At 43.3% G+C, this 72089-nt stretch overlaps 1 long non-coding RNA gene across 1 annotated transcript; it reads right to left on the bottom strand.

The window, feature by feature from the left end:
• Positions 1–28184: 28184 nt before the first annotated feature.
• LOC136562634 (uncharacterized) lies at positions 28185–63220 on the bottom strand. The gene is made up of 8 exons (XR_010784538.1): positions 62325–63220; positions 61811–61867; positions 50227–50327; positions 43482–43577; positions 41131–41253; positions 35058–35153; positions 30585–30689; positions 28185–28725 (listed from the first exon to the last, which is right to left on the bottom strand). It is a non-coding gene; the product is annotated as an uncharacterized lncRNA (long non-coding RNA).
• Between the last annotated feature and the right edge of the window lie 8869 nt (positions 63221–72089).

Here is a 72089-nt window from a genome sequence, read left to right as displayed (position 1 = left end):
GGGCTCAGACTGTACCAGCTCCCGGAGCCCCCTGCCCGTTGTGCCAGCCGCAGCAGGCGGCACTCCTGCCCGCAGGTGGCGGTTCCCGGTGTCCCCAGCCCGCTGTCCCCAGACAGGACAGTTCCCGGTGTCCCCAACTGGGCAGTTCCCGGTGTCCCCAGCCCGGTGTCCCCAGCCCCAGTTGGTTCCCGGTGTCCCCAGCCCGGGCGGTTCCCGGTGTCCCCAGCCCTGGCCGTTCCCGGTGTCCCCCGCCCGGCAGTTCCCGGTGTCCCCAGCCCAGTGTCCCCAGCTGGTTCCCGGTGTCCCCAGCCCTGACCGTTCCCGGTGTCCCCAGCCCGGCAGTTCCCGGTGTCCCCAGCCCAGTGTCCCCAGCTGGTTCCCGGTGTCCCCAGCCCGGCAGTTCCCGGTGTCCCCAGCCCAGTGTCCCCAGCTGGTTCCCGGTGTCCCCAGCCCTGACCGTTCCCGGTGTCCCCCGCCCGGCAGTTCCCGGTGTCCCCAGCCCGGCAGTTCCCGGTGTCCCCAGCCCAGTGTCCCCAGCTGGTTCCCGGTGTCCCCAGCCCGGCAGTTCCCGGTGTCCCCAGCCCAGTGTCCCCAGCTGGTTCCCGCTGTCCCCACCCGCCCCGCTGTCCCGTTGCCGCGGCAGTGCAGCCCCGGGCATCCCGCAGCCGGGGGGATAAAGGCAGGATGGGGATAAAGGCAGGATTAGCCGTGGGCTTTGGACACCTCGAGCCGCTCGCTGAGCCAAGTGAGAGGGGTAACTCGAGGCGTTTGTGCTCTGAAAAGCCCGGAGGGTTGGCAAAGGCAGCCGCTCACTCAGCCCTGCAGCCTCCTGTAAACTGAAATGCCCTCTGAATGCTGCTGAAAAGAGAAAATAATGATCGCGCTGGAGAATAAATAAAAACCGAGGCTAAACATGAGGTCATTGTGCTGACATTAGCAATTATCAGCCCAAACACCTCTGCAGACATTGGGCATGGGGAAAAGGTGATCTCCGATAGCAGAAAGCTTTGGCTGACTTTCTTAGGTGTAGGGTGGAGGAATTCCTTTAGTTCAATCACTTCCCTGATAACAAGCAAACAAGCAAATAAATAGTAGCAGAAATTTGTGTTCCTTTGGTGAGGGACGGGCAATTGACACATGGAACTTGCCAAGAGAATTCACAGGTTGTTTCATTCAAACACATCCAGCTGATTTTTTTAGCACTTTCCCAACTTCCACAGAAGTTTGGGTTCTGAGGGCTGAGATGGGCAGCATTGGGATCATCTTGTCTGACCTCCTGCACAAACAGGTTACAACATTTTTCCCAGAGCTGAACAAATTTGATCTTGGAGAGGTATTCCAAACAAGGATACTTTATGAGCCCACCCCAGCAACACCTTTCAGTGTACAACCTTCTTATTATGAGGAAATCACACCTTCACTGGAGGTAGGAAATTCCTGCTTGTAGCTGGGCTATGTGTGTTTATAAACTCCTTTCCAGACCTCCTGATTTATGAGTAACTCAACAATCATGCTGCCTCTCTACTATTTTTTTTAAATAAACTAAAAAAAACCTGTTTCTTAAATTTAATTTTAAAGTTTTGTTTTTCTTTGAACTCTCTGAAGATACTCCAGATCTTAGTACAAAATTCTACAGCTGGCCCACTGCAGGACTGAAGCTGCTGCTTTGCCTTTCCATCACCCACACCATGTTTGTTCCTCAGATGACACAGGCTCCAGCACTGGGGATCTTCTACATCATAAAGAAAAATATACTCAAAGCAAAGTTATGAAGAGAAATGGACATTTTCTGGCACTGAGGAAGAAGGGGAGAAGGAATGATGTGTGAGAAGGAAGCAGGCAACTCTTCTGTGTGTGAGGAGATGATTTGTGCCACTGGTGCTGCTCATGTTCATCCCCCTGGTGCTGAGCCATTTGTGGGGTCTCCCCAGTATTAATTAAGAACAAACTAAGCAATAAATCCTGCCCTCAGTCAGTCACATCTGGAGAAATCCCAGTGTGTATTCACTTACAAAAAGTGACCTGCTTGGGCCAGAAAATGGAACTGAAGCTGAGAAGTCTCTACATTTGAAAATAATTAATTTGGCAACACTGGGCCAGACCTGCACTGGGAGAATCATGATGGCATGCTTCCATCAGATCCAAACCAGGAGAATCATGATGGCCTGCTTCCATCAGACCCAAACCAGGAGAATCATGATGGCATGCTTCCATCAGACCTGCACTGGGAGAATCATGATGGCATGCTTCCATCAGACCCAAACCAGGAGAATCATGATGGCATGCTCCCATCAGACCTGCACCAGGAGAATCATGATGGCATGCTTCCATCAGACCTGCACCAGGAGAATCATGATGGCATGCTTCCATCAGACCTGCACTGAGAGAGAGAATCATGATGGCCTGCTTCCATCAGACCTGTACTGGGAGAGAGAATCATGATGGCATGCTTCCATCAGACCCAAACCAGGAGAATCATGATGGCATGCTCCCATCAGACCCAAACCAGGAGAATCATGATGGCATGCTTCCATCAGACCCAAACCAGGAGAATCATGATGGCATGCTTCCATCAGACCTGCACTGGGAGAGAGAATCATGATGGCATGCTTCCATCAGACCTGTACTGGGAGAATCATGATGGCATGCTTCCATCAGACCTGCACCAGGAGAATCATGATGGCATGCTTCCATCAGACCTGCACTGAGAGAGAGAATCATGATGGCCTGCTTCCATCAGACCTGTACTGGGAGAGAGAATCATGATGGCATGCTCCCATCAGACCCAAACCAGGAGAATCATGATGGCATGCTTCCATCAGACCCAAACCAGGAGAATCATGATGGCATGCTTCCATCAGACCCAAACCAGGAGAATCATGATGGCATGCTTCCATCAGACCCAAACCAGGAGAATCATGATGGCCTGCTTCCATCAGACCTGCACCAGGAGAATCATGATGGCCTGCTTCCATCAGACCTGCACTGAGAGAGAGAATCATGATGGCCTGCTTCCATCAGACCTGTACTGGGAGAATCATGATGGCATGCTTCCATCAGACCTGCACTGAGAGAGAGAATCATGATGGCATGCTTCCATCAGACCTGCACTGAGAGAATCATGATGATGGAAGCTGCTTCCATCAGACCCAAACCAGGCCTTACCCACCCTTCAGTACTGAAACTGCAGGGGAGCAGCAGGGCAGCACTTTGTGTATGTCCTTTTCAAGCACACACTTTTCATTAAGTAACTTTTTTTTAGACAAAGAACTTTTCACAGGCAGATGAGAGGATCTGCCTGATGAAATATTGACTCTCCCAATTCATATTAGAGTCTCAAGCATCATTCAACAGCTCTGAATTGACTAATGGCCATCACTGCAAATGGATTTCCACCTTAATCTTTAGTTCTTGTCTGAGTGATATTAATACACATTGTTTATCACTAATGAGCTCTAGAATATGATGTTAACAGAAGCAATTAAGGCCCAGAATAACTGTCTGCAACACTGTGCTGGAGCTGAATGCAGGGGTAATGAATCACTTCCATAGCTCAGCTCCACTTTCCTCACTGCAAATTGTACATCAGATCTTACTGAGCTCATCTTAACATCCAGGTTGTGCCTTTATTTTTAACTTGTGGCTATGCAAGAGTTGCTTATTTAAGAAAGAAGAAGATAGGTATTTTAAAGATCCAGCCTTGTAGGTTTTTATTTATTGTTGAGTGACAGCAGCTACCTCTAAAGAGAGGTGTCATATTTACATGACTTTATTCCTGTACATCTAAACTGCTTCTCAGGTGTTTAAGTTTGGGAGAACAAAGCTTAACTCAGAGCACTGTGTAGCCAGAGCTGCCAGACCCTGACTTCTTGTGCAGATAATCACAGCAAAGAGGTCAGGAACATCAGGGAGGCTTTTGCCTGCTCAAGGCAAGAGTGTCTAAAAAAACCTTTGGTGGACTGCTGCCTTCATGGAAACATTTCCACATCACTGGTGGCCACATGTCCTGGTTTGGGATAAATTTGGAAGGGAAATTCCAAAGGGAAGATGTTTCCCTAAAGGGCAAAATTCAGCAGCCCTTCCTTCCCTCCTGTTGAGGAGATAAACCTCCTTCAAGAAAAGTGGAAACAACTCTTTATTTAACAAGCAAAGTACTCACAAACATGAAAAAATGAATAAGATCAAACAATGGAACTCTCATTGTTCTGAAGAGATGGCAAATTCAGAGAGAGTCCTTTTTGTGGGTGTCTCAGTCCCTCCTGTGCTGGAATGCCACATCCTGTCCCTGGTGGGTCACAGGTGTGAGCCCCTGGTGTTCGTCTGGGTTTTCAGTCCAGAGCAGGGCTGAACAGTTCCAGGGAAAGAAAAGCCACAGTCTGGGGAACTTCTCTACCTCAGCTGGCTAAAAAACACCAACTAAAAGCAAAGTACAGCTCTCTCCTGCTCCCTGTCTGTGCTGCAGGCAACATGCAAAACTGAAGCTGTTATCTCTGTGGTTTTGAATACAGCTGCAAAAAATTGCCCTGCTTTTCCTTCTGCCTCCCACTTCACTCTCAGATCTAGTTTTAAAGGCACAAAACTTATTTCTGGGCTAAACAGGTGGATGGGGATCCAACTCAGCATCATAAAGTCACCCCAGGACACCACAACAATTTAAAAACTGAAGTCCAGAAGAAAGGCAAAGATGCTATCCAGGTAATTTTTATTTTGCACTGTTGCCCTGTCCCAGTAGAGGCTGAACACAGCTGTCTTCAGTGAACTACAATGAACACTGAATTTCTGAGGGGTTTTGGAGCCAACCCAGTCCTGAAAAGGAAACAAAAGTTGCAACTTGACAGCAACATTGACAGAAGTGAGGTTGAGAATTGCTGTAAGCCTCCAATACAAGACTTGGTCCTGCCCTTGAATCCAGAACAAAGTTACTATTGACATCAGTAGGAAGCTGTTGTAAATAAAGCTCAACTTGGATCATCTAAGCTTTTCTATGTTCTGATACACTGAAGAATACACTCATCTAGTCTTCAAAAGGAATGGAGGAAACCAGAAGTATCAGGCAACAGGATAATTTGTCTCATACTGTAAGAAATTGTTAAACAAGTCAATTTGCCATGTGTCTTGGCAGGAGACTCAAAATCTGCCTGAAGCTGCTCTGTCAGTCCAAACTGAGAAAATGTCAATAGCCATGAAACCATTTCTGCTCAGACACTCAGCTCCTTGCTTCACTGCAGCAGAGCATCCTGGGATATTTTTCCTGGGAAAATCTGGGATATTTTCCTTAAATAAGCTCAAAGCAAACACTTTTGTCCATAGGCTCACCTGGACTGTGCTGCGCTGCTGTTTCTCCCAGCCCCAGCTCTGGCTGGTGTTTGTAAAACACCCACATGAAATGAAAGATGGAATGCAGCTGTTCAGCCAGCAAAGTGGAACACTCTTAACTGCTGCAGGTGAAGCAGGGGATTTTTACCTGTCTTCACCTACAGATGCCATCACCACTCCTACAAGCAGGCTCTGCATGTGGTCATCTTTGATCTCTGGCTGATGCTTAGTACCAAATTAGTCAGCAGTTCCTCTTTTTTTTTCTTAGTTTTAAGGAGTTATCTATCTCAGGACCAACATCAAAGCAGCAGGAGCATCATTTCATTGTGCTGGCTTGAATTGCAGTGTCACTTTAATTTGCAGCTGCTGAAGCAGAACCTCAGCAAGTGCAAAGGAAATACTTGAGCAATTAGGCAGCACTCAGCTCAGGGCTGCAGGAGCTACACCAGGAGCTCTGGGATGTCCTCAGCACCCAGCCAAACCTGCAGCTGAGGTTTGGCAGCTCTGGAGCATGGAGCTGTGGCACTGCTGAGGAGAAAGGGAAACTCCCTGGACCCCCTAGAACAAAATAATCTGGGAAGGAGCTTTAGGAAGTCAAGCTTATGCTGTTATTTTTTGTTTGCCTCCTTATTTGTAATATATGTAAAGGGGAATTGAAAGCAGCTTTTTCATGCTAATTTTAACATCAGTAAAGGCAAGGGTGTTAAGCAAATTTAGAGTTACAATTCTTCTGGAAAAGACAGTGCATTTCCAATGGAAGAGATTAGAAATCCTGTGCTCTAAAGAGTTGGGAAAACCCAGCAGTAGCAGCCATTTACACACCTCATGTGGCAAGCAGCATGTGAGGGCTGAGCTCCCTCTTCTCCATGTTCAGCCTCCTTGTCATTGTCACACCAGGCTCCATGGCTGTCCTCTGGATTCTCCAGACCTGACCCAATCCTGCAGATCTAAAGGGGGACAGGGCAAGAACATGGCCAGCAGCAGGAGAAACAGTGTCACCTTTATCACTGTGCCTCAGCAGCTTTTCTGTCTCATCCACATTACTGCTGCCACTGATTTAAGGCAGGAATTTCCTCCTGTACAATCACACAGACATGTCCCCATCTCCCAAAATTCATAGTTCCTATCAACAAGGAAAGGAGAGCAAAACCTTCACTCCACTTCACATGGAGGCCAGCTGAGACACCAAGTGACAAAGCAGTTTATACCAGAAAACCTGGGATGCTGTTCTGGGCCAGACCTTCACTGCCCAAGGCCAAGTGAGAAGTCAGCTCCTCCCAGGGCCACCAGGACTGGACAGATGGGTGCTCACTTGCCCTTGTGCAGACAGACAGAGGTAATTCAGGACAGACAGCTCTCCAAGGCTTGTTTGCCCATGAAGATGTTGGGAAGAGAGTTGGAGCTCCCTCCCAGCTCCCTGGGCAGGAGCAGCCTCTCTCTCTGTATTTCCTGACCCCTCAGAAGTGCCACCATCCATCTTACCTCCCGTTTTTCCAGATACCAGTATGTTGGGGAAGATGAAGCAGGAAAGCCTTATAAATGTGATTGCCTGGCAAGAGATTTTGAGAATATAGAAACTATGAGCAAGATTGAAATGAAAGCAAGCTTTGAGATACCTCAGTTACTGAACAACTGGAAAACAATGGCATGGCCAGCTGAAGGTGATCCCCTTTTGATGGAACAACACCCTCTGCTTGCAGACAGGCCCAAGGGTCAGAGCAGACCCTGCCAGCTTGGCAGAAGGGGCCCAAAGAGGAGTTTTTAGGGTTTAAAATGTAACACAGTATGGTAATGTAATGATTCTTATAAACTGTATGGAAATGCTATAGGATTTGTATCTTGTACTAGATTGGCTAGTGAGAATTAGAATATTCAGCACAGAAGAAGATTTATTGTATTGTAATGGGAACCTTGCTCTCTTATGCTTTTACTCTCCTGCCCTTTTACTCTCTTACCCTCTCATCCTCTCTCCCCCTCTCAGTCCTGCTCTGAGCTGTGCCTGGCAGCTCCCAGCAGGGCCCTGCACCCAGGCCCTTTGCAATAAACCCCAAATTCCAGACCTGGCTGCAGAGATCTCTGTCTCCATCCATCCCCACCGTCCTACCCCCTGATGCTCCTACACCAGCAGCCAAGCACCAAAGCCCCTTGCCAAGGGGGATGGAAGGTGCCAATGTGCAGCAGAGACACCCCAAAAAATCCAAACCCCCGAGCAGGCGTGGGCTGCCCCGTTCCCCCCAGCCCATCTGCCCGGCCTGGCCTTTGTGGGGCCGTTCCCAGGGCGGCCATGGGTGCTGTATGAGGCACCTGCGGGCGGACAATGGGCCCTGGGTGCTCGGGGGACAGACAGATTGATGTATTGTGTGTGGGGGAGGAGGGCTGTCACTGGAATCCATGTGAACCCAGCCTTTCGGGGCAGGGGAGATTGACAGCTTTTGTAGGGCGCAGCTCTCTTTCAAAGCTCTGCTTTATAGACAGTAGGTTAGGGGGGCCCGGGCTTTCACTCCCATAATTCGAACAGGGCAATCATCAGCATTGAGAATCTCTTCCCTCTCTCTCTTTCTCCCTCTCTCTCTCTCTTTTTTTTTTTTTTTTTTCCTTTTCCACCCCCTTGTTATGCATTAAATGATTTCAGTGGAGGAATGTGCAGCATTAATTAGAATTGGTTAGCAGATACCGAGGGGAAAAGTTTCTTCACAACAACTAAAGGAGGTGTCAGTGCCACAAAGGAGGTTTTGTTTTCGCTCTCCCCCACATTATCAGTGCAATATGTAAGGTAGCGATTCTTTTCATTTAAATTAAGTGGAAAGCTACTAAATCTTGTTTTATTCTCAAAAAGAAAAAAAAAAGAAAAAAAAAAGGAAAAGGTCCTTAACACTTATCTTTTAACTTCTTTCATTTTGCAAGGTTAGTGTTTACTTTTGCTTTCAGTCCTCCCCATTAATCGGCCTGCAAAGATGTGTATCCAGTTTTGTGTATCATTTAGCTCCTACAATTATAAGGCAGTACAACTAATATATAAGGATTGTTCTCCTGATTAAAGCAACAACTTTACCATTTAAAATAAAAGGCGCTTGTCTAGAAGGACACATTGAAATTCAGAAGTGTGGCTGGCTGTTCTCTGCGGGGATTTCCTCGTTTCTTTCAACTTTTTAAATAAAAGTTAAGCTAAAAGATGGGCTTGAGCATATAAAGTAAGAGCTTAGAAGAAATGCTCATTAATATATCTATGTACTCTTTTTATTTCATTCCTTCAAAACTTTTCCCATCGACAAACAAATATTAGCCCTGATAGTGTGTCAATATTTTACTTCCATCAAAAGTAATCAACTTGTTAAAAAAAAATCATTAGAAAAATAAAAGCTAAAAAAAAATCTTAACAAAAGATGCAGTTCTAAGTGCTACACTAGGGGGTCATATCACATTCCTTGTTTTCTCTTAAGGGTTTAAAAATTACCAAATTATTACCACCATAAAGCAGCATCTCTTAAGACATGTAAAGCCAACTGCTGTCTCTAGAGGTGAATTACCAGGGCTCCATGCCATGCAGAGTCCCTTCTCACAAATTCCTCTGGAATGTAAAGATCTTTACACTCTGCCCACAGCACCAGTCAGCTTCTCATGTTCTTTCTACCAGGAAAAGCATCATTCCTGCTTCTTCCCCTGAGGGAGGGCTGGAAAGAGCAGCCCTGGGCAGGGCTGGCAGGGAGAGCAAATATTCCTGGGGAGGGAATGGTTCTTCTGCAGAACAGACACCAGACCCTCATTTTTTGTCTGACATACCCAGGCAGTCTGTCCCATGCATTATATAGCCAAAAACACAGCTTAAAAATAAGCTTTGCTATTCAGTATCTATGTCTTAACAAGCTTGATTATATCTGCACCTTACTGATAAATCAGGAGTGCCAGTGGGAGACATGATGTTAGAGCTTTTTTTAAGCACAGCTCAGCATTGTCACAGCAACTTTAAGAGCTGGGCAGAGATGAAAACCACAGAGCCTGTGCAGAGAAGGAGAGGAGCAGTTTCTCCTAAGAGCAAGGTGCACTTTCCTAAGTAGACATTTCGCAATATAAAACACCAGCTAAATATTTCACCCTCTGGCTGGAGGCTTTTCCCCACTACGAACAAGCTTACTGAAATTCTGACATTGTCTTGCAAGGAAAAAATCCATTGGGTGTGAGGAGTTATTTTTTTGTAGTGCAAAGGAAGGGAGGAATGGGGTCTGGTCCCTTCCAGCATCCCAAAACTGCTGGTTCAGCCTTGGCAGGTGGGGTGTGAGCCATGGAGCCTGCACCTGAACACTCTACCAGCCATAATTATTAATTAATTAATTAATTCATCAGGTGCAGAGTCTCCCAGGCAGACAGACTGTTTGCTGCCTGTGAGAAACACATCTAATCTCCTGTGAAAATGTAAAAGTTTAATAAAGGGCAGTAGGAGATAGAGACTATAGAGTAAAGGTGTTTTGGCTGGGTGTGCCTTAGCACTCAGCCAAGAGCATAGTTGGTATTTTGGAAACACCTTTTCTATACTATTTCTATTGTATTAGTTTGTTACATATTCACAAAAAATTATGTATAGTAAACTTTTCTTAAAACTAGTTTACATATTCTAAGAACTGTTTTGTATTGTTCTTCTTCAGGTGTGCTATTTTAGAGTATGTATATTCTTTGGTTGTGGTTTTAGTTGATTTTTATAATTTTTATTTTATATATAGTTTTATTTTTATTTTTATATATAAATATTTTATTACATATTCATATTTTATTTATTGTTATAATATTAAAATAAAAATATTTATTTTATTTAATTTATATATACTAATTTTATGATATATTGTTGTTTATATTATTTACATATTTTATTGTTTCTTTATATCTTTTATTATTTATTAGTATATTTTATTACTTATTTATATTTTCTTATTTGTCTGTTTATTATTATTTTTATGGAATCTTAATATTTTTATTTACTTATAATTTTGTTTATGCATTTTTTTTAGTTTTGGGCTTTGATCTATACTCTTTTTAGACAGTGAGTGTTGATAGTTGGCACATCTGTAGTAAGTGTCTATTATATATTCAGTAGATGTTATCTCATCTAAACAGGCATTTTAACACAAGCATATTTATATCAGCTATTTCCCTACTAAGTCTAAACTTAATTAACAACAGAAATAAAAACCATATCTTCATAGCAAAGCTACTTTAATACCATACATATAAAATCTATTTAAATACTTGTAAAAATCCAATATTATAATATGTCTTATATTAATTATGTTATGTTGTATTATATTATGTTATGTTATATTACGTTATATTTTGTTATATATTATATTATGTTATATATTATATTATATTATATTATATTATATTATATTATATTATATTATATTATATTATATTATATTATATTATATTATATTATATTATATTATATTATATTATATTATTATATATAACACTGTCTCAGCTCGCTGCACGGACGGGTTTGGGCAGAGCCAGCGCCGGGGTCAGGCGAGGCAGCATCGCCCAGGATCGCCCAGCATCGCCAGCATCCCTCCCTTCCCCAGCCCTGGCACTGCCCCCGGGCTCTGCTCGCCTCTCCCTGGCCAACTTTTCCCGTGTCTCCTTCACCCTGGCTCGCCTCCTCTCTTCTCTGGTTTATTTTGTCCCCCCCTCCTGACCACAGCACCTCTCGCAGAGTTCTGCATCCCTCATGCATGTAAATGAGAGGGGTCCAATTACACGCGAGGGAGAAAGGGTTTAATGAATCGTGAAAAAGCAAGGGTTGCTTAGAAAAAAAAAAAAACCCAATCCCAGCGCCCCCTCATCCCCCCGCTTGGAAACGTGCGTTCCGCAGTTTGGAGAGGGGTGAGAGAATGCGAGAAACCCCCGGCTGAATGAATACCACGTTTGTTTGTGTTTATTCCAGGCTGCACTTGAAACCTGCGATGAGTTTTAAAGGGAAATAGTCGAGCACAGGAGTTACTCTTGTCTGCTTTATAGGGAAATAGTGGAGCACAGGAGTTACTCTTGTCTGCTTTATAGGGAAATAGCCGAGCACAGGAGTTACTCTTGTCTGCTTCTAAAGGGAAATAATCGAGCACAGGAGTTACTCTTCTCAGTTTTTAGAGGGAAATAGTCGAGCACAGGAGTTACTCTTTGCTTTTAGAGGGAAATAGTCGAGCACAGGAGTTATTCCTCTGTGTTTTTCGAGGGAAACAGTGGAGCACAGGAGTTGCTCCTCTCTGCTTTATAGGGAAATAGCCGAGCACAGGAGTTACTCTTTGCTTTTCGAGGGAAATAGTCCAGCAGAGAAGTTACTCTCCTCTGTTTTATAGGGAAATAGCTGAGCACAGGAGTTACTCTTCTCTGTTTTATAGGGAAATAATCGAGCACAGGAGTTACTCCTCTCTGCTTTTAAAGAGAAATTGCTGAGCACAGGAGTTATTCTTCTCTGCACAGCACAAACAAATGCAATAGGTGATTGCAGATAACTCCGTGTTGGAGTTCTCCACATGCAGACATTTCTCTTCCTGCTCTCCTTTCCTTCTGATATCAGTTTAATGGACACAAAACAGAAGCAAATTGTTATTTATGAGGTCCTGTACTACACAGCCCAAGCTCTGTGACCAGCTCCCACACCTGGCTGACCCTGAAATTGGTTGGTTATCACTACCTGTCCCTGCTGAATGTGACCTGGACAGCTTAGGATACAATGAACATTTTAAGGCAAACCACTCCAGAGCAATATTATTAATGCCAAGTATGAATTCATTATGGTTATATTTAGAATAGACATTAAGGCAAATTGATTTGTAAACATTCTGAGACTCTTCAAAGGTCTTTTCCTTCTGTTGTTCTTTTTTTTCTTCTTCTTCTTTAGCAGGATTAATTATTAGTCACTAATTGTTGCTTAAATTATTTTGATATCTTAGATTAGGGTGTTAAAAAAACCCCAGTGCCCTCGGTGGGAATTGCACAGCACTGAGCTGTGAAAAGGAAAAGAAACAGACATAAACACTTGAGTTTCAGGATGGTCTCCCTTTTCCATACCAGTGAGGGAATTACAAGTACTGAGCATTTGTAAATGCTCCAACCAAAATCTAGCAGAGCTACTGACTGTTCAATATCTTTAATATTTGTCCTCAATCTTTCCTTCTTTATTTGGACAGAGAAATACCTGTGAAATTACACATGGAAGTGGTTTCTCATTAAGGTGGGATGCAGCTGGGAAGAGGAATTCCTTCCATGACAGCAGCAACAGGGACAACTCCACGTGTGCATAAATTCCCACAGGATCATGAGCAACTTATGCCCCAAGCTTGCCCCAATTTTACTGACTTCATCTCCAACCCTGCAGGCAAAATGCACAACTTTTTGCAATTGTGAATGAATATTTCTCATTAGAAGTATGTGGAATAAAAGGAGAGAGCTGCTGCTTTGGTGTTGCACGTACTTAGTCCTGAATTATTGGCCAGACAAAAAGAGTGATGGAATTCCCTGGTCTGACTGAAAATGAATGAAGATTTATAGGAAGTTGAAAAAATTAAATTGCTACTCCTGGACATAACCAAGTAAAATTTTCAGTCTATACAATTAATTTCATCCAAAGATGATACAGAAAGTATCTTAAAGAGTACATATGTTACAGACAATAACATATGTACGCATTTCATATAAATCACTTGCCTTTTAAATTTGGCCAGCAGATTGACTCAGCCACACAAATCAAACCTGGCTCAGAAAATAACATTTAGAGAAGCACAGAGGGGGGAAAAAACCACCATCTGACTTAAAAAACAACATCTTTTACAACAGTGTTAATGGAAAGACACATTTTGGAGCTCATAATTCTCATCCATTTCATCATGGAAGTTGGATAAACAAAGAGCTTCCAGCTCCAAATGTCACCACTGGGCAGCTGACACACTATTAACACATCCTCATGAGGGACCAAACACTGCTTGGGCTGCAGGACATTTTTCTTAGACTTGTTTTCCAATTAGCATTTTAAGTTATTTAAGGGCAATGCCTTCTTAATGCACTTTGGAGTTTTCTTTATTTGTAATGCAGTGCAGAAGAACAATTCTTTGACACAGTATAAAAGAGAAATACCAGAATAAAATATCAAACTGCTCATTAGATATCTTCTTTCATATTTAACTGAACAAACCAGGAATGCTTAAAAGCACAAAGCCATCTAAATATCCATTCCTATACCAATGGGACTCACCACTATCCAAAGGACCATTTTCTGCATCCAACCCTAACCCTGACACTTTTCTTTCCCCCCAGTTTCCTCCATGTGAGTGCTTCTCTTTTGCTACATTACTTTTCCTCCCCTCCCCAGGCATGGCAGATATTTGGGTTGGCACACCTTTCATGGATCAGCAGGTCCAATTCCACCTCCTGGAAAAGTGGTGGGACTTTTTTAAGGTCTCCCCTCAGCAGTGAGGCAGGAGGAGACCCACAGGGCAAGTTCTTTGTGCTGAAGTGCACATGAACATTTTGCACACTCCCAGACTCTCTAACCCAGCCTTTTCTGCCCCATTTTTGTGCTAATTCAGTGGTAAGAACATGCACACCTTGCCTTGCTCTTCAAACCTCCTGCTTTTTTTGCACACTTGGCCCAGGTGAGCCCACAGGGGATGGCACAAGGAGCAGATACCAACCAGGGAAACAGCAAAGATCTGCCTGCCTTGGTCCACCAGCTCTGGCACATCTGCCTTTAAGATTTAACTGCAGGCTAGTTATGTTTTCATTAATCAGTTCTGATTTTCACAAGCCAGGATCTGACTGTCTGCACAAAAGCCTTTTCTTCCAACAGAAAACATACTAAAATACACTTTCAAGTGGTTGCAGATTTTTTTAATTTTTTTTTTTTTAATGGAGAAACATTAGGTAATTAAAGAAATCATGCACCATGCCATGTGGAGGCCTCCTAACAAATACAACTTTGGTGGCCATGACCCTGGCCAGAGGAAGAAGGCTGTGATGTCACCTCATCCCCAAGTCCCAGTTTCACGGATAGTATCTCTGAAAGGAATTGTCTAAAGGAGATTGTTCCTTATGAAAAGTTCACATGATGGAGTCTGAAGGGCTTGTTTCACTTGAAGCCCAGCAGGACAGAGCTGTTTGGAAAGAAGCATTCAGTGTGTTCTGTTTTGCTGAAAGCTGTCACAGTGAACAAGTACTTAGCAAACAGCATGAACAAGGATATGAACTAGAGAACTAGCAGGGCCCTGACAACATTGTAATAGTGGGCTCGTCTGTTCTGAGCCTCTGCAGGGATGCATGGGGGCAGGAGAAGGGAAACAGGAGCACTGGACTCCTGCATTTCTGGTTTTTTATGAAGGGGACTATCTATCATTGCTGCCAGCTTGTTTGTGCTATGGTGGTCACTCCTGGCACAGGTGGGAAGGAGCAGCTGCTGGCCAGGAGAGCTGCAGGGCAGAGGCACAGCCCATCCCAGGGGCAGAACTGACTGATTAACTGAAAACCAACCAGTTCTCTTCCTCTTGTCCTGCTCTGTGATGTCTTTACTGCTGTTATGATGGGCTGCCTAAGCTGTCACTCCTTGTAGATCTGACCCATGCTTAGCAGTGAATAAAAGCTGCCTGAACCCCAGGCTGCACTGGGAGAGGATCTGCCACGCCACACCTTTGAGAAGAGGACACTTTCACTCCTAGTGAGTTGATCACACCATGGAGGTACAAATTAGCACCCATTAAAGGCCCCCTGTCCCTCCACCCCACCAGAATATAACGTTGGAGGCAGCACAACATTAAGAGACATCAAATGAGTAGGGGATAAGAACAAGATACACTTATATAATAAATAATACACACGAAGCCATCAATACAAGAATAAGATACACTTATATTATACACTTAAAATACTCCTTTGGTTTTTACATAGTGCATCCAGGTCCTTGTTTCTCTAGCAAGCCCCAAAACCACACTAACCACACCTTTCCACCATCACTCTGACAGTTGTCCAGCTCAGGACAAGCAGAGTTTCAAAAGCTGTGAGAAATCATTTTTATTTCTCATTTCTAACAGGTTGTGCATTCTCCTAGACAGAGGAAGCCCCTAACTGGTGTCTTTTGCTGCAGAGGGCCAGCTGTGCCTTCTCCAGATCATCTTCCACCCAGCAATTGACACAAAATCTCTTTTCCCCCATTCCCTTTGCAAGGACAAAAGACCTGGAATGTTTAAGTGTTTATGCCCAGCACAGCACCCACCTCTTGGCTTAGAGATCTCCACTGGCTCAGGGTGGAAAGAACTTTTCTAGCCTATAGCAAACTCTGATTTTAGCTGGTCCTGGGATGTGTTCCTGGAAATGCCCCCCATTCCCTTCATACTCTGCATGGCTGAAAACCTCTTCTAATGGTTTGTGGAAAGAGCAGAGGTGAAGGAAGGAGGAGTAAAGAAGCACCAGCTCTCACACAGAGATGGATCAGAGGCACAGCTGCACTCCTGACCCTCTGCCTGCACTTCCTTCTTCCCTTCATGGCCAGCAACAGAGTTATTGCTCCTGCCTGTAAATTTGGATCTTAATTTATAAGGCAAATATACTGCTATTAAAAGGTTATAAAGAGAATTTTGTCTGGCCTCCTGCCTCAGTGCAGCCCATTTGGCATCTGAGGAATATCTGTCCTTAATCTGAGGCTTCTAGAGCCTTTAGCATTAAAGCCAGGAATGTTTTTTGGTAATCCACAATGTTTCTGGGTGAGCTCTCCCCTAAGTCCCTCCACCACACAGAGAAATATCCAGCTTTCGGATGAGCTGTATTGCAGGGAAATCCAGAGCTGTGCCCACCAAAGTGACAAGCTTTGTCTGGATCTGAGGAACACATTTTATCACTGTGATGATAATTCAAATGTATTGTTCTCTAGTTCACATGTAAACTGGGTATCAGGTGTTCTCAGACTCAAAAATACCTCGTGGGATTGAATTTACTTCAAAGATAGGCAAAGCTACTCTCTCCCTCTGATAACCACATCCCTCAGATCCTGGGAATTCCATTACAAGTTTCTTATCACTCTGAGGATAACAGAGTTTTTTCAGCAAGCAAATATCTTTTGTAAGGAGACCAATTATGATAAGGCTTTTCTTCCACTGATTTTGTTCAGCTGCTCCCTGAACCAGATAGCATGTTTTCATTAGGAAAAAAAAGTGATTTCCCTCTCTTTTTCTCTGCTTTTTCCAGCCCAAATCTCCTTTCATTCCAAGTTCAAAAGTTTGAAAGAGAAAGGATTAACTTGGCTTTATCAAAAATACCAGCATTTTTTGTTATATAGGGACTTATATCATAAAGATTTATTATATGATTTATATATTATATGACATTTATATATGACATAACATTTATATATTATCCCCATATTATAGGGACCTGTATCATAAACATTTTTAGCAAGACAGCATGGATTAGCCAGGAAAGTTTGGTCTGTAGCAAGAAAACATTTACATGATGTAAATCCCCACAGGACTGAGAGTGAGCACCCACACAGAGGTGACCTCCAGGTAGAAACAGGGACATTTCCAGCTGGCATTGCTGGCTACAGAGGGCGCCATCCCTGATTCTGGACAGCTGCAGAGGGACAAGATGCAATTCTGTGCCCCATCTCCTTTCCTCTACCTCTATAAAACATCCACCGTCACTTTAGTGACTTCTACCTCTGCCTTTTGTGTCTACATTTGCAAAACTGCTTTGCCTCACCTGTGCTGCTCCTCGCAGCACCTGGAGCTCCACAATCAGGATGGCAGACACAGATCTGCTGCTAAACCTGCCACTGCCTCATCTGCAGCAGGAATTCTTTTGGTCCTTGCATAGCAAGGGAAAGAGCCATTCCCTGTCCCATTTCCCTCCCCACAGAGATCCCACATTCCTGTTCCAGCCCATCTTTAACCCGTGAGCTGTTTGAAACTGTAAAACACAGAGCCCCTTTCATGCAGGGAGGGATGTGTTCCTGCCAGGCCCCAGTGTTCTAGGGAATTTGCCAGATCCCTCAATAATCTGATCCTCTGCCTTTTGGCTGCAGTGCTCAGAGCTGGCCCTTTGGTCTGAGCCCTCCCAGAGCAGGATCTCCATCCCCTCCTGCATCGTGCTTTCCCCACTGCCTGGTAACCATCTGGGGGCTCCAGCCCAGCTCAGCATTCCCCTCCCAGCAGAGCAGCTGAGGCAGCAGCTCCAGGCAGCACAGGCACATGCAAGAATGGAGGATTCCTAATTGCAGTGTCCCACCAAAGCTTTCTGCTGCAATAAATGTACTGGGTTTGGTTCCTGCTGCACAGACACGGGGCTGGATAGGGCTGCAGGAATCCAGCAGAGTGCCAGCAACAAGGAGATTGAGAGTGATGTAAAAAATGGTCTAAACAGGGCCTGAAAGGCACCAGGGACAGCTGAGCTGCTTTACTCTCTATGCTGAGTCCCCAAACACTGTCAGGAGCACCAGCCCCTGGCTTGGCACACCAGACCAATGATAAGGGATGTCTCCCACCCTCCTGGGCTGCCAGTGACTCACTGGGCACATGCTGAGGTAAAATCCCATGCCAGCCAGCCTGCAGCAGTGCCAGCCTGAGAACAAGGGAGGAGTCACCCTGTGTAGCTGTTCTGCCATCACCCAGAGCAGGATACTGCTGCTCCAGACATCTCCTGTCTGACTTCCCTCCCGAGCTCCTGTTCCTGCTCCTGCCCAAAATGAACAGGTCTTGCAGAAAAGGAATGTCATTTTCAAAGTTCCAAGTTAATCAAATGCTTTAAACACACAGTGCCTGTGGTACAATGGATCAACTCTGTCCTGGGTGTCAGGCCATTCACTGCAGCAAGCTCACACCAGAGATGAATTTGCTCTGGTGCCTTTGTCAATAAAATTCTCGATTAAAAGAGACCCTATATAGAGCTGGTCCCAGAGGTAATTGCGGGTTAATCAGCCAATTAACTGACCCAACCAGTAGGAAAAGGAGAAGGGGGAGGAAGGGGGGAAACAAATCACTCAAGGTAGGGTAGAACGTAATTCTCTGGGAGTTAATGTTAGAAACCTTCTCAAAGGGATTGCAGCCTACCTTGACTCACTCCCTTTCTTCTTCCCTTGTTCTCCTCTTCCCAATTTGTAATTGTTGGTTCCCCTAATTGGCTGATTAACTACTTATTACAGACAGACCTGGAGGTATGTGGGATCCCCTTAGCCACACTGATTACATCAAGGCAAGCAAGGCTGAATGCAGCAGAGCATCTCTGTGGGCTGGCTTTCCCCTACCCAGCCTGATGCCTTCCAGTCCAGCAGCATTTCCTTGGAGAAGACCCTTTTCTAAACTAGTTTCTCTTTTATTTATGTAATAGTACAAAGAAAGGATTTATTTTTTAACACTCTGTTATGCAAACAGAATGGTTTTTAGCATTTAGCAGCCCCAAACCAACCTATTTCCCACTCACTGATCCACTATCAGCACTATCAGGGTATTTTAATGAATGAGCTGTTACAGTTGCCTGATGTTCCAATAATAAGTAATGACAATAGAATTAACCTCTATTTTCCTTTGATAGTGTCACCAGGCTGCTCTCTACCAGCAGCAGTGGTGGGAGATGAGCCCTAAAGGTGAAAAGGGCAAGCTGAGAGAGTTCCCCTCATTTCCACTCCTTGGCTTTCTGTGGGAGAAGAGAGCAGAGCTCCCCCTTGCATTTGTTGGCTTCACAGGAGATTTATGGTGGGTCAGGAGGGAGGAACCAGGAGTCCTGGTACATGCTGGAACCACATGGCTGAGGAGGAGCCCAAAGTTGCTCTCTGAAGCTTCAAAGAGGAGTTTTGCTGTTGTTCAGCACAAAGGAAATGTTCCAGCACTGCTTCAACATACCTTGAGCAGCAAAGTGAGGCAGAGATGGAGGTGCCACAGGTGAAACTGTGACATTGGGGCTCCGGGGGTCTGACCCCTCCCAGACAATACCTGTCAGTGCACACAGGCAGCTTGTTTTCCAAAGCTGGTGGATTGTTTTGGTGTCTCACCCTCCTCTGTAAATAATAAATAATACTCTTTTTTTTCTCTCCTCATTTCTTGAGCTGCAAAGCAGCAACTTCTCCAGGGAGATGGGCAGAGAATGGAGCTCTGACAGAGCCTCTATTGCATAAACCTCTTCTTCAAATTCCACTTTTCTCCTTCACCTTCAGAAGAAAGTTTGGGATTTTAATTCTATTTAATATTTGTGACTATTCAGCTCTCCTATCCCTCTTTTCTCCCTGAGCAAAAGGGCAGGCTGAACCCAGGCAGCCCATCCTCAACTGCATGTAAATCACAATCTGATTAGGCAGTGATATATTCATCTCTAGCTCCTGTATAAAAGTTATTCAAGTATTTTGACAAAATAAGTGCTGTTTACTTTATACATTTTCTGCTAATTCTAAAGATTTCTGCAAACCTAAAGGATCTCATGGAATTTACAGGCTTGTGGCTTTGCTATTGAAAGTATAAAAGCATGCTAAATTAAGTTGATTTGCCTGTGAAAGAAACACGTCCATTATTCATGTCAGGGCCCTGTCACATCAAATTGAGGGAGTGAAGAAAACCCTTTTTTATCAACGTTTAGAAGCAAGGGAAAAACCGACCATTCAGGAACTGAATTTCAATTGGGAGAAAGTCAGCCTGAAAGCAAGGTTAAAAAAAAAAAAAAAAAAAAAGAGCTGGGGACATGTCTAATGTTGGAAATCAGCAAAGGGTGGGTTGATTTAACTTTGGCTGGGATCTTTCAAACAGAAAGCCAGGATGAAACTCAAAGTAGCAAGTAGAACACAGTCTCCATGTCTCTCATGTGTAAACTTGTCACAAGTAGTTAAGCTAATTCAGATTTAAAACTTTTCAGACCCTGTTCTTCTTGGATGCTTCGAAATAATGATAAAAATTGTTAAATAAAGCATTGGGTTTGTGCTCAGCTAATTTATCCACTGGCTATTACATGATTTAATTCTTATTAGCAGATAGCATGTAAGGGGTTTAAAGCTTGATGAGCTGACAGAAATTGAAGAAAAAAGGTTGGTTTAGATATGGTTTTTCTTCAGCTGGGGCTGAGAGGATCAAAAATAGTCAGGACTGTTTCCTGTCTACTATAAGAGATACAGATATAATATATAATTTCATGTAGCCAGAAAATCTCCCAATTTACATGATCTACTCTGTGATAGGCACAGACAAAATAAATGGCACCTGCCATCTTTTAAATTAAAAAAAATAATAATTTGCAATCTCCTAAGCTATCCCAATGTACACAGAGTTAAAGGAGAAACTGTAAAGGGAATTTTGTACATTAAAGTTCTTCTCCTTGTCTGACCATAATTTCTTGTGTGTCCTGCTTATTTAGTAAACAAAAAGCTTACAGTTCCTTCAGCCTACAGTTGGTTTTTATAAGCTTAAACCAGCATGTTAAGTGGCATTTCACAGTCCTCTGCTTCAAGCCTAATCGGTTTAGACTGGACACCTCAGGATATTCGTTAAAAGCAGCCCAGTTTTTATGTGCTGACATTACCATACTGTACAAAGGCTAACTCGGCCACTTAAATCATGTTTCTGATTACCAGGCCTGTACCTCATTTCTGCATGAGATTTGTTTCCCTACCTTTTGTTTTTGCCCAGCCCCAGAGCCTGGGGGTTAACATGTTTTCTGCCTTAAAGCTCTTCTGTGAAAGACACTTTGCCACCTCATCCAGCCTCTCTCTCCAGCTTCCCAACTTCAAAGTCTCAAGCTGGGAAAGCAAATCATAAGTCCCAAACGCTGGACTCTATAGGACCCTCCACTAAAGTTAAGTTCTTGTCTTTAATTGAAAATTGCAGCCAGTGTAAATAGGAGGTAGTTTGCAGCAAGCTGGTCACAAAGGGAATTACCTCGTGGAGTGGCTCCACCGGGGTAAACAGAGGGGATAAAAAAGGGGAAGAAAAAGAGGGAGGAAAAAAGGCAGGAGTAAAAGAGAGAGGCATTGTGCTGTGGAGGTAGCATCAAGACAAGGATTAATGGCTGCAGGAATTGTATTTTCTGTGCTTTCAGCAATGTTACAATCTCCCAAAAGTGAGTGTTACTAATAAGTGGGCCAGTAAAGAGAGGTCAGGGCATTAAGGGAAATGGAAAAATCAGGCTCTGAAAATAACAGGAGCCTTTATTCTGTAAAAACCAAGCAAAGTGGTGCTGATCTGTTTATTTTTAGTACTTACATTTGGGTCAATTAGTGAAGTTTATTATTTCAAAGAGTTGATTATTTCAAAGCTATAGGAGGTGATACACTCATACCATAAATGCCATTTTCTGCCAGCTGAACTTATTTCCCTGTGCCCACAGTGTATTTATCTCACAGTGGAATTGATTTCAGTGCTGATGTGAAATCAATGCACACAGATCTAAGGGTGAAATCCAAGCAGCTGTGCTGGGGCTGGCAGAGCAGATCCAGGGAGGGGTGGTGGTGGTGGGAAGCAGGGCAGGATCCCTTTGCATCCTCACACCTCTGCTGCCCTGGGACTGGTGCTGGGACGGGCTCACAAAGCCTCCCCAGACAGACACAGCAGGGCACAGTGAGGGGAGCCCTGTGTCCTTCTCCTCCCTCCCACTCCCAGCAGAGGGGTGAGTTGGAGTTTTGGCTCGTTGGGCTGCTGCCCTGGCTCAGTGAATCTCCTTTTTCAGTGAATCTATCTCCTTCTCCAGCAGGACCTGCAGCTTCAGCAGCTCAGCTGCACCATGGAAGAGCACCCTGAGTCTCACTCATGTCAGGCTCAGTTTAGGTCATTTACCAGCTCCCTGAATCAGCCTGGATTTGTCTCTTGATCCCTCAGTGACAGAATTTTCTGCTTGCAAAATGGGAGGCAGAACTCTTCCTTCCTTTCCAGCTTCCTGGCCTTTTCCATACACCCCTACCTAAGCACAGAATGGACACTGTGCTTCTGGGAATGCATTGAGCAGCTGGGATACATTTTTGTATTAAAATTATTACTATTTAAATGATTGTTTAAGCAAACACACTGACCTCTATTCTGTGTTGAATAGCTCACTTATGCCAGGTCACATCACTCCATAAGAGCTGAAATGGCTGTAATCTGGATACACTGAAAAGTAACAGGATGGATATTAGCAGGAAAAAAAAGATTTTCCACTGCTATCAGTGCACCTACTGCTGGTTTTGTTTGCATTTGGGTTTTTAATTCATAGCTCAGCATATTCAAAATGCAGGTCTGAATGGAAACCAGAGGAGCCAGAGTCTAAAAATCTCATAGAAATATAATTGAATCTGTTCATGCATAATGCAGAATTGCAGGAAACTGTGATGGGATTCAGAAAAATATACTCCACTATGTTTTTTTCATGTTACATAACCTATTTTTAATAAAATATAGAGTCAGTGAGTTTAAGAGCACTGCTGACACAAAACAGAACCCCACCATTATGGAGCAGGGAATTGCATTTTTTTCCACTCACTTTTCACTGCCTTACAGGTTGCATTAATTAAAAACTCTCTCAGAAGTTCCTGCAGTGTGAATCCTTTGGATGCACCTGTGAGAAACAGACATGATTAAAAATTCACACCATATCCTAACTGTCCAAATAACTTAAAATTGGCATTAATTTTGAGAGTTCAATAAATTACTCACTTGGCCAAGAAATCATAAAGTCCTCTTTCAGCTTCTCCTCTTCCACTTGAATATTTGCATACTTTTTAGATTCATGGTTTTAATAGAATTTTTTTTTTTTTTTTTTTTTTTTTTTTTTTACTGTCATGGAAAATAATTTAATTGTGCATGGTGTGAGACTCTCCCTGTGTGTACACAAAAACAAACTCCATGCCTTTTAAACTGGGATCTAAATGAATCCAGAGGGGAAAAAACCTTTAGCTTGAGCCATTGCCCATTATTATTCTGCTTACAGTACACACTTGGGAAGTTTTCCTGTTCATAACTCACTGTCTGCAGAGCACTGCACCTCTCAAAGATATGCAAGTTCATTCCAGCATTTATCTGCTCTTTTCTCCTCAGGAGTTCAACTGTTTTTCCGCCTGATGGTTAGAATGAATTGGAGATTTTGAACTCATCCATCAGATTTGGAAATGATCCCTGAATTGATGAGAGTGTTTAACAGTTAATTGAACATTTCTGTTGGGAACTTTCCTCGTTTCAAAGTGCAGAAATGCCTCACCCAGGGATGTGGGCAAAGAAAAGACATCCAAGGCATGTCTTTGCCCCACAAATATTTTCATCCTCCAGAGTGCAGCAGACTTTAAATAACAGGGGCACCACAAGTAAACAGGGATCTGAAAAGGCCTTGCACAGAACCTGAGACCTGCCATGCTCTGCTGCAGGAAATAACTCATCATTTCTCCAAAAAGATACACATAAAACATACATTGGTGGGCCAACAAGGCTTTCCAGAGGGACCTGATGATGCCTGTAAGAATTCAGCTGGTTTTTAATCTCACTGTAATCTTTGTGCCCCACTGTCTCAGCTGACTTTGAAAATTCCCACCTGCAATCAAGGGGACAAAAATGAACCTGGAGTTTTTCTCATGCCTTGACAGTCATGACAAAAAATACTTCCAGATGTTCTGCTCCATTGTAGCACCTCAGCTAAAGAGAAATTACTGATCTCCATTCTCAAACTCCACCAGATCTCTTACTTGTAGTTCACTTTTCTCCTTTCCACTGAGCTTTGTACAATTCTTTTAGAACATGACTTGAATTTCTTCACTGTAGCCTTGGGGAAGGTGTCCCTGCCCATGGCAAGGGGCTGGAATGAGATGATCTTTAGTGTCCCTTCCCACCCAAACCATCCTGTGAGTGATCTGAGTTAAGGCAAGGCCTAAACTCGGTGTCACTGCTCTCTGTCACCCCCAGCAGAACCTTGGTGACACATCCCAAACGCTGGAACACCTCCACCAAACCCTTCACAAGGACTTTGAGGAAACCAAGGCATGAGGAATGGAAATTATTTGCTCAGGCACTCAGGGAGTCAATACCATACTGAAAATTGAATCCAGTTTTCCAGGTTTCTATTTCCAGGGACCTGTCAACTGGGACCTATTTCCTCCTTGCTCCTTGTGACTTTATTAAGAATGACCTTTAGAGATGATGGAGATTTTTACTGAAAGTGCTTAATCCTTTCAGAAAAACCAGAGAAGCTCATTTTTCTATAGCAAAACTCATCCAAAACTTCCTTAGGAGAAATTGTGAAGATATGGATTTGTATAAATAATCTCATTTCAGGAAGCATTTCCATTCCTCATACCTTGGTGACACATCCCAAATGCTGGAACACCTCCACCAAACCCTTCACAAGGACCTTGGGGAAACTCCTCCTGCCCCTTGCAGCTCCTGGTGCTTTTCCTCTTCAGAGCTGCCTGCTCTGCTCCACTGACCAGCCTAATTCCCTCATTCCTCTGCACCAGCTCCCTTTATTTAGCAGCTTTCTTTTCCCAGCACCGAGATCATTCCTCTGTGCTGGATGGTTAATTAACTCTCCTCCCAGCTTCTCCAGGCTCCTGTGGTGTGAGAGGGCTTGGCCCTGCAGCTCTGGCTAAGTAATCACATCCCCCAGCCCTGTCAGGTGGAGGTCTGGGCTCAATTCCCCTTGGAAGATTCCAAAACAAAAGCTGTTCTTCTGTTCTTTCTGAAATTCATTTCTCCCCCATTGTGGGAAACTGCTGAACATGGATTTTATACTTCCAGGGATGGCAACCAAATTTTTTTTAATTTTTGTCATAAATTCTAATTCAGAACAAGCTTTGCTCAGCACCAGGGCTAAGAATCACATCCCTCCCTCCATCCTGTTCCTCCCGTGCCACAACAGCACAGGCAACTGTGCAGTTCTGTGATGAGCCAAGCTGGGAAATTGCTCCAGCTGAAAAAGGATCATTTCCTTATCTTTGCTGGGCTACTTTTCAGCCAGCTGAGGTTGATGATGTGTTTTGGAAGCTGGAAATCAGCAGCAGGGACAAGGGGCTGCTTTTCTACAAGGATCACCCCTGAGTCACAGAATCACAGAATCTGCTGCAGGAAATAACTTGTCATTTTCCCAAAAAGATACACATAAAACATACAGTGTTTTATGGAAGAGACAAGGTTGGAAGAGACCTTCAAGATCATTGAATCCAACCCGTTCCTGACACCTCAACTAAACCCTGGTGCCCAGTGCCACATCCAGGCTTTTTTTAAACACATGTCCTGGTAAAGGAGACATTCCTGAAGGATCAGGGCCAGCCAGGCATCCTCAGAGGGAGCCACACTCATCACAGCCTTCATCTGCTCCCAGAGCTCAGCAACACCAATTACAGCACAACAGATCTGTGGTGTTTGTGAGGGTCCCCAGGACGAGGTGAGAGATGAGAATCTGACTCCATGTTCTCAGAAGGCTGATATATTATATTATATTATATTATATTATATTATATTATATTATATTATATTATATTATATTATATTATATTATATTATATTATATTATATTATATTATGCCATACTAAAACTATACTAAAGAAAGAGAAAGGATACATCAGAAGGCTTAACAAGAATGAATAATAAAAAGTCCTGACTCAGAGAGTCCGACACAGCTGGCTGTGATTGGCCATTAAGTTAAAACAATTAAAACAATTCACATGAAACCAATCAGACATTCACCTGTTGGTAAACAATCTCCAGACCACCTTCCAAAGCAGCAAACACATGAGAAGCAATCAGATAATTATTGTTTTCATTCCTCTCTGAGGCTTCTCAGCTTCCCAGGAGAAAATCCTGGGCAGAGAGGATTTTTCAAAAAATATCACGGAGACACAGATCCACCACAGGAGAAATCTGAACCCATCCACACCCAAATCAGAGCGTGCCCATCCTCTGGAGTCCCTGCCCTGTGCAGACATGGAGAAATGGGAATTCACATCCCAGTGCAGGGCACACACAGGGGCACCACCCTCACCGGGGGAGAAACACAGCCCCAGGGAAAGCCAGACCCACTCCCTGTGACATGTCCCTGCTTCTGCTGAGGCTGGGCAGTGTCCCAGTCATTCCAGTTCATTCCCAGGGACAGTGGCCCCAAAGAGGCAGGGATAGAGTGGAAGGGATTCTGTTGTGGGGTACAGCGATTTTCTGTGAGTTTGAAACACAGCCGCTCTTTTGATCGTACTGCAGCCAGCCCTGTGTGGTTACTGCGTTCTCCTTATGTGTCAGGCACTGTATAAAGCAGATAAAAGCGTTAATTTCCGCATTTTGCCCGTTTTCCATCATTTTTTCTCGCCTCGAGCCTCCGACGGATCGGGCCCTGCTGCGCCCTCTGCTGTTCGAGGGGAGGAATTGCACGGCCTGTCCCCGCTCCTGTCCCCGCTCCTGTCCCCTGTCCCCGCTCCTGTCCCCTGTCCCTATCCCCTGTCCCCGCTCCTATCCCCTGTCCCCGCTCCTGTCCCCGCTCCTGTCCCCTGTCCCCTGCCCCTATCCCCTGTCCCTATCCCCTGTCCCCGCTCCTGTCCCCGCTCCTGTCCCCTGTCCCCGCTCCTGTCCCCTGTCCCCGCTCCTGTCCCCTGTCCCCTGCCCCTATCCCCTGTCCCTATCCCCTGTCCCCGCTCCTGTCCCCTGTCCCCGCTCCTGTCCCCGCTCCTGTCCCCTGTCCCCTGCCCCTATCCCCTGTCCCCTGCCCCTATCCCCTGTCCCTATCCCCTGTCCCCGCTCCTGTCCCCTGTCCCTGCCCCATCCCCTGTCCCCACTCCTGTCCCCTGTCCCCACTCCTGTCCCCTGTCCCTGCCCCGTCCCCTGTCCCCGCCCCTATCCCCTGTCCCCTGCCCCTATCTCCTGCCCCTGCTCCTGTCCACCCTCCTGTCACTTCTCCTATCCCCACTCCTTCCTCCTGCTTCCTCCTGCTCCTGTCTCTGCTCCTGTCCCCTGTCTTCCCCCTGCTCCTGCTCCTGTCCCCAGCCCTGTCCCTTCCATTCCCTGCTATCCCATCTTTCCGTGCCTGTGCTCCTCCACAGAAACATTTGAGAGGCTGCTCCTCCAGGGCTTTAGAAAATCACTACAAGTTTCATCTCACATCAGGCATAGACGAGTCCAGAGGAGGTCACCGAGACGGTCAGAGGGAAGGAGCAGCTCTTGAGCAGGGAAAGGCTGAGAGAGCTGGGATTGCTCAGCCTGGAAAAGAGAAGGGTTTGGGGTGACCTCACTGTGGCCTTCCAGGGCCTGAATGGAGCCTGCAGGAAAGATGGAGACTTTCTAGAAGAGCATGGAGTAACAAATGGGAATGGATTTAAAGTAAAGGAAAAAAGGTTTAGAGAAGATGTTAGGAGCAAGGTCTCCCCTGTGAGGATGTGAGGCCCTGGCACAGGGTGCCCACAGCAGCTGTGGCTGCCCCTGGATCCCTGGAAATACCCAGGGCCAGGCTGGACAGGGCTTGGAGCAGCCTGGGACAGGGGAAGGTGTCCCTGCCATGGCAGGGATGGAATGAGACGACTTTTAAGGTCCCTTGCAACCCAAACCATTCTATGATTCTCTAAGTCCCAGGTTTGACACAAGCAGCTCAGAGAGCTTTACCCCAATCCAGACTCTTGGCTAAACATAAGTCATCCATAGGGAAAGGAGCTTTTTAACTCCATTGTTGTGGAAACCTCTGGGAATCCCAGCTCCAGCAGGGTGAAGAGGAGCACTTTGGGAAGCCTGGGCCCAGTTCAGTGTCACTGACCAATGTCCCCAGCCAGACCCTTGCTGCTCCGTGCCCACCTGGCTCCTGTCTGCCCCTGGGAACTCCTCAGGGCTGAGCTCCTCTGGCTCTCATCACTTTGAATCAGAGCTGGGTCTCCTGTAGCACCAACAGCAAACACAGGGAGTGAGCCCCAAGAAGCAAGGAGCAAAGGCAGTGATACCTCGGGGTGTAGCTTTTATTTTTTTGCTCTTTTTTTGTATTTTTTGTTGCTTTGGTGTGTGGGTCTGGGTTTCATATAAGGGACAGTAAGATGTGGGTCTGGGTTTCATATGAGGGGATGGTGAGGTCTCTTCACAGAGCAGGGAGACAAAACAATTCCTGCTCCAGCTGGGGACCAAGGACAAATGATCCAAATCTCAGCCCCAAGGGCACAAACAACGTGGGCTGGAGAGAGAAAAACAACAAGGATGGGGCTTCATAACCTAAAGCTGTAATTGGACAATGAACTCCAATATGCAAATGGAGCAGAACTGATCAAAGTGTGAGATCTGGTGACCAAGGCCTCTTCTGCTTCCATCTTGGAGCCATCCAGGCACAGCCACAGCTGTGGCTCTGCTACTGCCAGGGTGTGGCCTTTGAAGGTTCTTCAGTAAATATCCTCTTTATATCTTCAATAAATCTCCTCTTTATTCCCCTAAACTCCATTTAGCCTCTGCTCCAGCTCCTTAAGGCATCAGTAGAGAGAGCAAGATGCTCAGCTGGAAGACAAGGAAAGACAAGGAAGGAGTTTTTAATCAAGGACAGGTCAACGAGTTTCATCCCAGCTTGGAAGGAAACAGAAGCAAAAAGCCACAATTCCTCTCCATTTACAGTTTCACAAATTATGACAAATTGGTAAAGTCTAAGATGATGTTTCACTTGTGGCACTGGAAGGATTGACATTCAAATATAACTAATCCCAGCCTAAAATTAATCATTTCAAGGACTATTTATAGAAATCATAAAGTTTGTATTCTTTTTTTTTGCATCTTCTTATTTAAAATACCAATGTGTATTTTGGTCACAGGACCCTGCTTCTCTTTGAAGTTGTGAATTATTTTTCTTTAAATCTCCATAGTACAGAAACACAAGGTTCTTGTGATTCCACAAACCAGTTAACTCCTTCAAATTAACAGTATTTTTCCCCAAGTTAAAATCCAGTCTTTTATATTGTATTTGATCTGGATACAATTTGTCAGTTAGTGATACCAAAATGCACATAACAAGAAAACCAGTGCCATCATTAAAATTATACTGTCATATTTCAGATTGAGTGAGGTTAGATGATCTTAACCCCAACAGGATTCCTGCCAGCAGGTCTGGAGCTGTGCAGGGAGAGGACAGGAGGCAATTTCACAAAGAATGACAACCAGGTAAAATCCAAGATGATGTTTCATTTATGGCATTGACAGACATTCAAATATATCAATCAAATATATCAAATTCAAATATAATTCAAATATATCAAATATATCAAATTCAACTATATCAATCCCAGCTTGAGGCCAGCCTAAAATTAACCCTTTCAAGGTCTGTTTATAGAAATCATAAAGTTTTGGGAGGGGTTCTTGGGTTTTTGGTTTTTTTTTTTTTTTTATTTTGGAGGTTTTTTTGTTTGGTTGGGGTTTTTTTTGGTGGGTTTTTTGGGTGGTTTTTTTTGTTTGTTTGGTTGGTTTTTTGGGGGAGGTGGGGTTTTTTGGGGTTTTTTTTGGGTTTTGTTGTTTGTTTGTTTTTGTGGGGCTTTTTGTTGTTGTTTTTTGGATTTTCTGGTTTGGTTGGGTTTTTTAAATTTTTTAGCTGCTGCTGGCTGGCTATGAGGCAGTGGCTGTGGGAATAAAGGACTCCTGCACACATCCAGCAGCTCCTGTAATGATGCAGCTCCAGGCTGCAAATATTGGTCCAGCCCCTGGGGTTTTACCAGGCTGCTGCGGGTGCTGGTTACAGCACAGAACTCTTCAGACACGCTGGAAATTCATTTCCTGGCAAGACAGGAGGTGCTGAGGAGGAGGAGGAGGAGGGGGGGGCAGATTTTGGGGTGAAGCTCTGCCCTGTGGGGGCTTGGGATGATGTCAAAGCTGTGAGTGGCTTTCCAGATGAGCCCCAGCGGGCATCCTGTGCTGCCGCACATTTCCAGCTGTGGCTGTTCTGGGTTTGGGTGGCAGATCTGGGCATTGCCCGGCTGACCCCGGGGGAGGCAGCCCCGAGGCCATGGGATGTTCAGCTCTGCTGGATCTCCATAGAGGGGGCCAGGAATGCACGGGGAACAAAGCCCAGGGCTGCACAGAGCAAAGGATGAAGGGCAGCGGAGTTTGATAACCACATTAAAGCACTACCAACATCTGTTCAAGGCAAAGACAACACTATCTGCAGGAATTAACCTCCTGAACCACTTAATCATTAACCTCAGCAGAGGGAAAGTTGGACAACAAGAGCCCTATTTGTCAGGAGAGATGCAGTGAGCAATATTTTACTGGGAACAGCGTGAGAAGGGCTTGCCCAGCTTTATACATTTTAAACACAGAATATATTTGTGTGGGAAACAAGGAGACAATGGGTGTAAATAAACAGATGATCCTACCTTGAAGCCTTCATCCATTTATCCTGTTCAAAGTGGCTTGAAGTGTTTTGTCCTGTGTTTCCTCCAAACAAGCAGAGATGCTTCAGTTCTCACTCAGGAATATTCCTGGCCATGGAAAGAATTACAAATGAATAGGATGTCACAATTTTAAACTTGTACCCATATCCCAAAGTTTCCTACTGCAAAACAAATCAGGGATTGTTGCTGTGCAAGAAGCAGCAGGGCTAGAGAAGTAAAGTGGTTTTGTTTAATGATTATTTGTTTATGTAGACTGTTTCCCATGTGAGGTCACCCATTCAGCTATCCTGCTGTAAACCAGCCAAATGCCTTTCCTCCACATGTGGGGATTTTATATTTCTTTTGGGTCTGATTTTGTTTTCCAAAGGAGGAAAGGATTTGATTCCTTCAAACTTCACGGCTCCAGATTTGTGGCAGAACTGCACTGAGGCTGGCAGTTCATTTCTCTGGAGCTCAGGTAATCATTTACCCAGGGGTGTAAAGCTCTGCCACATAAGAACGATGCTGTTTAACACCCACTTTGCAGCAGCCCCAGTGGCCACACAAGGTGTGCATAATCAGGGCCCAGATGTCTGCTTGGATATTGCCACAGTTGGAGGGGAAAGAAGGAAGAAAGAAAACTAAAAAGGAGTTTGGGAAGAGGACTGACTGAAAGGCTGCAAACAGAACCTGCTCCAGTCCAAGAGCTGTGTAATAAAAAAACTGGGTTGTGCCAGAAACGGCCCAAGGTCTCCACCCAAAATACTACACTCCATTAAAATATATTTTCCAGCTTATTCCCTACTGTCCACATGGGGGGTTCCTGTCTGCTACTACTTAAACTTCCCTAATTAAAATAGAATTATGATGTCCGTGGTGGGGGGGAAAGGGAGGGTTTCACACCAAGGGAGGAAGAAGGAAGATCTCAGCCACTTTTTTCTGGGTTATTTTTCTATTAGTCAGCAAGCTGAAGGGTTTTGGTACAAAGCTTCACACGTGTCAAAGCCAGGACCAGGGCAGCATCACACAACCAGGCCCTGAGATTCTCTCTCTCACACAGCAGCATGACCTTAAATCAGCTGAAACCACAGTGTCTACCTTGGCTTTTATTCATTTCATTACAAAACAGATTGGTAACTTGAACAAAAAGGAAAAGTAATGGTTAATTTTTCAATAAATGGTACAATATTTACACCCTTCTACAAAAAACATCATTGAATGGACGTAGAAACTGAATTTTCCATTCAGACAAGGGTTCAGACTGGACAAAATGTGGATTTTACCTGGTCTGGAGGCACCATCCCTCTGTGCCCTCCCTTACCTGTGCCTGTCAGACATGAGGCAGAGCCACAGCAGCCCAACACTAATTACACATTATTTTAGCCATGAATTATGCCCCCAACTTGCCTGACCTTAATGCTTGCAGTGTGATTAGTGGTGTGCTGACAAAAATTCGAAAAGAACCATCATAATTACCCATTTTTAAATCAGTAAAAGGTAAACAGAGTTATCTCCCCAAAGATTTAGGTTTACCAACACACTGGGAAGATGCTCCTCTGGTCAAGGCATCCTGAAGAAATGTTCCTCAGACAATTAATTTCTCCAGCAGGATGATCCATCACAGTCTGCACTGCCACAAATTGATTTCTTGTGGTTCATCGTGGTAATTTCATCCTTGCTGCTGTCTCTTGCTGCTCTTCAGAGGCTGAGCTGCATCACTGCTTTTTAAACTGCTCTTTGTGGAGAAAACCAAGCTGGAGCAGCAGACAAGGCCCTCATTAAGGTGGCTAATTAATTAGAACTTTGCAGCCCTCCCTTTGTACAAGGCAGGGAGCTGGGTGCCCCCTCACCTGAGCTCTCTTGCACAGACACCTGCTGCTCATAATTAAGATCCAAGGCCCAAATTTGCATATCCTGGTTTCTCTCACTCAGCTCCAGAGACAAAGGACAGCCTTTGCTGCAGGGAGCAGCAGCTCCAGTGAAATGCTGCTCCTGGCCAGCTGCTCCTGCTGAAGGGCCCTGGCACCAAGCACCAGAGTGTTTCTATTTAAAAATGATGTGTTTGGGCTGGACTCGAAGAAAAGCACGTGGTGATTTCCCCCTCGGGGGGATAATAGGCTTTTCATGAGATGACAAGTGGCAGAAGATGCCATAAACTTCAGGGCAGGCTTTGTTTGAGGCTGGCAGAGCTCAGCAGTGAACTTGAGGTGTCCCTTCCCTCCCTTCCTGCATGGGCTGGAGAGAAGGATCACATCCACTTCATTTTCTTATGAAATTGCACTGTGGAGCCTGATCCTCCTTGCCTTTACTCAGGCAAAATGCTTCTTGCTGTGCCTGGAAACAGAGCCAAGGGTGTGCCCCTGGTGTGGGGAGAGCAGACACCTCCCAAACCAGCAGGGACACCTCACCCTCAATCCACAGTTCATGGTCCTGGTCCTGGCTTTGACACATGTGAGGCTTTGTACCAAAACCCTTCAGCTTGCTGACTAATAGAAAAATAATTAATAGAAAAAAGTGGCTGAGATCTCCCTTCTTCCTCCCTTGGTGTGAAACCCTCCCTTTTCCCTCCACCACAGACATCATAATTCTTTTTTAAGACCTGGAACCCACAATTCAGAGAGGTGAATATGGCACAGGAGAAAAGCACTGGGAGCCAGCTGAGAATCTCTGAAAATCCAGCCCCAAATGCCACATATTCCTCTGTGGGGCAAATGAAACAGGCAGCTCCCTCTGGTCCTTCAGAGAGAGGGTTTTCCACGTTCACACCTTTACTGCAGAGCTGGCACCAGCTGTGAGCTGCTCCTCAGCTTTTGGGGGATGCTGAGAGCCAGCCTGGATCTCCTGCTAACAGCTCAACGTGTTCCTCTCTGCATTTTTCCTCCAGGTTGCCCCAGGACAAGACACAGCTTTTGCTGGAAGCCTTTTAGAGCCCTCACTGGGTTTAAACCAGTCCTCCAGATGATCAAATTGATTCTAAGCCTGGTTTAGTCACCTACCAAATGGAGGCTAAGCCAAAACAGCTGCCACAGGGCAGGATCTCAGTGGTGGTGGGATTTGGATCTACAGCTTGTTTCAGCTCTTTTCCAAACCCAAAATTGACATTCAAATGCTTTCACCTTGTATTCAAGAAAAGGAATAAAAACAAAGCCATGAAAGGAAACACAGTAGGGAGAATACAGGGTGGCCTCAGTACAAATATCAATTTATAATGTAAATCCACAGGGATCTGCAGGAAGGCCCAGGAGTGGTGGTGCACAGCCAGATCAACAGAGACCATGACTGGGATGCAGGTCATGATGCCCCTGCTATCTCCTTAGCTGAAGAGAAGAAAAATTTACTTTCATTCACATTTTACTGCTTGCTCTGTGCTTTACTCCCATTTTTAGATGAGCTGATCTAAAAAGTGAAGGCTGCTCTCTCCAAAGCCTCCCAGTTTTGCCCAGCAAACTGAGGTGGCATTCAAGACAGAGAATCTTGGGGCTGCCTCTGAGATCCTTTCCACATGTCCCCTTTGGAAACATCCTTCCTTTCACTTTTTCCTTAACAAAAAAACCATCAGCTATAAATAAAATGCATTTTTCTACTTCTTAAATTTCAAACCAGAGAACAGATCTGGAGTGATAAGGCAGATACACCTGAGGGCTGATCCAGCTTGGAAGTTCCTCTTTTGAAGGGTGAAAGCAAATTTACAGTTTGTGTAGAGCAAAGTTACACAGTGAGTAACAATTATCTAACAGTAAAGTTACCTAAACTCATGATTGTACCTGGAAATAATAAGCTGATGGGTAATTGACTGCTTACATTTAAGAGAAAACAGAAAACAAACTAATTTCTGATGGAATTAACTGCTACTGAACTTCATTTAAAAAAAATTAAGACACTTCAGAACCAGACATGAAAATGGTACATAATTCATTATCTGAGACACAACTTCAGAACCCATCCCTGGGAGTACCTGTTCAGCAGCCTGTGGCAAATGAAGAAGACAAAGAAAAACATTGCACTGGGAGTCATTAATTGAATTAATTAACCTAGTGACATTGTCATAGGAAGAATTTATCTGGCAACCAGCAGGAGCAGATCTCCAATCATTTCACCATGGCTAACAGATTAACACTCACAGGAGCCCCTGGCAGCTGGCTGCGAACACTGCAAATTATCAGAAATTAATTAGCCAAATGCTGTGCACCCATGTGGATATTTTTGGGTTTAAGTAAAGATTATGAAGCCAATAGCTCATCTGATGATTTATTGAGAGGAAACATCTTTGTTTGAACAAATAGGTTGAAGCATGGCTTTCTAATGAGCAAAATAGGGGGGAAAAGGGGGGGAAACTTAGAGCAAAACCATAGTTACAAAAGCCAAACACTTGTAAACAGGAATTAAACAATCCCCTCTGAAAAAAGGTTTATATACAAATTGTTTCAGAAAGATCTATTTTTTTGAGAACAGAAATAATTATTTTTGCATACTTACAGCATAATTAAGTTTCCTCCTTCAATATATTAAGCTGGGATTTAAATATTCAGAAGCACTTCTGCAAGATGGATTTGTTCATCCAGATGTTAATGGCTGTCTCACACATGAAAAACAGAATTTTAAGGAAACTGGGAGAGCAACATAAAATTTAACCTAAATTTTTTCTGCAACCTCTTGTCAGAGTAACAAGCAACATAACCAAAGCACTTTGGAAAGACTCTTTGTGATACTACAGTGCTTCTTAGGAGTAGCCAAGGACTTGCCTAAAATAAAACCTTAATTTCCATGTGATTTAACCAAAAGTAAAACAGATTCATTCTCACAGATGGGTTTCAACTGTCACCTTCAAAAACTCGATTACTTCCACCTTACAGTGTTTTGTTTGATTTTTATTTAGGTGGACTTGGAAAAGGATGAAGTTTTTAAACATGCAAAATGTTTAAAAACTTTTAACTTTTTAAAACCTTAACCATCAGTTGGGAAGTGCAATGTACCTGTATTTAAGAACCTCAATAATCCATGTTTTTGGAAGAGTGGGGTTTACAGAATACAAACAGTAACCAATTTAGCCCAAGAATATTCAGATATTCACCCAGACACAGAGCTGCTGAGAAGGGAAAAGGAGAGCAGGGGGGAAAGAAAAGGAGAACAGAAGGATTAGAGTGGAAGAGGTGTGGAAACACAGAGGGGATGTTGCTGACACTCAGTCCTGAGGCTCTGGGAAGGTGATCCCAGGTTTGAAATAATATCTTGTGAGAGACCCCAGGGGAAACACTGCTGGCCAGGTCATCATTCCAGGCTAATGTGGTGCTCTTCCCCGGGGAGCTGCAGGCTCACAGGCTCAGGTTTCCAGTCCCCTGGGGGAGAGGAGGCTCAGAGGGTCTTGCTGAGGACAAGGCAGCCCTGGGAGCTGGGAAGGGGCAGCAGAGGTGGGTGTGGAGCTGTCCAAACTCATGCGGGGCAGGCAAGGGGAAGGGTGAGTGATGCTCTCCCTGCTCTCAGCGAGAGCAAAATCAGCCCAAAATGAAGGAGCACTGGGCCAAGCTGCCCCCACCGAGCTCCTAAATCACAGATGTGGAAACCTGGAATTGCTCAAGCTGGGAACGAGCTCTGAAATGACCAAGTCCAACCATCAGCCCAGCACCAGCACTGTCCTCAGGTGCCACCTCCACACGTTCTTTGGACACTTCCAGGGATGGTGACTCCACTGAACTCCCTGTTCAACCCTTTGCACAATGAAATTTTTCCTAATTTTCAACTGAAACCTCCCCTGGCACAACCTGGGGCTGTTTCCTCCTACGTTGCCACTCACTACCAGTGAGAAGAACCTGACACTCACAGGCACCAGCTCAGCACCCTCATTTGTGCTTGGCTGAATATAAAAACTCCTCTGTGTAAGAAATTGGAGGTTCCCAATGTTACATTCATGGGAGCAACGCTTCCATCACAGAAACTCCTCTAAAGCAGAATCCAGCCCAAAAAATTGGGATATTCTGCCAATTTTACCTATTCCATGTTTGCCCAGCTCCCTGACAGGTTTACAGAAAATGTGCAGGCAGCTGAGGAGCCCTGCTTGGAAAACAGGGCACACCTAGAAACCTGGAGCTCTCAGACATCACCAGCTCTCAGTGAAGAAAAGCAGCTTTAAAAGCCTGCTATTTTACAGTGTGTTCCCATGCACCAGCTCAGCACCCTCATTTGTGCTTGGCTGAATATAAAAACTCCTCTGTGTAAGAAATTGGAGTTTCCCAATGTTACGTTCTGCATGGGAGCAACGCTTCCATCACAGAAACTCCTCTAAAGCAGAATCCAGCCCAAAAAATTGGGATATTCTGCCAATTTTGCCTATTCCTTGTTTGCCCAGCTCCCTGGCAGGTTTACAGAAAATGTGCAGGCAGCTGAGGAGCCCTGCCTGGAAAACAGGGCACACCTAGAAACCTGGAGCTCTCAGATACACCAGTTTGCAGTGCAGAAAAGCAGCTTTAAAAGCCTGCTATTTTCCAGTGTATTCCCATGCCTCTGCCAGGGGATGTAAAGGCACTTGTTAACATGTGTACTGCTCTAATTTTAAACAGCTGCTTCTCCTCCTGTGCTTGGCAAGAGGCTTAGGGGATAAATACTGCAGAAGTAAGAGAAAAGGCAGCTTCTTGAAAGCTGATAACCTCAGTTTCTTGCTTCTTGAGAAGCCGCTTTATCACAGCATGGATCTGGTTGTTGCATGGCACAAAACACCAACTCAGGGACTTACAATTAAACTCCTAAATCCACATTCATGCAACAAAAAAAAAAAGCAAATGCCTTCATTTTTTTAAATGTTGATTTCTCATTGCCTGGCTGTAAAATCCTGAACTTTATACCATTATATGTACATATACATTACTCCTTTTGATTTTCCTACATATAAGTTGTTGCCTGCTTAACTGCACTGAGAAAGAATGAGAAAAGGCTACAAGAATAAGATGGCTAAACAGAAAAACATAGAAAACTTAATTATGGGATAATTTGCTTAAGACTGGAATATTCTTCAGCTATTTTTACTATTATATCTTGCCTTGTTTGAATTCTCAAAGACGTCTTTCAATCATTTCTCCTACAGGACTGTCACAATGTCCAAACTACATATATAAATATATTTTTAAATAAAGCCATCAATTATTTTAAAAGAAAAAAAAAGGAAAATAGCCTTGCAAAAGCAGCTGCAGCTGAACTCTTCTCTGCATAAACTTGTTGGACATTTCTAATTAACCAGCACTCCAAGGAAAGTGAAACACATCCCTACTCCAAGCAGGTGTATCAAGATTTACAAGGAGTTTTTGCTGCAATCCTTGTGTGTGGATGCTCAGGCATGGAAGAAGGCTGGGGTTCAGCCTGAGAACAACTTTGGAATCCCTGTGGAAATGTTGTGTATCATATCCTGAGCATGGCACTGAGCCAGAAGTAGAGGGAACAACTCTGCTGTGAGAGGAGCCTTTCTCCTTAGGTGTGTGAAACCCAGGGGTTTGCATTTTTCAGGGGTTTTTTGGCCAGAACTGTACTTTCAAACAGATACAAAGATACACAAGTGTATGATTTCTTTTGTGGCTCCTATCTGAAGCCCTCCTGTGTGCAATGTGTGTTTGTTCTTACATCACAAAAGCATCCTTGATGTGCCTTCAGCTCCTCACACCCAACAGAAATCATCTTCCCAAGGGCTTCCCCCGTGAAAAGGCTGCAAAACCCACTCTCTGCCAGAGTTTTATTGTGCCCACATGTGTTCTGCCTCTCCCTGCTCATAATCAAGCACAGGATGTAAAACCAAACTGGGGAAATGCAGCATTTTAACCAGAGATTTTCAGAAAAATATGGTTTTTGTCCTGCTGCACTTTACTGGGACTTGTCATGTCCAAGAGTGGCAGTCAGAGCTGATTTGGTGGCTCTGGGGCTGCTGCACCTCGGTGAGCTCAGCCCCGCTGGGAATCTCCAATTTTGGGAATGCACTTCCCAAAAAGCTTAACCCTTCCTGCTCAGAGCCAGCTGCACCTCGAGTGCCACCACAGGGTCACCACCCACCCCAAGGGCAGAAAAATCAGCACTGGCTTTACAGAAGTGAGTTTTTAACTTGGTATTAACACAAAAGACAGTGGCTCAACACCCGTTATAAAAACCCGTTAAAGTCTTCATTTTTCTATAAATTACATATATATATATATATATATATATATATATATATATATATATATATATATATATATATATATATATATATATATAATATAGATATAAATATATGTAATATTTTAAATAATAAATAAAAAATAAATCACTAATAATTTAATTTTAATTATATATAACCAATTATTAATATACTAATTTGTTATTATATTAATATAATATTATTATATATTATATATATTAATAATATATTGTATGATATAAATTATATTATATTACATTATATACAATATATTATTAATATATTGTATATAATATAGATTATAATATATTATTAATATATTAATGTATTAAGACTTTGTTATATAATAATTCAATAATTAAAATTATTATATAGCAAATTAATTTAATAATGTAAAAATTATATAAATATATAAATATACATTATATTTTTATATAATGTTTATATATAAATATTTTATTTATTTATTTAAATAGAATTTTTATATAAAAATATTAAAATTATATTTCAACTATATATTATATGGATATTATAATTGTACTATCATGTTTTATAATATATCTGTATTATATAGTATTATAATTATAATATATTTATATCATATATAAATTAATATATAATTATAAAAACAATATTTAATTCATAATTACAATTATTTAAAATTATATATAAGATATATATATTATAATATATTTTCTAGGAATTTTTAAATATAAATTTTAAAAGTAAATATTTTGATCAAAATTCCCATGGAACAGATAGGATTATTTGTATCATTTATCCAGTTTTCCAGCGTGCAGAATTGAGTATCCAGGTCATACATTGCATTTTCTGTTGAGGAGTTACTGGCAATGCTCATTTGCATCTGCAGCTACTGAGGATCTATAACTGAAACAGCAGCAGGCAGTTCATGGAAAAACAACTTAGTATGGTTTTACCAAAGTGTTTTTTCTGCCTAAATATGATGGTTTAGTAAAATATTAACTGGATGATGAAAAACTTGGGAGCAGGCCACATTAGGGTCATTTCCCCCTTTTATTTAAGCACATTGATGAGACAGAGCTGCTCTGAGATGTGCTTTTTGAGGAGAAACTTCTCCCAGCAGATTTTTAGGATAATTTACTGCTTATTATATTCAGACAATATACACATGGTATTATTCCTCACAGATTTCTGCTTTCTTGAACAAAGGCTGCTCCAGATACCTACTTAGATACGACCTAACAACACAGAAATAATTGTGCTGCATTACTCTAATGCAATGTTTTACCCATAGTCATTAACACATTTCAACATTACCTGTGACCATATCATAAAGTAATATTATCTTCTTGCTTTGCATGATGATTAGATCTCAAAAAAAACCCCAAACCACACACTGTTTATCTGGACAATCTTCATTTCAGCTGTTTTACCTATTTGAAAGTAATCCATCAGTACAGAGAATGGCTATTTTCTTGGTTGTAATGATATTATTTTTAGAGTTTCATTAGCTATGTCTGGATATGTGAAATCAGGAGGTGTCTAAAAAATGAGTAGGAAATTATCCCAGGAGAATGAAACAACACATCCCCAACTAAAGACAGACAGGAGAACAAGGAAGGCCCAAAGCTGATCAGCAAAGGTTTCTCTACAACTTGCACTGTCAGACCAACCCAAAACCAACAGTTTTATGGCCAGATGTTGATGAAAAGTGTTTGTATGTCTGTGATGTTTATAGGAGACATCTTGATTAATAAACCAGACCAACAAACCCTGAAATTGTGTCACTGGGTGGATTAAATTCTGGTTAAATAATGCATTTCTACATGCTGCTAAATAGAAATTATGCTTAGCATCTGGTTCAAGTGCAGTCCCCAAGGGTCTGTTCTCTGCTGCTTCATATTTCTATCAATGACTCAGGGAAAAAGCAAACATAAAAACATCACTGATAAAGAACAGAGAGTGGGGAAATGTTAACTAAAAAGGCTGGACCAGCAATGCAAGGTGAGTTGGATGGCTTGGTAAATTATGCACAAATATGAGCAAATCCACGTGTCAGGAGGGCCAAAGGTAAAAATCACAAACCTGGAAATGAAGTGTGCAGGCCACAAGAGCAGGCTGAGGAAGCTGCCTGGGGGACTGGAAGCTTTGGAAAAAAAATCTGTGGGGCTGTGGATGAAAATCAGTGTCCTGCACAATAAAGGAGCAAGGGGCCATGAGAGCTTGGGGCACACAAGCAGCAGAAGCTACAGGAACAGCAGGAGTTTCACCCTTACTCTCAGAACTGCTGCTACTGTTCCTAAAATCTGACATTTACAGAAAAAAAATGATACCAGAGAATCCAAGGGTCGAGAGAAAAGGCACATGAATGAGTAAAAGGCATTTTTAAAGATGATATTCTACTGATATACTGACCTTGCAGCAGCAGTTCACAGGGGAGTGCACTGCTTAGGCCATTCAGGAAATGAAGTTTGATGCCCACAATTGTCCCCAGTGCTTTTCAAATCCATGGCATCCACTGAAGAATGGGCCCCAAGTCTGGAAGAACAAATAATGCTCATATTCAAGATAACTGCACAAAAACCCCACTCTTAGAACAATCTGTGTGCAATCTATTGATCATGAACTTCAGTTTGTCCCTTACAGCCACAAGTTGGCAAAAAATCCCAAAATAACAGAATAATTTAGGTTGGCAAAGACCTTCAAGGTCATCAAGCCCAACCTGTGACCAGCCACCACCTTTGTCACCCAGCCCAGGGCACTGAGTGCCACATCCAGGGGTTCCTTGGACACCTCCAGGGATTCATGGACACCTTGGACACATCCAGGGGTTCCTTGGACACCTCCAGGGAGTCATGGACACCTTGGACACATCCAGGGGTTCCTTGGACACCTCCAGGGATTCATGGACACCTTGGACACATCCAGGGGTTCCTTGGACACCTCCAGGGAGTCATGGACACCTTGGACACATCCAGGGGTTCCTTGGACACCTCCAGGGATTCATGGACACCTTGGACACATCCAGGGGTTCCTTGGACACCTCCAGGGAGTCATGGACACCTTGGACACATTCAGGGGTTCCTTGGACACCTCCAGGGATTCCTGGACGCCTTGGACACATCCAGGGGTTCCTTGGACACCTCCAGGGATTCATGGACACATTCAGGGGTTCCTTGGACACCTCCAGGGATGGGGACTCCAAACTTCCATGGGCAGCCTGTCCCAAAGTTTAACAGCACTTTCTGTGAGGAAATTCCTCCTGGTGCCCAAGAAATGCTACAAAAATCCTAAGGAAAAAACTGAGAGAACATCTTCACCTCTACAAGAGCTGCACAAAAGGCTCAGAGCAGTTGTTCCCAGTGGGAAGGGGGATCCTGGAGCCAGGGAATCTGCCAGCCTTGTGCTATTGATCAGCTGCACTCAGCAAGGACAGCAGCAAACACTGCACTGCCATCACTGCCCATCGAGGCTGCACTGGTGTAGAAGAGAGCAGAAAACTCTTTACAGAGAAAAGGAGATTTAGAAATCTCTTTGCTGAAAAGAAGTTGCATTCTGTTGATAAAGTCCAATCCAGTTTTTTATAGCTGTGGAATTTATTGTGTTCTGCTGGGAGGACAGGATTGAAAACCACCCACTAAAAGGCTTTACTTGCATTTATTTTGCTATTCTGGCATGAGAGAATAGCAGAAGTTATCCCATCTCAGGTAAAACCTGCTGCAGCCTTATGAGATTTGAAAGGAGACACTGAGTGACCAACAGTTCATCCCTCCACTGGATCATTCCTTTATTTGCTTGCATTCCTCAGGCAGGACTGAGGTGCTGCTGCCTCCTCTGCAACTGCAACCTGAGAGGAAAAAGACCCTGCATGATAAATTCCCACCTGCATCAAACACTCTTATCTTCTTCCCATTCCTTCTGCCCTCTCCCACTCACCTGGAACTGAACACTTCCCTTCTGCTTTATCTTATCTTGGAAACAAGGAAATGCCACGAGTTACATGTCAATATGACCTCTGTGAACTAGGAAAAAGCTGTCTAATGTGATGCCTTGTGGCTCCATTAAACCAGCTAAAGATACAGCTTGAATTCTAGCAGTGCTGGGAAAAGAAAATATGCTTTAGGCTGTGAGTTTAAAAAATGTAAGGGAGATCTGGGATAAAGAGATCCTTCAGAAGATGAGCTTACATAGAAGTTGCCCACAATTTGCTTTAAACTCTTTTTTTCCCCATTAATTGAATATTTTCACTCTGTATTTATTTCAGGGATTAAATTGAAAATGTTAGCATTTTAGGCAATCTAAAGCTTAACTGGGGAAACTGGAGTGACCTCTAAGAAAATGGTCAGGAATTTTCTTTCCATAGTTTAGCAATCAGTGAAGCAATAAACAATATGAAACATTTGTGTTCTTGAGATTTTCTTTGCTTTGTCAATGTAAAAATTCTTTCCCTCATGGGGACTGAGTTTTCCTTTCACCTCTCCTCTTATAGTGCCATATCAGACTATACATTTTGACCAGGAGAAGTTGAGATGCATTACTATTTTAATGCACATTAATGCATTAATAAATACTCTTTTGGGCCAGAGCACACAGTCCCATTCTGGGCTCCCCACACTGAGCACGTTCAGGTCTGTGCTGCAGCAGCAGAGCAGGAGGCTCACTCTCCCCAGGAACATCAGAAATGGTTCTGCAGCCCCTGGATTGTGCAGAATAAAATTATGAAAGGGTTACCTGGAGAGTTCTGCTCTCCTGCAGATGGTTCTTACCTGTGAGTGGCACCAGCACCAGAGCGGGGCTGAGCCTCCAGATGAACTTTCTGATTTAGATCCCTGTCCACCACAAGGGACAGGAGTTTCCTGATGCTGTGGAGGTAGAAAAAGTCACTTCTCATTAGAACCTTAAACTAAGCAAAGTCAAACAGACCTTCAAAACCTCTGAAGATCTTTGGAGAATGGAGGAAGACAATGTTCCTGCCTGAATCTTCTCTTACTGATGTTCAGATTTATCTGAAGACAGATGACATTAAACATCTGCCAAGCACATAAATACATTTTCACTGGCCAAATGATCACAGACACCTTTTGCACACCCACAGCCTCTGCAGCATTATTTTGGGGGGGATGTCATCTCACTAAATAGATCAGCTGCTGTGAAATTTTGGATTGTAAAGCAGGGCACCCAGTGTGCAGGAAAAAATGATGAGGAAGACTCCATTGATATTGGAAGGTTCATTAATTACTTTATTACACTATATTATTCTATATTATATTACACTACATCTAAACTGGAACTGCACAAGCACTCAACTGACTGAACAAATCTTGTGTCTGTCTGCTGACCCACAGTCTGCACACACACTTGGCCCTGACAGGCCAAGGAAACAAAACCCCATCACTGTGGGTAAACAATCTCCATATTGCATTCTGCTTTGGCACAACACAGCAGCAGCAAATGAGATAAGAATTGTTCTGATCGTTCTTTTCTCTGCTTCTCTCAGGTTCAGAGAATGTGAATCCCACACTTTTGTATGGGCACCTGTATAAAGGTCTCACCCATCAGAGAGGTTGTTTGCCTTCCCTATGAAGGAAAAGCTGCAGTGAGTGCTTCCAGTGGTGTGTTTGTCCCTGACAGTGTGGCAGGGCTGAGGTTGAGGAGAACAGGCTGATTTCTGGCTGTACATCCTGCAGCAAGGTTTGACAGAAAGTTACCCCTGATTACCTTCAACTGCAGCTGCCTTTGATTTCAGCCTGGCTCACACAGGAAAATAACTAGCAAAAAGTGCAGAATGTAACAGAGGAATTTCCAGATTACCTGGAAATGGTTTGTATTTCTTAACTCCCACCCCACAGGTGAGGTCAAGGAGCCTCTTCCCTGTGGGCCTGTCTGAGTGCAGAGAGGACCTGCAGCCACTGCTCGGCCACATCTGGAGATACTTGATCCTGCATGAAAAGAATTGGTGAATTTGATGAATGCCTTGTTGAGATGAAGCCCTCAGGTGTGGCAACAAGATGCATTGGCAGATATCCCAGAGAAATGCAGATCCTGCTCCATCAGATGACATTAAACTGGATTTCTATTTCACCAGCTCCATTTTCAGTCTGAGGGAAAAGTGACACATTTACAGCTCTGAATGCAGAGGGACAGCACTCACAAATGCCCCTCCTCACCCTCCCAGTGTGAGGTGACCTTTCCAGGAGTGGAAGACAGTCCTGTTTCCACAGCCAGCATCCTGCAGCTGCCAGCAAGGGAAAGAAACTTCTCCAGGGAAGAGAGGTGGAGTGGAAATCACCAGCTGGCAAATGAACTCATGGTGGAACAGTAAGAAAATGCAGTGGACTGAAAAGAACCAGCCAAGAAAATGCAGTGGGCTAAAAACAACCAGCCAAGAGGCACTCTGGTAGCAAAGGCTGCTCTGTGACATTGCACCCACTTGGGACAATTCTCTGAACAATAAAAGGTGATAAACCACAGTGAGCCAGTTGGAAGAGAGAAGTTTAACTTCTGACCAAGCCTTATCTGTGAGCAGACAAAGGGACCCAGGTGAAGGAAATCACCGGTTTAGAGCCAGGACCCAGGGAGAGGAGGAGCACAAGGCCCCAGGGTTCCTCTACCTGCAGGTGAACGCAGCAGGAAGGGCACAGAAGCAACAAATTTGACACAAATAAAAGAAAAGGATGCTCAACTCAGATTCCCAATCAAATGTTTCACTCCCTGCACTTTCACCAACAGTTTCAAAGACAGGATGTCTTGAGCCAGTTTTATTAAAAAAATTGATGTGAAAGACTGCATCCAGTGCAAAACACTGTGGGCAAGAAGGAATGAGCACATTAAAAGTCTTTCTGTGCTCCCTCACTCTTTAAAGTTAAATTTAACTACTTTTATACTACAGATAGCTCTGATTAATCTTATTTCTGTCGTCTGAAACAAAACACATGGATTACATTTTCTAAAACTTTATTCTATGAAGCATCCTTGTTCTGGGAAAATAGCTAAATGTTTTTGTAACATCAGTGGAAACAAAGCAAGACTAATTATTCTCTAACAAAACTTTTCATATATTTCAAAAATCTTTTGAAATGGAAGAATACCCATCAGCCTCTATTTTAACAGGAAATTTTAGGGGAATATGAAAGGCATTTAGCTGCTGTGCAGAATGAGTAATTTGAAAAGCATTTACGCTGGAAGAAAATGCAGGTATTCCTTCTTGCTTCTCCCCCACACCACACAGGCACAGAAGAAAATGTTTTGGGAAAATTACTTTAATATTGCTATTCTTCTTGTAATAGAGGCCTTGTTAGCAAGGCAGAACTCAGAGCAGGGTGGCACTTTTCTGGGGCTGGGAGCTGAGGGCAGATTGATGTTTAACTTTGCAGAGTGCTTTGTAAACTGGGACAGGGGAAATGGGAACCAAAACAAGGAAAGGACATTGCTGGTCACAGGGGAAGGTGCTGGGCTCTGATGGGAGCAGCCAGGAGCAAGGGGTGCTGCAGGAGCTTGGCAATCCAGGGCCAGGCTGGCGGAAAAGGAGGCACAAAATTCCCTGAGCTGCAGTGGGAAGAGGGGAAAGGAGATTGTGGGGTAGCACAGCCAGCACAGCAGGGTTTGGCATGGCCAGGGAGGGAGGGCAGGAGAGGAACCAAGGGCTTGTCCAGCTGGGAGAGGAGTAAGGTGGCAGCTACAAGGAATTCTGCAAGGGTTTTTTATTTGAGGGTGTTGTAGCTCATAATTTCCACTGGGATTTTTTAGGTTTGTCTGGGATCTACAACCCCACTTGCCTATATTTGTATATTCCCTCATTATGCTCACTTCTAGGGTAGTTCTTGCTTTGAATTTAAGGCATTCAAATAGATATAACCTGGGACATGTTGCTGAGATTATCCCATGGATAAGTGGCATGATTGTGCCACCAGAATGGAAACTGAGCCAAGCTGACAGGCACATCACTCTATAAGTCATGAATTTTAATGGATTTTAATGAATCTAGAGTCTGTGGCTGGTCTTAAAAGTGCTCAGTAAAACTCCACCAATGCTTTCTTGACTTATAAATTATTGGCATTTGTTTCACCAAGGAAGGACACTGAAACTGCAGCTTTTTGATCAAGATTTCATCTTGTTCTGTTACTGCTTTCTGCCTGTGCAATTAATTCAAGTAAATTTTGTAGGATTATATTAATGTATAGGAGAAACAACCCTTCCTCTGTTTCAGTTTAAGAGGATCCTTTCTGGCTCACCCAGTGCAAAATTGAAGTCACAGGGAAAGGGATGAAAGATCAGGCACTTTGAGCTTGTTATTGTTCAAAAGAAGATCTCTGAAGCAAATAGAATGTGGAGTTCCAGTAAATGATAGATTTGGTCTTTGGCTGATGTCATTCAGCCTTTTCTCCTTGCTGCTTAGTCAGGAGATTCTCACCACAGAATTTAAGTGTCTCCTCTCACATTTTCTGGATGTGGTTATTGCTGGGAGGGTATTCACAGGGACCAGCTCAAACCAGAGCCCAGAGATGTCAGGAAACCACACAGCGCAATCTGTGAATTCCTAATAGGTTAAGCTTGATCACATCTGAGAGCAAAATCTGCCTTGATTCCCTACTCAGAAATAATGAATTAAGACAATACTTGCCTATACCCAGAGTGCTGAGTCCAGATCTGAATGAAATTAACTGTTTTTAAAATCACTGAGTTCTCATTACAATCAGCAGGAGGATCTGGCTTCACTGAGCACCAGGAAAACTGAGCATTTATTCATTTATCAGATGCAGACTTAGAACCCTGATTTGAAGTGATCATATTTTGTGATACAGCTCACTGATAGAGGAATCCAACCACACTAAAGGTGTTAAACACTCCTTGACTTTAAAAAGGTGCAGAAAAACCTTTTTATCCTGTTCTAGTTCTTCTCTTGCTCTCATCACAATATCAGACCAGAAGGCAATGAGGATCCTGATTTCCTATATCTGTGCAGATGGAAAACCTTGTAACAATCTGGAAATTCCCTGCACAAATTCATGCCTTGCTTTTGTCCTGCTTTTGGGACTCCTTTTGCCTATGGACGATGATATCCCATATCAAAATATTCTTTGCTTTTACAACATTTGCTAAAATGCAATGTTTACACCAGCTGAGTGATGAGGCAGCTGCTTTTTGACAGACAGAATCATAAGAGCAGCTGATAAACCCCAGAGTTTTTCACGTTTGCTGTGTCCTTCAAGCTGCAGAGATGAGGACAAACCAGCTCATGACCCCTGTGGAGAATCTGGATCCACAATTAGACCTACACAGACAAAAAATGTGTCCCCTCTGACAGGCCACTTATTTTCACTTGAAACTTCTTAACCTGTTGTGATTCACACCGTGAGTATGTTCTTGTATGCACCCAGCAGAGAAAATCCTGAGTCATAAACAGGATTTCTGATAGCTAAAGTAATCATCATCAACATGTGGCAATAAAGCCACATAAAAGCATCCTGATAGCTGGGCCTAGAGCAAGACATCAGCATCTTACTGAATATTAATCACCAGGAAATGTGTGCTCATCTCTGCCTTAAACCTTTCCTCGTTTAAAGCAATTAATCATCCCACTCTGCCCGTGTCAAGCATTGCTTCACTTTCTTATTTTTGTCACTTCTGAAAGAAACTCTTGTGCCTGAGGATGTGTCCTAAACCCAAACTGGTTCTCAGAAGTGAATCCCACTTCCACTAGAAAGGGCAGAGCTGTGATATCAGGCATATCACACAAAGGCATCTTCAAGATCAATCAAATGCTTCCACAAAAGGGAATATGTAACTTTAAAAATTAAAAAAAAAAGAAGAGAAATCCACTAATCGAGGGAAAATATTTTTGTGAACATTCACAAATCTCGCTTGCATTTACATTTTACTTGTACTGAATCACTAAAAGGATTAGGAGAGCAGTCAATCAACGAGGAGGCAAAGCAAAGTTTATGCAGAGACTATTTTTAGATTTGCAAGCCCCATCACGAGGAAGCTCCCAGCCCTGGGCACAGCCAGGAAAGCACCAGGGCTTTGCAAACGAGCCACGATCCAGATATATATATATATTTTTTTTTTTTTCCAGGATGGCTATTTCTGCCCAGCTTTGTGGGGAAAATCAATATCTTGTTTTCAGATGTGTAAATGCAGTGGTCTCTCCAAAGTGCCCCGGTCAGTTTACCACACGTTCAGCAGCTGCTTCTTTCCAGGCTATCCCACGATTCCCAGCCTATGAGGATTGACAAGGCAATGATAAACTAATGTGCCCCCTCAGCTCTGTGCTCAGCCCATTGTTCCAGCAGCTGAGACCCTCTGCTTCTATTTGCTTTCTCCCACATACATTATTCAACAGCCCAGGAAAAGGCCAAGAACCTCTTTCATTCAGGAATTCTGTATTAAAATAATCAATTTTGAACTGAAGCGGGGAAGGGAGGCTTGCTACAGGCCAGGCCTGTTAAATAAGCCACCAGCCCCTGCCATTTGCATGGGAATCATGCTATCATCAGGCAATATATTATTATATTTCTTATCCACAGAAAGAAGAAGAAACCTCAGAATACTTTTCTCTCTTTCTCTGCAAGAGCACTAATTATAGCAGCACCTTCCTGATGGCCTATTTTGGCTCTATTTCCATTTATGAGGTCTGTATAATAGGCTACGTAGGTCATAATTTGATTTAGAAATTCTTAAAGAGGGAAGGAGATTCATAGTTCCACGACAGAGAAGCTGAATATTAAAATTAACTTATAACAGTTTTTTTTAATGTTCCAACAGAGGGTTGAAGGCCCATTGTTCTATGAAATGTTTTCCTGGCATTAAAATATATTTAGCTGTGCCAGAAGATGCCAAACTCTGTTAAGTCATCAACCACAAGACTTTCAAGTGCAGCATTTCTCCTAGCAGAAAGGAAACACAGGGATAAAGGCAGGACAAGTCATCATTGTTCCATGTCATGTTGTTTGTTGTTTTTTTTTTACTATGGCACATTTAGGGAAAATAAGAGCAGCACCTTCAGAGAAAGGCAAACACACACGTTTGAGTCACAGCCACAGAGGCAAACCCGACTCATGAGACTGATGGCAACAACCATGATTGTATAGGCCCTCATATTAACTATAACAAGAACCTCATACAAGAAAGATTGGGAGCCACACACCTGTTTCAAAAACCACATGATTTGAAAAGATACAAATTTTGCTTCAAGATAGATCTCCATTAGGGGAAACAGCCAAGAAACAATATATGTGCCTAATACACTATAAAAGGAACAAGTTCTGTGGCAGAAAAATATTGACCTTGGAAACAGAGGAAAAAGTCTTCCAATTTATATGCAAGAATTAGGCAAGCACTTATCATTCTACCCAAAGAACATCAAGAAATATTACTTTTGCAGTATGCAACAACAGTAAAAGGACTTCTACAGGCAAAGAGCAGCAACCTCCTGAAAAAACCCCTCAAGAGAGGCACTGCTTCCTATGGCACTGCTTTGCTCTGCTTGTCAGGGCAGCTCTGCTCACTCACCTCTTCCTCCTCACTGCTGAGATCCCAGTTTCATGTCTCCTCTCACCTTTCTGGAGCTGTGCACTTTATTGCCAGCTCCAGAATTTCCTCTCAGCACCATCCTGCAGGTCAATAACGTGAGAGAAACATTGATGTCAACAGATAAGAAAGCATGAAAACCCCAGGCCCATGGCTGGGGGAGTCAATGGGGGGCCTCTTACTGCCTGCAAATGGTATTGATCATTGATCATTGATCACTGATCCCTGCTGTGATCATGTTTTCCCTCCCATTCTATCCCAGCTATCATGATAGCTCCTTGTTTTGAATGTTCCACCCACTCCTTGACATTTCTGCTAACCAAGGATTGTCACTGCTGCTTAAAAATGATTGATGCTTAGACTTTAATGAGTAAAAAACTTTGGTGAGTAAATTTTATATCTACTTTACCAGTAGCATCATCAGCTTGGTAAGCACAGGGGTGGTGAGGAACTAATTAAAGCTGGTGGTGAACAAGCAAGGCTCAACTTCATTAAAGGAGAAAAGCTGCACTAAAAGCCCCCAAAAGTTTCTGACTGGTGTCTTGGCTATGAAATCAAACAATATATAAAAGTTTAAATGCTGTTTTCAAAAGTCTCAACTTGCATCTCAGTGGGGGATAGAAAATAAAGGTATTTGGTATTTTCCCCATTCTGATATCAGACAGGATTTTCTACCAGTCTGTTCTGATGCTGGCACCAAATTTACACATTTGGAGGGTGCTATTCTGACAGGAAAATCCAACTAATGATTGATTCTGGAAACACACATCCTAAAGTGAAAAAGGCTAAATGTACTGGGATTTGTGCTCATGAGTCACTTCCACGGCTCAAAATGCTCAGTGAGTGAATAAAACATTCCAGAAAGTGCCATGTACAGCATGAGGCATCCAGTCCCAATGAGCTGATGATTTTTGGCCAGCTGATGAGCAGGGCCACAGAACTATTCAGACTTTTGTTTTGCACTCTGGAGAGTTTGGTTTCATAACCCTGCAAGAGATGTGCATGAGACTCACCTAGAGATGAGCCAGTAAAGCATTTCATTGTGTCCACATTTTCCATGGGCTGAGCATACCAAGCCCTGCCATTTCCACTGTGCAAAACAAATCAATCCCTGGTGTTGGCACCAGCAGTTCTGAGGGTGGGAAATCATCAATGTGACAGTGGGAATAAGAGAGGAGAATTTAAATCTCACACCTTTGCACAAACTATTCACTTGGTAGAGCTGAGAGCAGCTGGGAAGGACAGAGAAGAACTAATTTATGACAAGATAAAGAATATTTCAGACCCTTCTCCTGTCTGGCCATGGTTTCAATGAGAAGGAAATTTGGAAGCAGCAGCAGCAAGACTTGTGGAAAACTGACCCAAACTGTGCAGGTCAAGAGCTTCAAGCCAGGGAATTCCACGCTTTTGTTACAAAGCTCTGCTTCTGGATATAGTGACCCATTACCATGACATCTCTAAAATTAATTCAGATTATCTAAAATATAGAAACAAAACCCATAACACTTCTAATTTAAACAGCAAAGCTGGTCCCAAGATGCACAAGCAGTTTCTAATAAAAGCAAGCATGCAGTTCTTCCATATGGAGGCTAGAAAGCCTCCAAATTAAAACCAACCAGGGCAATAATACAATTGGGGTAGAAAAAATGACATTTTCTTGTACAACTCAGTGTTTAAAAGAGTGAGCTATCTCATGATGTGCCAAAATCTTGTGGCCACTGTAAACCAACCTCTATCTTTCATTCTCTTCTAATGAACTGATTCAAAATGCACATTGATACAAAAAAGAATGGAGTTCAAGAATCTATACAGGCAAACTACAGAGCTCTTTTCTGTGCTTATGTTTACCTTTTATAAGTGTCTCACTAAGCTAAATGCTTTAGCAACTGTGGGCAGCTTCAGTTGCCCATTATTAGATCTTTGAAGTAATTCTTCTCCAGCATTCAGCACGTGAATTTATCCTGCAATTTGCACTCAATGCCTGCAGTAAGCCCAACTTGTACAAAGACAAAATGCTGTCAACATTTATCTGCTGCTTTACACACATGCCTGGAGCAGAGCAAAGGGAAAGTGGCAAGCATTTCTATTCCTGGACTCAAAACAAGCTGCATTCACTTAGGCAGGATAAAAGGCAGAGTACAGAGATGAAAAAGTAAAGGGGCAGGGAAAGAGTAAGGAAAAAATAAGAGACCAAAAAAAGAAAACAAACTTAGAGGGGATAAAAACACTATTCAAAAGAGAAAGAAGGAGAAAATCAAATACGTGATCAAAGAGAGAAAGAAATTGAATTTGTAAAAATAAACTCAGACTTGTGACAGGCTGCCAGGAGCAAGCAGAGCTCCCATGACTGCTCAGAGGGACCAGGAGCTGATCTCTGGCAGCCTGGGTGACAACCACCAGCAGTGACACCAGTGCCACAGGCAGGAGCTCACCACACCCACACCAGTCTGGGCTCCATCCTCAGCATCCAGGCAGGGTAAGGAAGGATTGGCTGCAAATGGGCAGGAACAACCTTACACAGAGAAAGGAATGCCATAGTCAAACCTCTGAAAACTCACCAAAGTGCAGAGAAAATGTCCTGGTATCTCTACAGGATAATGAAAAATGTTATTCTGGTACAGTTAGGAGGGAGAACCTCACTGAATGAGTCATTCAAAGATAAGCCATATGCATCCTGTGCAATTATGGCTGCTTCAAAGCACTTTTTTCCTTAGAAATTGATGTCTATACTAAAAATCCTAATGGGGACATACAGGTTCCTTTTGTTTTTCTGAAAAAAAATTGTCAAAACATGCTATTTCTATAAGGTAAAAGCAAATGGCTATTTTTAGAAAATCTCATCATTTCGAATTCCAAGATTATAACTTTTTGTTATGTGCAGTGCCAAAGGATTTGGACTCTCAGTATTTTTGCACTGGCAGGAAATCCATTTTTATTGCTATCCTATTCCCTCCTTCCTTCCACAGATTTTGAAGAAAGAGAGGAAGAGCAGTAAGAGAGTGCTAAGAGTGCTGTGCACTGTGCTTGCAGATGAGCTGAATGGTGAATTACACCTCCCAGGCCAGTGCCAGACCCCACTGGAGCCATCCAGCAGCACCAGGAGTGGATGGTGCCCAGCACTTTGGTGGGCAGACCCTTGGCAGGAGCCTTGAGCTGTGCTGTGACAGCCCAGAGCTGCTCCAGGGAAGGGCTGAGCATCCTCAGTGCTGGTTCCTCCTGCTGGGGAATGGAGAGCACTTGGCAGGATGCAGCCTCAGAGCTGCCTGGCACATTATCCCCTTTTGTGGGGTGAGTTATGGGGGAAGAGGTTTTACAGCAATTTCTGTCAGCCAGAGAGAAGTTTGATAAAAGGATCTGTGTTTGATAAGAGGATCGACATTTACCCCTGAAAGAATTTTCTACCAAGGTCATGAAGAAGAATGAAGAAGAAGGTAAAGAAGAATAACCTGCCTCTGCTCTAAAACTTCCATCTTGTTGCATATATATTACTATATTCTAAAAGCCCAAACTCTAAGTTTTCTACTTTGTGATATTGCACGCTTCTAACCAACTACACACTTGTAATCTTAGTGCTATCAATCAATTGTGGAAGCCTTTTCCACAGCCTCAGGTCAAATGCAGTGCTCTCCTGGGAGTCAGAGGCTGTCTGTAGAGAAAGCCTGAAATTCTCAGCATCCAGAACTCCAACAGTTGACAAAGAAACCAAGAAAAAAGGAAGGATAAATAAGAGAAACCTGCAACTGCCTGTTCCAATGAGCACTTTGTTTGTTTCTAGTGACCAATGAGTAAAGCGTAAACTGATGAGTTTTGTTAAAATGTATAAAAAGCATGCATGCTGTAAAGAAACCGGTTTGAAACCTGCAAATGGAGAGCTGCTTTGTATTGTCTGTGTCTCAACTACCACCAGTTATTTCAAAGCAGATCCTGTGGGCAGCACCCCCAGAGCACAGAGGGAAAGCAGGGCAGTGCTGCTGTCCCTGAGATCCCCCCATGGGCACAGTTTGAGCCCCCATTAGCATCAGGGGGAGGAGGGGATGGAGCCTGGACGTGTTTTCTGTGCTAATCTGGGAGCTGGCCCAAATCCCAGCACTTGGGTCACTTGTACACAGGGTTCTCATTGTGAGCTGGGGGAAAATGGCAGCCTCGCAGTTGGGCTTTGAAACTATGCATTTTTTAAAACTTGTGTATGCATAAGCCTCTTATTTAATGAATGACTCCCTTTGTATTTACATGTTCCACCATCCACAGGACAAATAGGGTTTAGTGGTTTGAGAATGAAAACTTCTCGTCCTCAAGGGACAGGGGGGGAATAAAATAGCTGCAGCTATTTTATGGAAGTGGTAAAAAATCAATTAGCCTCTGAGTTGTAGATCATACCTGATCTCCAAGGCCTTCTGTGGACATAAACATATTCTTCTTAAGTAACATATTCTTTCTTAAGGTACATATTCTATATACAATACATAATATTGAAAATATTACTTATTTTCAATCAGAAAAAAAAATTCTGCTATAAATCTAACGGAAACACATTGGTTTTAATGCAGCTAAATTCAGATCAAAAAGTGGCCAGAAAAGTTATTTTAGGCTGCTCCAGATCACTATCCTAAATTAGAAGGGTCTTACCAGACCTGAAGGCTTCTTAATCTTACACCTTTTTTTTTCAGTCTTCCCTTTAAATTCAGCTGATAAATGGAATATGTGAAATTATAAATAAATATAAGATATACGGCAGAAATAATTTCAAAGGATTTAGCAGCTAAGATAGGAATGCACAGAAAGCAGCATTTTAAGTTGTCTTGATTTCCAAAAGGAAATAGTTATAAATTAGTTCTAGGGCACTCTGATTCATTCATAAGAGTGGTTCAAGAAACTCTTCAATATTAATTAGTAGCCTGTGAATTCAGCCTATGCAATTATGATGAGACAGTTCTTTGGGTATGAAAGAGCCAACTTATCATATTTTTGAATTCACCATCTCTAAGCTTGAATATTTTTGTATTTCCATATTTCTCAAGTAGCACTTAATTTAATCTTATCCCCATTTCTTTCAATAAACCATTGTTGCCTCTCTTAAGCAGCACAGCTTCCTCCTCTAACTCATCTCCCCGTGAAATTGGTTTAATGAAGCAGAAAGGTATGAAGCATTAACAACACTGGAATTCATGTGGTAGCACTTCATTTTTCAGAGGCACTCACATTTCCTACCTAATTTATAAAATCAGCACACAAATGATTTTTATCACAGCCATTACATCAGTATAAATTACTGCCTTTTCTATAACACGGCAGTTAGTCAAACTGTTGAAATTATATCTATTAGTCATAGAGAGGAGGAGGGAGAAAGAAAAACTTGTAGGAAAGATTTAGTGTAAAATAAGGACTGATAGCAGCTTTATTGAAGCACTAATATTAATTTACCAAATGAGCCCAAAGTGTGGCTATTTTGCAAAGGAAAATTAAAAATACACAAAGTGAAGCAAATGGGTCAATTTGTAAAAGGAGCCAAAAAGGAAACTGGGCAAACAAGCCAGGCTGTGTCAGAGGCACTCGGAGATGCAATTAGGGAGAAGTTCCTCACATCCAGGAAGGCAGGACATGCCTCACCTTCCTTGCCCCACATTCCTCCCAAGCTTTCCCACCCACCCCCTTGCTCTGGCACTGGTGCTGTGCTTTTGGGCACGGCAGTTCCTCCAAAATCATCCTCATCCTCCTCCTCACTTCTTCCACTCTCATCTACTCCTGTCCTGGCTGTTCCTTTCCAGACCAGTGGCAATCAGCCCCTACCACCCAATTTTTGCTCCCAGCAGAACTATAATAATTCCTGTTGGGAAAATCTTTGTGTCCTCTCCTTCCCCAGGGAGTATAACCTGCTTTTCCAGGACCTCCATCCCAATTTCCAAAATTCAGCCTGTCAGAAAACAACTGTACAATCTGCAGAGGCTTCACACACTTGAAAAGACTTCAATTTGCCCTGCTCTGTAAACAACACCTGTCTCCACCAGAGCTGCTGCTGGGATCTCAGGTAGGTCCTGGGTTTCCCTTCCTGTTTGCTGTTCCTTCCAGAGCTGCTCTGTAAATTCACTGTCACCTGCCCGGCCAGACCTCTGCCTGTGTGGAGCTGACACCTGAGAGGGGCACTGCAAAATCTCACCAGGAAATTCTCTTTTCTCTCTCACATTCAGGAAAATGCTCTTCAGGATTGCACCAAAATGTCACATTTTTGCACAAGGCATGATTTGCAGTGACAGTTGTAATTTTGTCTTTATTTTGTTTTGACCCAGGGAAATCAAATATTATGCAAAAATCTATTTTTACTGAGCCAAGGATTTCCAATTCCTGAAGTTCATAGGGTGCTTCAGGGAGCAATTTGGTCCAGACACCACATTCCTCAGTGGGATTGATACCAAATCATGAAAGATCTGGAGAGACATTTTGTGGTATTGGCCAATTGCCTACCAGCAAACAGACCAAGCAGGTTGAGAATGGCTTTTCTGGATTTGAAGAAGTCAAACAAATGGTATCCAAGCCTATTCTTGCTCTCCCTTTTCCAATTATTTCCCCTTGATGTGCTCATTGCTGTGGATCAGATGGTCAGCCTGGGAGGCAGGGGTCACACCCTGTGGTTTGTGCTCTGCCAGCAGCCAGCACCGGGGCCACAGGGACCCTGCTTGATGCCACTGGCATTAGGGGCAAGAAGGATTAAACCCAGTTTGACAAAAAATCCCAAATCTGAACTGAGATTGGTAGTGCAGCAGCAGAAAACCTGCAAGGGACACAGAGGTGCAGCTGCCTGTCCTTGGTGTGTTTTCCTTTGTGTTTTGATCTCCTTCTGCTTATGGTTTTTATTAATTAGCTTTTCCCTCTCTGTAGTATCAGGGTGTTCTTGCCTGGCTCTCTCTCTCTGTCTCCAGCCCCCGAGTACTGGTGTAGCAGTGTCTGCTGATGGCACCTTGTGGCTAAGCCAGAGAAGTGCTTGGGAATAGCAACCAGCATGAAGGAAACCAGGAAAATATCAAGAAAAGGAGAGGAAATCCCTCCTGCCACAGTGAGGGCTGCAAAAAATGGTGCAACTCTGCAGACCCTTCCTTGCCAAGGAGGGCACAACCTCTGCCTGCTGCCCCCAGCCCCTCAGAGAGCCCTGGGATGCAAACAGGAGTCCTGGCCCTAAACCTCCTCCCAGCAGCAGGCAGGAGAAGGGGACAGGGTGGAAAATCCATCTAAAAGGCAAATCCCTGTGTGAGGGGCAGGAAGGAGCCAGGTTTGACCTGCTACCCAGAGCCCCTGAGAGCATGGCCAGCTTTGCTGGGTACCCAGAGCCCCTGAGAGCATGGCCAGCTTTGCTGGGCTACCCAGAGTCCCTGAGAGCATGGCCAGCTTTGCTGGGTACCCAGAGCCCCTGAGAGCATGGCCAGCTTTGCTGGGCTACCCAGAGTCCCTGAGAGCAAGGCCAGCTTTGCTGGGTACCCAGAGCCCCTGAGAGCATGGCCAGCTTTGCTGGGTACCCAGAGCCCCTGAGAGCATGGCCAGCTTTGCTGGGTACCCACAGCCCCTGAGAGCATGCCAGCTTTGCTGGGTGCCGTCCTTGCCCTCAGAGGAGAAGGTCAGCCTGAGCCCAGGGGTCAGTTTGTGGTCAGGAAAAGCTCTGACCTGCAGAGCAGCCCCCTCTCTGCAGCCCTTCCCAGAGGCACTGCAGGCCCTGCAGTGCTGATGGTGCTGGGGACACCCCAAATGGCTGCTGCCCCTGCCCCTGGAGATGGGCTGGAGTCTCTCCTCAGCCTCCCCTACCAGCCCAGATGGGGGTGGCTGTTGTATTTGTGTGGTGCCCCAATGAAGGGAGGAATGATGCATCTGACTCCATGCTCTCAGAAGGCTAATTTATTATTTTATGATACTATATTGTATTAAAGAACACTATACTAAACTATACTAAAGAATACAGAAAGGACACTTACAGAATGCTAAAAAATAATGCAAACTCCTGACTCTTTCCAGAGCCCCAACACAGCTTGGCCCTGATTGGCCAAAGAATCAAAACAACTCCCAGCAGAATGCAATGGAACAATCACCTGTGGGTAAACAATCTCCAAACACATTCCACATAAGCACAACACAGGAGAAGCAAATGAGATAAGAATTGTTTTCCTTTTTCTCTGAGGTTTCTCAGCTTCCCAGGAGAACAATCCTGGACAAAGGAATTTTTCAGAGAATGTGAATGCCACAGGTGGCAGGTCCTGAGCAGCCCCAGATTTGCCAGGCACCTGCTGGTTTGCAGCTGTGGCCAGGCCCTGGTGTGGTGACACCACGGGGAGGTGGCTGGGTCACCTCCTTGCCCAGGGCAGCCACCAGGGAGGCACAGCCAGAGCTCGGCATGGAGCTCTGTGGGCACTGATGGAATCATGTCCCACAGCCAGAATTCCCTGACAGGGTTCCCACAGTGCTGGGATTAAGAGGCAGCAAAGGGCACAGACCCAAACTGCAGATAAAGGACATTTGGCACCCAGCAGCATCACGTGGGATGGGTCCTGGGCAGGGAGCAACAAACAGACACAGGGGGGCCTAAGCCAGCCAAAGTATCCTCAGAAATTCTGGGATCACATGAAGAAGGCAGGATTTTGTCCCAAACATAAAGCAGTTTTAAAAGAAGGCTGCCTCTCATTTAATTTAAGTTTTCTCAACTTTGGTTCAGTCCAGTCATTTATCTCCAAGTACCTATCCTGCATGGATTTCTAGGTCTCACTCTGGTTTGTATGGTCTTAAATATATCATTATCAGAATTCCCAAAAGTTTTAAAGTTCTTCTAAGAGCTGGCTCTAAGTTTCTGCCCCCAACAATGTTCAGTATAAGTAAGAAGAACACTTGGATAGAACAGGAGTCCAAGATCACCCAGGAGATCAGATCTGCATTCCAGAGACAGGAACTCATAATGATGAGATGTAGTACAAGTTCTCACTCTAGAGGGAAACCTCTCTGATGCAAGTGTGAAGGACTGGAAACAAATCATGCTCCAGCTGGATATATGAAATCACAAAAGAATCAGAGAAAAAGGAAGAGATTTATCTTTATAGATCCTCAGCAGACTAACATCTGCAGACCTAATCAAGTGTCATGTCACAGAAGCAGCTCCACAAGCCCTACCTGAACAGCCAGGGCAGAAGAAATTACCCTCAATGTCCTTCCAGGGGTAGGTGCATCCTCATTAAAAGGCAGATGAGTCTCTCAATGAGCAATCAGTGTTTCCCAGCAGCAATATAAAATCAAGAGAGAAGCTCTCTGTGGCAGATCTCACCTGCAGCCCTATCAGGACACTGTGCCCATTTTTCGTGGTCAGTACTCAGTAATGCTCACAGCTCTGTGCACACAGGTTTTGCATACAACCTCACAAAGCTTTCCTGTGAGGAACATTTTGTGCTTCCCAGTCCAGCAGAGACAGAAGAATCCTCTTTTACTGATTAAAAACAAATAATAGCTCAAGGAAAAAAAAACCAAAAAACCATGCTGTGATATGAAAAATGAAATGACAGACTAAGAGAGAAGGTTCAGCAGTAGCAGAAAATTCAGGAGGTTTTAGAAAACCTTTTTTCTCCCAGTAAAAGCACCTTCTGCCATAAAATCACTCTTGCAACTTTCATGTCACTTTTTGTCCTAACTCTACTTAATCCAAGAGGAAAATTAACAGCAACAGATAAAGAGTAAAAGCCTCACATTAAGGACAACCCTTAACTGGAAAAGAAAGATGAGTGATACATTCAGTGAAGCCCACAAAAGCCTTCACTATTCCACATTACCTGGAAGATGATCAGATACCACTGTGATAAGCAGCCCTACAAAAACGTGGGCAAGGTTGATGGCTGAAATTGGAATAATTTCTTTTTTTTTTTTTCCCCCAAAGGAGATGTTTTACTGCTTTTTTGAAACAGTAAAGCTCCAGGCTTGTCTTTACCTTTCTGTGTAAATAACTTCCTTTCCCTGGGGTGTTCATCATGGGTTTGACCTTAAAATGCATGGCAGTGTTCTTAGCAATATTCAATCAATGGCAGGATTAAAGGTGAAATCAGTTACACAGAGGAAGCCTACTGCTGTTTCACCAGTGTGGTGGCTCTAATCTCCCTCTGAGAGACTAAAGATCATAACTGATTTACTTCTCCTCCCTGGGGAACAATTTTCTGTAGCCTGGAGCAATCAGGAAACAGACTGAATTGGCTTTAATACCCATCTGCCCTTGTGGGGGGAGACTGGGAAAAGCTACCAGGTTGTTTCTTCTTCATACTTGTAATTAAATAAACTATGACAAATTTGACAGGCAGAATTTCTAGCAGTACCAGTTGTCTCCAAACTTCCTACTCCGTGTGTAATTGATATATAGCAGCTATTCCCAAGCAGTGCTGAGACTATTTCAACATTAAAATCAGTGATCTTCACTCCATTCCATGATTTAACCTATTGGCAACACACCTCTAATTTTCACACCTGTCAAGACTGTGGGACATGTTTAAGCACAAGGAAACAGGGCTTACTTTGATTTTTTGGTTTGTTTTTTTTTTTTTTTACCTTAACTGTGATCTTTCTCTTAGTTCCAGAATGCCAGGCACATAAATGAGGTGGCATTGATACAAGAGAGAAACAAATCTTACAAGTGGTACCAGAGAGGGAAAATCTGGGAGAATGGAAGCATTTTCATATAGATTGATAACAAGATACATGCAATAAACTTTTGTTAGTACTCCTTTTCAAAACAGTGCCAGAGGCAAATGAGATGAAAAACTATTTCCCTGAAAAACTTAGTGCAATTCAAAACATTTTTAGCATTGTATAATAATAATATGAAGAAGAAGAAAAAGAAGAAGAAGAAGAAGTTATAGTAATAATGATAATGATAATGATAATAATAATAATAATAATAATAATAATAATAATAATAATAATAATAATAATAATAATAATAATAATAATAATATCCAAGGTTTTTACTTGTATAGAAAGCAGAGTTGATTCCAGGGCTGGTGCAAGTACAGTCATTTCAAATATGCTGATATCTGCCTTTCTCATCTGTATTCCCCAGCATGAGACAGGTTTAAATACCCCACAGGGAAGGGAACTCCTGATTTTTCAGTTTACAGGGTTAACAAGTTTTTTCACATAAGCTCAGCTGAGACAATTTAAAGCCACAGGCAATTCCTTTTGTTTCATAATTATTTAACTAATTTTAAGCTTGTTCACCAGTTACTACAGGAAAGCTTAGGAATTTTAGAAATGCATTGGTGTCTCTGCCCAGAGCTGACATCCTGGCACAGGATCCCAGAATGGTTTGGGCTGGAAGAGACCTTAAATCTCATCCTATTCCACACTCTGCCATGGGCAGGGACACCTCCCACCATCCCAGGTTGCTCCAAGCCCTGCCCAGCCTGGCCTTGGACACTCCAGGGATGGGGAGTCCCCAAGCTGAGCGCTCAGGGCTGCAGGAAATTCTGCTGCACCTGCAGAGAGCTCCCAAAGCCCAGCAGAGCAGAGCATGGCAATGCAAACACAGGCATGGAGATACAGCAGGGGCGTTGGGAAAACTCACCTTGATGGTTTTGGCCAGCCTGAGATAACTCAGCCCCCACAGCCCGGTCATGACACCCTGCAGGAATAAACCCACAGCAGCTGAGCCATGCTTGCCCAAACCAGCGCTCCTGGAGAGTTTGAATCTTAATTTTAATTTTTCCTAGGGCTGCTGCTGAGAAGCTGAGTGATCTTTATCAATGTCAGAGGGCCCTAAAGAATTGCCACCACCCCTATTGGCCCTGCTGCACCCAGGGTGCTGTCCCAGGGAAGGCAGGGAAGGCTGAGATGATCAATTCTCTAAAGCAGCTTGGCAGGAATGGAGCAGTCACCTGTCACAACAAACCCAGCCAGGTCTGCTCACTGGCCTGAAGTTAGAATTGCTCTCTGTGAGGATACACAGACTGCTGCTCCTAAATAGATTTTTTAAAAATTTAATTCATTTTAAATTAATTAATCAATTCCAAATTGATTAATTAATTTAAAAACCAGGCAAAATGCAATTACAGACTCTCAACAGCAACTTACACAACTACCTGAAATTTTCTGCTGCAGGACAGGGCAGATGCTGCAAAAGAACCTTTTGTACTTCCCTGGTGCCTGAGAAGCTGTGCAGACATCTGAGGGGCACCACTCCTGAGCCTGTAATTAATTCCCAGGGCTGTTCTGCTGAGTCCTTCCCAGCAAGGAAATAAAGGAGCTTAAATAAAACAAACAGCAAACAGGAATTGAATGAGAAGCTGAACACAGAAAGCCAAGCATCTGAAGGATTTTTACTTGGCCAAATTATTAGCGGGGAGAATTGGTGAATGCATTTCAGTTCTCTGTACTTAGTTTTAGTACTGTTCTTCAAAAGCAAATTATGATGTAGAATATGGCAAGCATTTAACTTGGGTATTGTTTCTTATTATTTGGTTAAAGAACATAAATATTTAGCTACAAGCACCTAAGACAAGTGATACATTTTTTTAAGAACTCAACATTTACCTGTGTGGGATTAAAGTGATGCAAACAGCCAAGAGTGACTGCTAAAAATCTGCTTCAGGCTGAGATTGCTGATAAAGTAAATTATTACACTGCAGACAAAATCTATTTTGTCGGTTTTGTACTGAAATTTGAAGAATTCAAACATATCCCAAGACTTACAGTTAGTTTTTAAAAAATGAGTGTTAATATATTAAAAAAGTGGAATTTTTCAAAACCTTCCCATTCCCCCTATTTCTCCCCTGCACCTGCTTTTTATTGCAATAGCCACAGGCTGTAATAAGACAGCAGTGTGACTTCAAGCACTGACACAAAGGAAGCTCTGTCTGAGCCAGTTACTCATCCCCACGACATGATAGCTCCCATTTCCTCCTCAGTGCTGCTTTCCCAGAGCAGTGACAGAAACCACATTGCAGAACTGTCAAGATCCTAAAACCTGATTGCTAAATGTCAATTACCTTCATTAGGTTTCCTTAAAAAAAAAAAGGCAAAAAAGAGTGAGAGATGTGAACCAAAGATTTACCTGCTCTGCTCCAACTTGGTAAACTGGAACTCAAGCGTATCTTGTCTGCCCACAGATCCATAGATCTGCTCTAAAATCAAAGCTGAGTCTCTTCACTAGGAAATCAAACACTTAAAATGAACCTTCCTGTTCTTTTAAACAATGGTTTGAAAGCCATATTTGCCTTCAAAGAATTATCCATAGGAGCAGATCCAAAGATACCTAAAGGTATTCCAAAATTTCCCAAGGAAGAAACAGCAACACCATCAGAGGGAGAAAATTAAACTTTAAACTCAGCCAGAAGAAGCAGCAGACAGTGATGAGGCTGTTGGGTCTCTGAAGCTCACAGGAACAGGGGATGTTCAGCATTTAGGAAGACCAAACACAAGTTTTTATCTTAGAATCAGAAATTCAGCTGGCAGCCCAAGGTAGCTGTGCCATGGGATAAACAATTGTGGCATTTATTTCAAATAACAAATTCAGCTGGAACACTTATTACAATTACACAGCACAGAGAGTACAAATTTCCTTGTCTTTCACATCAACTTGCCTCTCCTGACCCTCTATTTCTTCCTCTTCTTTTAATTAATCACCTTTAATTTGTGTCCTCCTTGTCCATCTGTGCAACAATGCTATGAATGAGCCAGAACTTTTTACTCTTGCAAAAAGAAAAGGGACATTTATAATTTTTATTTAGCTGTTATGTGGCTCATCATTGAACACAACAAATCATTTTCTACAAAGCACTTTCTGGCTCTTCAGCTGAGAATTTTCTCATTATTTTCCCTTCAATTACATTTAAAATATTATTTTTAAGAGGCTGTGCAGCCACTTTATTACCCACACAGTTCCAGCTGCGTGGCAGAAGGTGGCAGAAAAACAGCTGGATATTTCTGTACCCACTGCCAGCCTGCCCCAGAGCACAGAAAACCACCTGAGTGGATGTGGTTTGATGGAAAAAATACCTGCAAATACTTTGGCACCAGGTCAAAACTTCTCCCATGCTCACAGATCCCCCAGGAATGACACCTGGATATTGCAATACACCAAAGACAGCTCAGACTGGAGAAATCTGCAGCTGATCTCAGGGACGTTGGTGAGGAGCTGCTTAGGTGCTCCAAACCTCCACCCTAGGGAGCAGGAGGGTGAGAAATCCTGACCCTGGCATCCAGCAATGACCTGGCATTGAGGGTTGTGTGGATCAATAATTATCTCATATAATCATTATAGCATTATCCTACCTGAGCCACTGAGGTTATTCAGTGCAACAAAGATTTTTGTAGGGTTTGAATAAAGGAAAAATCATACAGAAGAGGAGAATCAATAAAATTTATAGTTTAAAACCCCTTTTCCTTCTGCAAAAAAAAAAAAAAAGCTGTCAAAAATAATGCCACAGTAACTTTTAAACAGATATAAACAGATATTCATGGAGTTGAATATCAGGATTCATAGCTTTTCCATGGAGAGAACAAGCCTCTAAACTGCAGCCCTGTACTGTGGGGGAAAAAAAAAAAAAGTTTAATTTTGCCATCCTTAAAATCTTGAAAGCATCATTCAGGCCCTGCAATGGTGTGTCTCCATTTAAATGGACAAGGTTAGAAAAACTCAGATATCTTCCCCAGTTCCCCCCACCTTCAGCAGATAAAACAGGGAGATAAGAAAGTTGTGATGTTCTTTTGACCTTCTGCCAAAGGTAAGGACCACCTGTCGACCTGAATTTCCCTTGCAAATCTGCTGGAGCTGCACTACTGAAACTGCACTGCTGGTGCCTGCTTTATCTCTGATTAGCCATCATTTGGGACAACTGTTCAACTGATGGAGCAAATGCCTGCCCTGAGCTGGCATTTCCTACCTCCCCAGCACTCCTCTGCAATAATATCTCACTGCTAAAACACAGTTGTATTCTCCTCTCTCATCCCATGGCAGAAATGGAGGGAAAAGCTGTGCAGAGATTTATTGTGGTGCTGTTGGGGGAGGATACTGAACACTCTGATGAGCCACGCCAGGATTAGGATGCTCTCAAAGAGGAGTTTGTGGCTCAGGACACACCAGCAATGCTCACAGAGGATGTTTCTCTCCAAAAGGCACAGTGCTGCCCAGAAATATCGTTTTAGTGGCAGGATTTTCCTGAAGAGCTGCCAAACCCAGCCCTAACCTGTGCTGTCTGTATGAAATACCCCCTGGCATTCCCCTCTTTTCCCTGGTGGTGCTGCCACTGTGCTCCAAGATCCCATCCCTGGGCTCAGGTTACTGCAGGGATTACAGCAATTCCTCATCATCCTCTCTCTCCTTGTCTTTATTCCCTTCTTTCAGCTGAAAATAGACCTGATTTTTTATTTATTGCCCGAGTAAATGTTATTTATTTAGTGCCCAAGCCTCGCTGTGTGAGTGTTACACAGGTCTGGCTCCTCTGCTGCCCCACTAAGGTCAGATTTTCCTTTCTGCCATAAATTCCTTCACTTCCCTGCCCACCTCTTTGCTGGGAAAGCACTGGAAGTCTGGGGTGCTTTGGATAAATTATCTGGTCCTGTTTTGTCAATTTAGACATTTGGCCAGTCTGGGAAACTGCAGAAAAAGTGGAATGAGCTGGGGCAGAGAGCTGGCAAGGGCTGATCCAAAGAGTCAAAAACCTGGACACAGCATTGCTTCCCTTTCCTCCCTGACAGACCTAAAACTAGGGGCAAAATGCCATAAAATAGCCAAATATCATTTAATAAAATTGGCTTCTATCAGTGCCTGTGTTTAATAGAGACATTAATTAAGCAAAGGTTTCTCCTGCTGATTCTTATCCATTATTAGAAATATTCTCACCATATTAGAAATATGCAGGAGATTATTTTGTTTGCTACATTCATGTTTTTCAAATCTGCCTGAGACTTCCATTCATTTAGGTTAAAATAGAAGATCTTCTTCTTAAAACATGATATATCACACAAACCAACTATGGAAAAACTTTTTTGGGAGGGGAAAAAAAAAGCATTTCTGGTGGTTTGAAATCACCTGATCTATATTTTGTTTAGTATGATGTTGTCAGTCAGAAACTTCCAACTTTTTTGATGAATAAACTAAATCTGTTCAAACCAGGAGTTTGTTCTCTGCCAGACCCCAGCCCCAGTGTTTGCAAATACACATTTGACTGACAAGCCAATGAACAGCATCCTCTTTCAAAAAAAAAAAAATTTCCTTGCACATTTAAAGAAGAAAGAAGTGTAGTTTATACATTTCTGATTTATGAACTAAACAGTAGCTAGGAGATATTTAAATAAAATCTCCATGGAAACTTGTATTTCACAAGATAAACCTTTGAAGGAAAGGGGCAATGACAGCTTAAGAAGAGAAAATAATTTTAACAATATAACCTCCTGTAAATTCTGTGAGACAAAATGAATGCAAAATTCCATTTAGACAGCTGAAGCAATGAGCTGCTCTCTGCAAATATTTTGCCAGAAATGAAATACTTTTGAAATAGACTGAACCAGCAGCAGTTTGTGGTGGGGCAGAAAACCCCAACCCAACCTGCAATAACCATGTGAAAATTTGTTTTCTGCAGAAGAAGTTTTTAGAATGCCACCTTGATTTTAGAAAGTCCTCTTTCAGAGCTCTGATGAACACATCTGAGGTACCCAAGGAAAAAAGCTGAATTTTGGGGCACTGAATGGCAGGAGCTGAACTGGGCCCTTGAATGTCAAACTCACCATTTTCAATGTTTTCAGAAACAATAATAATGATGGCAATGCTGGCTGCTGCTTCCTTCCCTTTGGGGAAATTCACTCTGCCCCCAGAATTTTATCCTTGCTGTGTTCCCACCAGCAGTATCCAGTACTCTGCAAGCTGCCCTCAGCCAGCTGGTCACAGTTTTTTGGACAAATCCCAAAGCTCCTAACACAGAGTAAAAAGTTCACACTGCAGGAACTTCATTCCTGGTTTCCAGCACAGGACAGAGGAGTGTGAATGAAAAATAAACAGGGGAGAATTCATGGTACTCAAAGAGGGGACACAGCCCTTCAGGACACCCTCGATGCAAAAATGGGTAGGAAAAATCCTAATTAATGGCAAGCCTTAAAAATCCTAATTAATGGCAAGCCTTAATCCACAGTTCCAATTGTGTCATCAAATCACAGTCTGGGCATAAATGAGACCCACACACCAATTCAGGAATAAAGTATTTGCTTCTACCAAAATGAAAGCCTGAGAACATTATTACAGCCTAAAGCATAACAAGAATCATTATATGGATGTTAAAAATTAAATCTGGCTTTTCAGTTCAGGCAAATTTCCTGAATTACCCAAAATCCCAGATAAAAATAAAGCTCATGCTCACAATGCACACACAAATTCCTGGAGCCCTACAAATCACCAGTGTCAGGTGTTTGAGGAAGCTACTGATAATTATTCAAAGAGAATTATATCACAAATTATGGAGCAAATATAATATACCCCAAATTATCAAAAATTATAATCTATCACAAATTATATCACAAATATAATGGAGCAGCTCTTCACAGTTGCCAAAATTGTTACAGCAGCACAGGGAGAGGATGATGTGGCTTTCAAACCTTTTCCTGGAAAGAGGAAAGTGCAGTTCTTTGACCCATGCCTGCATAACCTTGTTTCTTTTCTAGATGACCTTAATTGATCAATCTGAAACACAATATTAAGGAAGAAATTATATGTGAAAGTGCCAGAGAATTCCCCAAAACTTAGTGACTGTTTTACATCAGACATGGTCCACAAGTGATGAAATACAGGGAAATTATGTAAGGTAAATTGATTCCCTCTGAGGCTGCAGAGATTGATCATATTTTCCACCAGATTTCTGAAAGAAAGAGAGGAGAGTCACTCTCTACCACATTTCCCTCTGATTTCAATTGTTAAAACTTACTTAGCTCTGTTCTCACAGCTCATCACAGATGATGGTGAATTTCTCTCATCTTTTTCTTCTCTAAAGAGCAAAAAGCCACTGAGCTGTGGGCCACAGTTAAAAACTGACACCAGCATGAGACTGAAGGGCTTCAAACATGGTATCTGTGAATGACACCTGATATCTTAATTATTGTAGCCCTTTACCATAAACTAGAAACTACCAGTGCAATTCTCTAATCTATATCTTATCCTCTTTGGTAATTTTAGATCATTAGGAAATATCCTCTTCCATTTCATCCAACAAAATTCAAGCCAGTAATGCTAGGAACCAATTTTTTTTTCTAGAAGATGACACCAAGCAGCAAAATTCACTGCTGTGGTTATGTTACTTTTCCTTCTGCAAGAACTCCTAGAACAATTTGGTATTAAATTTCTTTTTCCTCCTAAGACTGGTCTATAATAATGTTTGAACTAGGAACTCATTCCCAAATAAAAACTGGATTCAGACCAGTTGAAAGTCAGGCTTTGATCTCAGATGATCTCTTGCTTAGTCACATGGGATTTTGGATATTTTTTTTATTTCTTTGTCACAGTCTGCAGGTTTGAATGTTGCTTTACAGGATGATTTTTTTCCAAAGGGGCTGGTTGGAGCATTTTGCTTTATGGATCATTCCCAGACTTAGATTCAGCCCTTAAACTCTGGGCTTCTTGAGATCTCCTTAGGTGCTTTTATTGCCCTATTCCAGTTGCACTAAAATACTATAGAAACACCTACAGACTGAAACAAAAGCACCATTTTTTCTTTAATACTAGCAATACCTGGGGCAGATTTTAAATTTTTTTCACCGTGTCTGTATGTATATGAGCAAAAGACAGAGCCCAAGAAGAAATGCTCAAGAAAATCCATTTACACATGGACAGGTATTGTATTTGCAGGGACCCCTGTGGCAGGGAGGAATGATGAATCTGACTCCATGTTCTCAGAAGGCTAATTTATTATTTTATATTAAAGAATACTATACTATACGAAAGAATACAGAAAGGATACTTACAGAATGCTAAAAAGATAATAATGAAAACTCGTGGCTCTCTCCAGAGTCCCGACACAGCTTGGCCCTGATTGGCCAAAGAGTGAAAACAACTCCCAGCAGAATGCAATGGAACAATCACCTGTGGGTAAACAATCTCCAAACACATTCCACATGTGAGCACAACACAGGAGAAGCAAACGAGATAAGAATTGTTTTCCTTTTCTCTGAGGCTTCTCAGCTTCCCAGGAGAATAATCCTGGGTGAAGGGATTTTTTGGAGAATGTGAATGGCACAGACAGGAGCCCAACCTGCCTTGGTCCCAGAGCCCTGAAATTCCCACAGAGGATTCCCAATCAGTATTTATCATCATTTATCCCATTTTATCAGCAGAGCTGTCCTGGGGGGACGACCAAGCCAAGGGCTTGGAGAGGTGAGGCAGAGACCTTGAACTGAGCTCTGGAGCTCAGAGCAGGAGGCCAGGCTGATGTGCTGATGGTTGCTAAGCAGGGGAGCTGATTGCTGCCTTTGTGCTGGAGGTCTGGGGCTGTGTGGCCCTGCTGAATGCTCAGGAGGTCAGGAATGCACAGGTCACCCTGGCCAGAGGGAATGGGCACCTCTGGGAGCAGAGGGAAATTCACTGGCCTGGCTGGAGGCACCTGCAGCAGCCAGAGGTTCAAACAGAGCACAGTGCCCTGCCCCAGTCCCACCTGTGACAGATGAGGGATGCCATGGCTGACTTTGACAATTAAAATGTATTATATCATGTTTAATACATGTTAAGAGAATTTTTATAGGTTTATAGTTATGCTGTACCCTCCTTGTGTTGTTATTATTGGGTGGCCTGGGTTTGGGACATTTGGGAGACATTTGGGACATTACTATGGCAGCACCTGAGCTCCAATCAAGGTTTAAAGAAGCGATCTCCACCACTGGACAGGGAGGAGGAGTCGATGGACAGAACTTTGGAGGAGCTAAAGGGTTAAAAGGCAAAACCTCCACTGTGTGGATGAGCTCATGATGGGAAAAATCCTCTGCTCCCAGTGGTGCCATAATATTTTCTCTATTCAGTCTTCTGTAGTATTTTTCATAAGGTCTTAATAAACCTTTTAAATTTTTGGAAGTGAGTATCATTTCTCACACACCTTCCCCACCTTAACCTCACATTTACCTCCCTAAAGTCTTCAGCTGAGCTTACTCCAGCCTCAGCCCTGCCAAACTGGATTTAGCATAAGGGCAGCCAAGGAATCCTGCTGCTAATGGGTGACACGGGGGGAGGCAGTAAATTCATGGAGCTCGTGAGCTGCTGGCTCTTTGTCTTTATTTGTTTCACCAATTCTCCCACTCTCTTCACACTTGAGAGAAATGTGATTGTGCAGAAGACAGTCAAAGATGGCTGAGCCAATCTGAGACCTGCTGGTTCTATATCCCAAAATCCCTGCTCCTGTTCTCTCTCACAGCCAGCCCCCATCGTCTGTGCTCGTTATTATGCTCATGCTCAGAGCACAGTTAATTCAGTCACCCCCTGCCTTTTGGTGCATCACTTTTGTACCCAAGGCAGCCCCCTTGGGACAGTAAGTGCCAGGACTGCAGAGCTGCAGGCACAGAATAAAAATCAACATCCAGGGCCTGTGCCCTCAGAAAAGGCTCAACTCTGAGCATCAGCCTGAGCTGGGAAGGGCTCGCCCTGTCAGCCTAAGAAAGGAGGCCTGACCCACTTCAGGAGTTTCCCTTAGGCTCAGCAGCTCTGGGAAATAGGACAGGGATCAATAACAGCCAGTGAGTCCATTAGGATCAGCCCATCCCAAAGAGCTCTTTCCAGGGCTGGCAGTAGCCTGGGGCTTGGCTGAGGGAACGTGGCACCACCCCAGCTCCTGCCTGGCCTGCTCAGAAAAGGCAGCTCTTGGCACCATTTCCCAAGCTCTGCACAGCACCAGTTCTCAGCCCGTGCTCCTGGGACCTTGCAGTGCTTTGGGATCAGTGTCCTACAGAAAAACAGCCCAGAAATACTAAAAGGTTGGCACAGGACTCTGGCTCTTCTGTCCTTTTTAGCAAAAGAATTTCATAAGGGGCTCCTGGAGTAGAGGAGACAGCTTTTTCTTTTTGGAAAAGAACTGGTTTGAGTTCAGCACCTGAGGATTCCAGGTATGATCTGCTCAATTAGGATTTTGAAAACTCCCTTATGGGAAACCTACAAATAGTTTACAAAGGAGCCTGTAGGGTCATCACCTGCCCAAACACCAAATTCTCCCAGGTGATGCATCACTCCACAATTTAACCTGATGGGACTCTCAGGAGCTTCTTGGGTGACTTGGGGTGTGATGTGACAAGACAGCACCAGACAGTCTTTCCCCTACACCTCCTCAGCAGTTTTGGGGAGACACTCAGCTCCTGGGTTTGTTAAATGTGTGCTCACACTCGTTGGGGGGCTGGGTGTGCACTGCGTTGCCTGCACTGCTACTTCCAGGTTAATAAAATAATAATTCATGAATAAATACATGTTTATATTCCCATGGACAGTGACCTTTTCCACGGGCAGTGAGTTTAAAGAATGCAGGTAATGCAGAATCTGTTCTGCTAATGAGTTATTTCATTGATCTTCACTATTAAAGAAGTGCAGTGCTCAGTGAGCATTTCTCACTTCAAGACTTAGGTATGATCCACCCCAAAGCAGTGGGCAGATGGGGAAATATCACAGAGAATAAGGTTTTTGGTTTGTTTTAGAGGGAGATAGAAATAGAATAGAATCTATAACACAGAAATAGAATCTGTAACACTGTATTTGTAAGCCTTTCACCTAATAAAAAAATTAAATTAAGCACACACATTTTAATGCTAACCATTAGGGCAAGCAAAATAATTGCACCAGTGCTACCCAAACTCCTACAAATTCCATGTGACCAGTTTTCTTCTTGCTCAGAATG

This window comes from Molothrus aeneus, chromosome 14 (genome assembly GCF_037042795.1).
Source record: "Molothrus aeneus isolate 106 chromosome 14, BPBGC_Maene_1.0, whole genome shotgun sequence".
Lineage (NCBI taxonomy): Eukaryota > Metazoa > Chordata > Aves > Passeriformes > Icteridae > Molothrus > Molothrus aeneus.
Note: the sequence above shows the minus strand (reverse complement) of the source record. Positions and strands in the feature narration are given on the sequence as shown.